Source organism: Cherax quadricarinatus, chromosome 8, assembly GCF_038502225.1.
Source record: "Cherax quadricarinatus isolate ZL_2023a chromosome 8, ASM3850222v1, whole genome shotgun sequence".
In the NCBI taxonomy this organism is placed as follows: Eukaryota; Metazoa; Arthropoda; class Malacostraca; order Decapoda; family Parastacidae; genus Cherax; species Cherax quadricarinatus.
Window position 1 is genome coordinate 26,250,200 of NC_091299.1, and position 72,089 is coordinate 26,322,288.

The 72,089-nt window shown below is 43.0% G+C and overlaps 3 protein-coding genes across 4 annotated transcripts in view; all 3 read left to right on the forward strand.

Moving 5' to 3' along the window:
- The window catches only part of LOC128685433 (antigen LPMC-61), a 6,891-nt gene extending 823 nt beyond the window's left edge, over nt 1-6,068 (forward strand). The window contains exons 2-3 of the mRNA XM_053771954.2: nt 3,894-4,674; nt 5,187-6,068. Of these exons, the coding sequence (XP_053627929.2) occupies nt 3,894-4,674; nt 5,187-5,313 (908 nt within the window). The 3' untranslated portion in view covers nt 5,314-6,068. The remainder of the gene's footprint in view (nt 1-3,893; nt 4,675-5,186) is intronic.
- Nucleotides 6,069-9,484: 3,416 nt separating this feature from the next.
- LOC128685230 (uncharacterized) lies at nt 9,485-25,901 on the forward strand. Of its 2 annotated transcripts, none has more exons than XM_070083102.1 (4): nt 9,485-9,711; nt 18,898-19,309; nt 24,150-24,324; nt 25,803-25,901. In XM_070083102.1, exons 1-3 carry the CDS (start codon nt 9,702-9,704, stop codon nt 24,313-24,315), a joined length of 588 nt encoding a protein of 195 aa, XP_069939203.1. In that variant the 5' UTR covers nt 9,485-9,701; the 3' UTR covers nt 24,316-24,324; nt 25,803-25,901. The 2 variants fall into 2 exon arrangements, 1 of the variants encoding a protein (XP_069939203.1); XR_011391749.1 differs by having other exon boundaries at nt 9,487-9,711; nt 24,150-24,373.
- Nucleotides 25,902-35,297: 9,396 nt separating this feature from the next.
- Nucleotides 35,298-41,228, forward strand: LOC128685432 (uncharacterized). Its single transcript, XM_053771953.2, has 4 exons — nt 35,298-36,590; nt 38,196-38,403; nt 38,740-38,909; nt 40,670-41,228. The coding sequence occupies exons 1-4, from the start codon at nt 36,494-36,496 to the stop codon at nt 40,840-40,842; spliced, it is 648 nt and encodes a 215-aa protein (XP_053627928.2). The 5' UTR covers nt 35,298-36,493; the 3' UTR covers nt 40,843-41,228.
- Nucleotides 41,229-72,089: the final 30,861 nt, after the last annotated feature.

The following is a 72,089-nucleotide window of genomic DNA, read 5'->3' on the forward strand; positions in this document are numbered from 1 at the left end:
GTCTTGGTTTTAGATTACTGCTAACCAGAACTCCCAAATCCTTTTCACAATCAGTAATATTTAGTTTATATGTGGCATTATTTAGTTTATATGTGGCATGGTTATTTTCTTGTCCAATGTTTAGAACTTTGCATTTGTCTATATTAAACTGCATCTGCCACTTCTCCGAGCACTGCTTCAGTCTATTTAAATCTTCCTGGAATGCTCTAATGTCCTCATTAGAATGAATTAGGTGACCTATTTTGATGTCATCAGCAAACTTGCTTATGTCGCTATTTATTCCCTCATCTATGTCGTTTATATAAACTGTGAACAACAAAGGGCCCAACACTGACTCCTGTGGAATGGCACTAGTGACGCGCCCCCACTCTGATTTCTCCCCATTGATGCAAACTCTCTGCTGCCTCTTAACCATGCCTCTACCCAGGAAAAACTGTCTCCTATTCCGTGTGCCTTAATTTTCCTCAGTAGCCTCTGATGTGGAACTCTATCGAAAGTCTTACTGAAGTCCATACACTCAAAATCATATTCATTACCATGATCTACCTCCTCAAATGCTTTGGTGAAAAAAGTCAGTAAATTCGTAAGACAGGAACGCGCCTTTGTAAAACCGTGTTGAGATTCATTAATCAATTTATGCCTTTCAAGATGACTACGAATTGCATCGGCAATTATTGATTCCATAAATTTTCGCACTATGGAGGTAAGGCTTATTGGTCTATAATTCGAAGCTAAGGACCTGTCTCCTGCTCTGTAAATACACATTACATTTGCCATTTTCCACTTATCTGGGACTATGCCAGTTTGTAGTGATATATTGAAAAGATTAGCCAAAAGTATGCTAACCTCCTCTTTACATCCCTTTAAAACCCTTGCAAACAGTTCATCGGGGCCTGGAGATTTGTTCGATGTTAATTTCTCTATATGTCTGAGGATCATGTCACTTGTATCTTCCTACACAAAAACTGAGAGGAAATAAGAGTTAAAAATTTCACGCATTTCCTTATCACTGTCAGTGATCTGATCTGAGTTATTTTTAAGTGAGCTTATCTTGTCCCTAATCTTACTTCTATATTTCATATATACTACCACACACCTAAGTACATACTATCAAGTAGGTACCACCGTGCCTATTATTTCCTACATACTACCATGCGGCTGAGGAAGTCTACATATAACAGTAACATGCAGGTGACTGTTGACATTCACTTGATATCTTTACGCTCATCTATGAGGTGGTCGACCACCTCAAAACTTACGTCTTCAAGGGTGATGGACTGATTACATCGTCTTCACATCTCTTCTGCTTCTACCAACTTTTCTGTACTCGACTGAAGAAGCCTACTGTGTAGGCGAAAAGTTTCGAAATAAAGATACCTAACTGTTGCATACGAGTCTTACCTAACTACATAAATTCTGTAGTTGATAAAGACACACATAATAATTGAATACTTTATTAAAACAATATTTCGCTTCCATAGCGAAACATTGTTTTAAGCTTTATCAAGTCTTTATCAAGTCTCATAAAGTTGTGTGGGAGAAACTGCGTGTCTTTTATCAACTAAAAGTTGTCAGTATTCCCATACTATCTACTGGTACAGTTGACGAACATGGCAGACACTAAATATTGTTTGTGGTGCACGCAGTCTGGTCAGTATTGTAGTGCAGCAGTTTTAGTAATAGTGAAGTTAATAATGTAGATATTCATTATACCAGAAAGTGTAATTAATAGTGTAGATGGTTAGTATAACAGGCAGTGTAGTTAACAGTGTAGATGGTTAGTATAGCAGACAGTGTAGTTAACAGTGTAGTCACAGTCACTAGTGAAATGGTTGTGAAGCAGATAGACCGACTGAAGCAAAATAAGTCACCGGGTCCTGATGAGGTTTTTTCAAGGGTTCTAAAGGAATGCAAAATGGAAGTCTGTGAACCATTAACTAATATTTTTAATTTATCTCTTCAAACAGGTGCAGTGTCTGATATGTGGAAGAAGGCTAATGTAATTCCTATTTTTAAAACAGGGGACAAGTCGTTACCGTCAAATTACCGCCCAATAAGCCTGACCTCAATTGTAGGCAAATTACTAGAGTCAATTATAGCTGAGATTATAAGAAGCCATCTCGATAAGCATAGCTTGATTAATGATACTCAGCATGGATTCACAAGAGGCCGGTCTTGTCTAACTAATTTATTAACTTTCTTCAGTAAAGCTTTTGAGGCTGTTGACCACGATAAAGAATTTGATATTATTTACTTAGATTTTAGTAAGGCATTTGATAGAGTTCTGCACCAAAGACTGTTGAAGAAAGTAGCAGCTCATGGCATTGGGGGAAGGGTGCTCTCGTGGATCGAATCATGGCTCACAGACAGGAAGCAAAGAGTGTCCATAAATGGGGTTAAATCCGAGTGGGGATCTGTAACAAGTGGCGTTCCACAGGGATCAGTCTTGGGCCCGTTGTTGTTTATAATATATATCAATGATCTTGATGAAGGAATTACTAGTGATATGAGCAAATTCGCCGATGACACGAAGATAGGTAGGATAATTGATTCAAACGTAGATGTTAGGGAACTTCAGGAGGATTTAGACAAACTCTACTCTTGGTCAGAAAAGTGGCAGATGCAGTTCAATGTAGATAAATGCAAGGTTCTGAAGCTCGGGAGTGTCCATAACCCTAGCACTTATAAGTTAAATAATGTAGAACTTAACCATACAGATTGCGAAAAGGACTTGGGGGTTATGGTAAGCAGCAACCTTAAACCAAGACAGCAATGCCTAAGCGTACGTAATAAGGCAAATAGATTACTGGGATTTATATCAAGAAGTGTAAGCAACAGAAGTCCAGAGGTCATACTGCAGCTTTATACATCATTAGTAAGGCCTCACCTAGATTATGCAGCTCAATTCTGGTCTCCATATTACAGAATGGACATAAATTCGTTAGAAAACATTCAGCGTAGGATGACTAAATTAATACATAGCATTAGAAATCTTCCTTATGAAGAAAGATTGAAGACTCTTAAGTTACATTCACTTGTTAGACGAAGAATGAGGGGAGACCTGATCGAAGTGTATAAGTGGAAGATAGGTATTAATAAAGGGGATATTAACAAGGTCTTGAGGATATCTCTCCAAGAGAGAACCCGCAGTAATGGATTTAAATTAGATAAGTTTAGATTTAGAAAGGACATAGGAAAGTATTGGTTTGGGAATAGGGTAGTAGATGAGTGGAACAGTCTACCTAGTTGGGTTATTGAGGCTAGGACTTTGGGTAGTTTCAAATTTAGGTTGGATAAATACATGAGTGGGAAGGGTTGGATTTGAGTGGGACTTGCACATCAGAGCTTATTTCTTGGGTAGCATTGAAAATTGGGTAGGTCAAATGTTTGTTAGTGGGATGAATTGTAAAGGACCTGCCTAGTATGGGCCAACAGGCCTGCTGCAGTGTTCCTCCTTTCTTATGTTCTTATGTTCTTATGTATAGCAGGCAGTGTAGTTAACATTGTAGATGGTTAGTATAGTAGGCCGTGTAGTTAACATTGTAGATGGTTAGCATAGCAGACAGTGTAGTTAACAGTGTAGATGGTTAGTATAGTAGGCAGTGTAGTTAGCAGTGTAGATGGTTAGTATAGTAGGCAGTGTAGTTAGCATTTTAGATGGTTAGTATAGCAGACAGTGTAGTTAACAGTGTAGATGGTTAGTATAGCAGGCAGTGTAGTTAACAGTGTAGATGGTTAGTATAGCAGGAAGTGTAGTTAACAGTGTAGATGGTTAGTATAGTAGGCAGTGTAGTTAACATTGTAGATGGTTAGTATAGCAGACAGTGTAGTTAACAGTGTAGATGGTTAGCATTCCTGGGACTGTTTTGATAGTGAAGGTGATTTTCTTCTAGGTGCTGTAGTGTGTGCGACGATCTGGGCGGTGTGTAAGGCAGTAGATCAGCCGCTGCACGAGTTCTCCATGCAGGACTTTTCCTTGAGGGACCAGGAGCTGGAGGCCCCCCTACAAGTGCGCCGCTACAGACCAAACATCGAAGTTCCTCCAGATCAGATGCGGTATCAACAACCGTTTCCTTTACAGCAGAAGCAGCTTGTTTCTCCGCACTTCCCTCAGCAACAAATGCAGTTACAGCAACAAATACTTTCAGAACAAAAACAGTTGCAAGTTCCTTACGAACAGCTGCAATTGCAACAAGTTCCTCCCCAACAGATGCAGTTTCAAGCTCCATCAGAACAAATGCAACCTCAAGTTCCTTCAGAAAAGTTGCAGTTCCAAGTTTCTTCAGAGCAAATGCTCTCACAACAGTCAGTTCCCCCATACCAGATGTTCTCAGGCCAGTCAGTTCCTCCACAACAGTCGGTTTCATCAGAGGAGATGCAATCACAAGTTCCCCTCGAACAGATACCATCTCAGCGTTTAGTTCCTTCAGAAGAAATGTGGTCAAAACAACAACTTCCATCTCTGCAATCAGCTCCTCTACAACAATCAGTCCCTCCGCAACAACCAGTTCCTCTACAACAACCAATACCTCCACGACAACCAGCCCCTCCACAACAGCCAGTTCCTCCCTTCGGCATTCCAGCCACCTGCATCTGCTACCCGATGGTCACCAGTATCCCTGAAGGTTTTGAGGGCGCTTCAGGTTACCCGTCAGTACCCTACCCGTCTGCACAGTAAGTACTTTTGTGTATTATTATATCTGCCATATCATTTACCTTCTGACGGGATTTCATGAGGTTTCACGAGAAAACAATATCAAGAGACCATTCAAAGTATATTTCCTATTGGTTGATCAGGCTTTCCAGTAATACAAATATGGTTTGATGAGGGGCTCTTGATCCAGGGAATTGGATCTGCTCTTCAGTTCCCTAAATTGAGCCTGAATGCCTTCCATTCCCCCCCACCTCCACAGGAGCTGTATAATCCTACGAGTTTAGCGCTTCCTCATGATTATAATAATAATAATAATAATCAAACCATAGTTCACTCGCCTTTAAGGCGTATCGAGTGCAGTTCTTATTTATATGTAAATAACTATTCCACGTTGACGACGTTTCTGTTCGTCGTGAAAACTGCCAAGTCGAGTACAACCGGAACATTATCTAAAATATCTTTTCCTAATTGAGGGTTGGTTCTGAATTGTTCTAGTCACGGTATTTATTAATGTCATCGGTGTTCGTTGCAGGAAGAAGCGGGACCTTGAGCTGAGCAGCGACTCTCAGAGCTCGGCCAGGGCCAACGTCAACACGCCCACCTACATCCAAGTGTTCAAGGATGACACTCTTGAGCCCGAGACGACGAAATATGAGTAAACTGATAGGCAAGTTATCGTGTCACTACGAAGTGCACCTCCTGGAGAATCATGTACAACTTAACGTTAAAACACATGAGCTGGGATATTAGAGCTCTTATCTCGCAAACTTCACTGTTTAAAAATAAAGGAATCAAATTTGCGAAGATTTTATTTTGAGGGATTTTTTTTTTATCAAAACTGCATCTGTAGTGTATTTGCTATCCTAGGCTGTGTGACAGTTGCTACATCATATTCCATCAGGAAAACTTCAGTTTGACTACGGATGTGATTGGCAGACTGCTTGAAGTACAAACCATTACTGAAATGCTTGATGATATCCTCATTACCCTACTGAAGTTTCCCAGCTCAGGCTGACAGATTTTAACACTTTGTATGAATCCCATCCTGCGTGATGGGATATGACAGGGAAACATAGCTATCTTTTGTTCCCACTTTGTAATTATTATATAGCAGCACACTGGTAATGCATCTAATTTTGTCTAAAAAAAATATATGAAGTAAGCTCCACCCGACATCAACCTGGAGTTATAACACGAAGCATACAAGGAGACACTACAAGGTTCATGCCACAGGAAGAGAGCAGTGAGAACTAAGAGTAGCAGTGAACACAAGAGGCATCGAATAGACTCCGATGCATCAGTGTATATCCAAGAAATTATACACGATTTATGAGAATTAGCTGGAAATGTGTACCGAACAAAATGTATACACACAATCTTTGTTGTGATTATAATAATAACGCACTTACATGGATTACGCTAGTTTATTATCTTTATTGTGTTACCCATACCCATGGTGGGGGGGGTAGTCAGAAGATACAGAGGTACATAATGGGTCCAGAGACTGTACCTCAACATTAAAGAGGTACTTAATGGGTCCAAGGACTGGGTTGCAAAGTTTTCACAGCTGAACAAGTTACAGTGGTAATGAACTACATACATGTCTATATATCTGGTTACAATCATAATGAGTTATTTATGGAGACATTAATTAGGTCACACAAAAAATTACAAAAACATTACCTAATATTTTAGCAAGGTATACTTGCAATAAAAAAAAAGGTTTAAGTGGTTATCTGAGTAAGTTGTCTCTGAATTCATTAATTTTATCACATAATGTTGACAGTTACTGATTCATGGAGTTACATTACTTTGTCAAGTCTATACGGCGCTATTTCCAGTAGTTTTAATGCAAATATAAATAAGTCCTCCCTCATTAATATTCCATGGTGTTCTTCATCTACTCCAAAAACAACTTTTAAACCTTATGAAAGTAAATTCTTGGGAATGACGACTTATATAATATTAGTCAGGAAACAGGAAGTTTCCTGACGCGGGTCTTAGTCATATGATGACCCACAGCTGGAACTTTTGGTCATCTGACAAAGGCCTTCCGCTGGCTTACCGCTCCACCCCTCATGGTGGATCAGGGGTCTGATCAACCAGGATGATACTATTGGCCACACGCAATCCAACGTACGAACCACAGCCCGGATGGTCATGTACTGACTTCAGGTGCCTGTCCAGTTCCTGCTTGAAGACAGCCATGGGTCTATGGGTAATCCCCCTTATGTATGCTGGGAGGCCGTTGAACAGTCTTGGGCCCCTGATGCTTATTGTGTTGTCTCTTATCGTGCTAGTGGCACCTCTACTTTTCATTGTGGGGATGTTGTATCGTCTGCTGAGTCTTTTGCTTTCATAGGGAATGATTATCGTGTGCAAGTTTGGTACTAATCCCTCTAGGATTTTCCAAGTGTACATAATCATGTATCTCTCCCTCCTGCGTTCTAGGGAGTACAGGTTGAGGAACTTCAAGCATTCCCAGTAATTTAGATGTTTTATCTCCGTTATGCGCTCCGTGAAGGTTCTCTGTACATTTTCTAGGTCAGCGATTTCACCTGCCCTGAAAGGTGCTGTTAGTGTGCAGCAATATTCCATCCTAGATAGAACACGAGACTTGAAGAGTGTCATCATGGGTTTAGCATCCCTAGTTTTGAAGGTTCTCATTATCCATACTGTCATTTTTCTAGCAGATGTGATTGATACAATGTTATGGTCCTTGAAGGTGAGATCCTCCGACATGATCACTCCCAGGTCTTTTACATTAATTTTTCGCTCTATTATACGATTGGAATTTGTTTTATAATCAGATATAGTTCAAATTTCCTCACATTTTCCATATCGGAGTAATTGAAATTTCTCATCGTTGAACTTCATATTGTTTTCTGCAGCCCATTTAAAGATTTAGTTGATGTCCGCCTGGAGCCTTGCAGTGTCTTCAATGGAGGACACTGTCAAGCAAATTCGGGTGTCATCTGCAAAGGAAGACACGGTGCTGTGGCTTACATCTCTGTCTATGTCAGATATGAGGATGAGAAACAGGATGGGAGCGAGTACTGTGCCTTGTGGAACAGAGCTTTTCACCGACGCCGCCTCAGTTTTTACTTTGTTTATTACTACTCTTTCTGTTCTGTTTGTTATGAAATTATAGATCCATCTACCAACTTTTTCCTTTAACACGTATTTTGTGCACTATTACACCATGGTCACAGGCCAAAGGCTTTTGCAAAGTCTGTGTATACATCTGCGTTTTGTTTGTCTTCTAGAGCATCCAGGACCTTGTCATAGTGGTCCAGTAGTTGGGACAGACAGGAGCAACCTGCTCTAGACCCATGTTCCTTGGGTTGTGTAACTGATGGGTATCTAGATGAGTGGCGATCTTGCTTCTTAGATCCTTTTCAAAAAATTTTATGATATGGGACGTTAGCGCTATCGGTCTGCAGCTTTTTGCTATTTTCCACAATGTTCTTTCCATGCAAATTATCTACCATTTTCTTCATCGTAGCTTTTGATTTCCTTCCTTTAAATTGGGGGTTTCCTCCCAGTCTCGCTACTTTGTTGTGCCTGCGTTGTGAAGTGTGATTTGTGTCAACTGTCATGGAAGGAAGGTGGTTTTGCTACCTATGACGGGCTTTTTGAGATACCTTCACCATCCCTGGTTCAGTCCTGATTACCTCCCATTCTCCAATTAATTAGGAACTACGGGTCACCTATATATTAAGACCGATGTCAGGAGGCACTTGTCCTGTCTCCTGGTGGATAAAACAGAAACAATTATATGCTCCAAGCTCTGTATAGCCTTCACGAATTTGCTTCTTCGTCATGAATATCGTAATATGCGGCCCCACCTGTGACACAGACTCCCTCTCTGACTTTATGTCAACAACGACTTATTACTTTAACTTTAATTGTGTTTTAGCATTCCTCACCGGCCTTCCTAACTCTACCCTCACTAGTCTCTGATCAGGCATACTTTACCCTGCAGCGCTGTATGACCTTTAAGGGTTTAGAGCTTCGTTATGATTATAATAACAATTGGTTTATGTAATCTAACCTAAATTAGCTTAACTTAAAATAAAGAAATTAGGAACAGAAACATGAAGGTAACTTTAGAAGTTAACGTTGGATATCACTTCATAAATGACCCAGAGGAAACTATTAGTCTCCAGGTGGAAGTGGAACAGAATTCTTCCTCCGTAAGCCATGTGTGTTGTAAGAGGCGACTAAAATGCCAGGAGCAAGAAGCTAGTAACCCCTTCTCCTGTATAAAATATCCCTTTCTCGGTGGGATACGGCCAGTTCGTTGAAAGAAGAAGAAATTACTAGTGGCTGGGAGGTTGGTTGCATTTGCATGTAGGTTGGGGAGGTAATTATAATTATAATCATGGGGGAGCGCTAAATCCGTAGGGAGTATACATCGTCTATGGAAGGGGGATGGAAGGTATTAAGACTCACTTCAGGGAACTGGAGCACAGATCCACTTCCGTAGATCAAGAGCCCCTCATCAGCGTCAAGGAACCTTCCCTGAGGAGAGGTGCTACGTTTTTGTGGCTGACTGTTGTTTAGTCAGTTGCTGGTTGTTCAGTGATATTTTGGTTATGGTAATGATAGGTTACAGTCGTGATGAATGTCTCAGGTGTGTAGTTGTTGCTTGTACAGTTGTGATACACGTAACAAGTGTATATTAGTAGTGGTTTGCATAGTTGTGATGGGTCCTGGCCAGGACTCATTCTTATCCACCCCTGTTACTACCTTCATGTTGCTACAAATCACACTGAATCATCTGGTTTACGCAGACGAAGTTACTGTAGGAGGGACGAGAGGGATGACGGCACTGGCGTCACGGTGTACACAGACTGGCTCATAGCTCAGTCTTACCTTGTCTCTCCAAGTGACACCAGCCTTCACTGTCTCCACCAGCATTTCCATTACGAGCCCTCACTCACTGCCAGTTATACACGCAACCAGCGTCCACTAGCAACCAATCCATAACCAGTACCACAAACAACCAGTCTCACTAACAACCATCCACGACAATTCTAGCGATATGACATCACGTAGGTCATTTTTCCTCATTATGTTGTTAAATGTTAACCGGCTTGACAAGTAAGCTTACTGGTCAGTCCTAGTACCAGGACATGTTTGGCCACTCCTAATACCAGAACATGATAGGTCAGTCCTAGTACCAGGACATATCTGGTCAGGCTGTGTTGTACCAGGACACGTCTGGCTAGGCTGTGTGGTACCAGAACATGTCTGGTCAGGCTGTGTTGTACCAGGACATGTCTGGTCAGGCTGTGTTGTACCAGGACATGTCTGGTCAGGCTGTGTTGTACCAGGACATGTCTGATCAGGCTGTGTGGTACCAGGACATGTCTGGTCAGGCTGTGTGGTACCAGGGCATGTCTGGTCAGGCTGTGTGGTGCCAGGACATGTCTGGTCAGGCTGTGTTGTACCAGGACATGTCTGATCAGGCTGTGTGGTACCAGGACATGTCTGGTCAGGCTGTATTGTACCAGGGCATGTCTGGTCAGGCTGTGTGGTGCCAGGACATGTCTGGTCAGGCTGTGTTGTACCAGGACATGTCTGGAGAGGCTGTGTGGTACCATGACATGACTGGTCAGACTGTGTTGTACCAGGGCATGTCTGGTCAGGATGTGTTGTACCAGGACATGTCTGTTCAGGCTGTTGTACCAAGACATGTCTAGTCAGGCTGTGTTGTACCAGGACATGTCTGGTCAGGCTGTGTTGTACCAGGGCATGTCTGGTTAGGCTGTGAGGTGCCAGGACATGTCTGGTCAGGCTGTGTTGTACCAGGGCATGTCTGGTCAGGCTGTGTGGTACCAGGACATGTCTGGTCAGGCTGTGTTGTACCAGGGCATGTCTGGCCAGGCTGTGTTGTACCACGACATGTCTGATCAGGCTGTGTGGTACCAAGACATGTCTGGTCAGGCTGAGTTGTACCAGAACATGTCTGGTCAGGTTGTGTTCTACCAGGACATGTTTGATCAGGCTGTGTGGTACCAGGACATGTCTGGTCAGGCTGTGTTGCACCAGGACAGTTCTGGTCAGGCTGTGTTGTACCAGGGCATGTCTGGTCAGGCTGTATTGAGCCAGGACATGTCTGGTCAGGCTGTGTTGAACATGGACATGTCTGGTCATTCTGTGTGGTACCAGGACATGTCTGGTAAGGCTGTGTTGTACCAGGATATGTCTGGTAAGGCTGTGTTGTTCCGGGACATGTCTGGTCAGGCTGTGTGGTACCAGGACGTATGGTCAGGCTGTGTTGTACCAGGACATTTCTGGTCAGGCTTTGTTGTACTAGGACATATCTGGTCATTCTGTGTTGTTCCAGGACATGTCTGGTCAGGCTGTGTGGTACCAGGACGTATGGTCAGGCTGTGTTGTACCAGGACATTTCTGGTCAGGCTTTGTTGTACTAGGACATATCTGGTCATTCTGTGTTGTTCCAGGACATGTCTGGTCAGGCTGTGTGGTACCAGGACATGTCTGATCAGGCTGTGTTGCACCTGGACATGTCTGGCCAGGCTGAGTTGTATCAGAACATGTCTGGTCAGGCTGTGTGGTACCAGGACATGTCTGGTCAGGCTGTGTTGTACCAGGACAGTTCTGGTCAGGCTGTGTTGTACCAGGACATGTCTGGTCATGCTGTACTGTGCCAGGACATGTCTGGTCAGGCTGTGTGGTACCAGGAAGTCTGGTCAGGCTGTTTTGTACCAGGACATTTCTGGTCAGGCTTTGTTGTACCAGGACGTCTGGTCAGGCTGTGTTGTACCAGGACATTTCTGGTCAGGCTTTGTTGTACCAGGACATATCTGGTCATTCTGTGTTGTTCCAGGACATGTCTGGTCAGGCTGTGTTGTACCTGGACATGTCTGGTCATTCTGTGTGGTACCAGGACATGTCTGGTCAGGCTGTGTTGTACCAGGACATGTCTGGTCAGTCTGTGTTGTACCAGAACATGCCTGATCAGGCTGTGTGGTACCAGGACATGTCTGGTCAGGCTGTGTTGTACCAGGACATGCCGGTCAGGCTGTGTTGTTCCAGGACATGTCTGGTCAGGCTGTGTGGTACCAGGACATGTCTGATCAGGCTGTGTGGTACCATAACATGTCTGTTCAGGCTGTGTTGTACCAGGAAATTTCTGGCCAAGCTTAGTTGTACCAGGACATATCTGGTCATTCTTTGTTGTTCCAGGACATGTTTGGTCAGGCTGTGTTGTAACAGGACATGTCTGGTCAGGCTGTGTTGTACCAGGGCATGTCTGGTCAGGCTGTGTTGTACCTGGACATGTCTGGTCATTCTGTGGCATCAGGACATGTCTGGTCAGGCTGTGTTGTACCAGGACATGTCTGGTCAAAGTGTGTTGTTCCAGGACATGTCTGGTCATTCTGTGTGGTATCAGGACATGTCTGGTCAGGATGTGTTGTACCAGTACATGTCTGGTCAGGCTGTGTTGTACCATAACATGTCTGGTCAGGCTGTGTTGTACCAGGACGTCTGGTCAGGCTGTGTGGTACCAGGACATGTCTGGTCAGGCTGTGTTGTACCAGGACATGTCTGGTCAGTCTGTGTTGTACCAGGACAGTTTTGGTCAGGCTGTGTTGTACCAGGACATGTCTGGTGAGGCTGTTATTCCAGGACATGTCTGGTCAGGCTGTGTGGTACCAGGACATGTCTGGTCAGGCTGTGTGGTACCAGGACATGTATGGTCAGGCTGTGTTGTACCAGGACGTCTGGTCAGGCTGTGTTGTACCAGGACATGTCTGGTCAGGCTGTGTTGTACCAAGACATATTTGATCAGGCTGTGTTGTACCAGGACATGTCTGGTCAGGCTGTGTTGTACCAGGACATGTCTGGTCAGTCTGTGTTGTACCAGGACAGTTCTGGTCAGGCTGTGTTGTACCAGGACATGTCTGGTCAGGCTGTGTTGTACCAGGACATGTCTGGTAAGGCTTTGTTGTACCAGGACATGTCTTGTCAGACTGTGTTGTACCAGGACAGTTCTGGTCAGGCTGTGTTGTACCAGGACATGTCTGGTCAGGCTGTGTTGTACCAGGACATGTCTAGTCAGGCTGTGTTGTACCAGGACATGTCTGGTCAGACTGTTTTGTACCAGGACATGTCTGGTCAGGCTGTGTTGTACCAGGACAGTTCTGGTCAGGCTGTGTTGTACCATGACATGTTTGGCCAGGCTGTGTTGTACCAGGACAGTTCTGGTCAGGCTGTGTTGTACCAGGACATGTCTGGGCAGGCTGTGTTGTACCAGGACATGTCGGGTCAGGCTGTGTTGTACCAAAACATGTCTGGTCAGGCTGTGTTGTACCAGGACATGTCTGGAGAGGCTGTGTGGTACCATGACATGACTGGTCAGACTGTGTTGTACCAGGGCATGTCTGGTCAGGCTGTGTTGTACCAGGACATGTCTGGAGAGCCTGTGTGGTACCATGACATGACTGGTCAGACTGTGTTGTACCAGGGCATGTCTGGTCAGGCTGTGTTGTACCAGGACATGTCTGTTCAGGCTGTTGTAACAAGACATGTCTAGTCAGGCTGTGTTGTAAAAGGACATGTCTGGTCAGGCTGTAGGGTACCAGGGCATGTCTGGTCAGGCTGTGTTGTACCAGGGCATGTCTGGTTAGGCTGTGAGGTGCCAGGACATGTCTGGTCAGGCTGTGTTGTACCAGGGCATGTCTGGTCAGGCTGTGTGGTACCAGGACATGTCTGGTCAGGCTGTGTTGTACCAGGGCATGTCTGGGCACTCTGTGTTGTGCCAGGACATGTCTGGCCAGGCTGTGTTGTACCACGACATGTCTGGTCAGGCTGTGTTGTACCAGGACATGTCTGGCCAGGCTGAGTTGTACCAGAACATGTCTGGTCAGGTTGTGTTGTACCAGGACATGTTTGATCAGGCTGTGTGGTACCAGGACATGTCTGGTCAGGCTGTGTTGCACCAGGACAGTTCTGGTCAGGCTGTGTTGTACCAGGGCATGTCTGGTCAGGCTGTATTGTGCCAGGACATGTCTGGTCAGGCTGTGTTGTACATGGACATGTCTTTTCATTCTGTGTGGTACCAGGACATGTCTGGTAAGGCTGTGTTGTACCAGAATATGTCTGGTAAGGCTGTGTTGTTCCGGGACATGTCTGGTCAGGCTGTGTGGTACCAGGACGTCTGGTCAGGCTGTGTTGTACCAGGACATTTCTGGTAAGGCTTTGTCGTACTAGGACATATCTTGTCATTCTGTGTTGTTCCAGGACATGTCTGGTCAGGCTGTGTTGTACAAGGACATGTCTGGTCAGGCTGTGTGGTACCAGGACGTTTGGTCAGGCTGTGTTGTACCAGGACTTTTCTGGTCAGGCTTTGTTGTACTAGGACATATCTGGTCATTCTGTGTTGTTCCAGGACATGTCTGGTCAGGCTGTGTTGTACAAGGACATGTCTGGTCAGGCTGTGTTTTACCAGGACATGTCTGGTCATTCTGTGTGGTACCAGGGCATGTCTGGTCATGCTGTGTTGTACCAGGACATGTCTGGTCAGGTTGTGTTGTTCCAGGACATGTCTGGTCAGGCTGTGTGGTACCAGGACTTTTCTGGTCAGGCTGTGTGGTACCATAACATGTCTGGTCAGGCTGTGTTGTACATGGACATGTCTGGTCATTCTGTGTGGTACCAGGACGTCTGGTCAGGCTGTGTTGTACCAGGACATTTCTGGTAAGGCTTTGTTGTACTAGGACATATCTGGTCATTCTGTGTTGTTCCTGGACATGTCTGGTCAGGCTGTGTGGTACCAGGACGTCTGGTCAGGCTGTGTTGTACCAGGACATTTCTGGTAAGGCTTTGTTGTACTAGGACATATCTGGTCATTCTGTGTTGTTCCTGGACATGTCTGGTCAGGCTGTGTGGTACCAGGACGTCTGGTCAGGCTGTGTTGTACCAGGACTTTTCTGGTCAGGCTTTGTTGTACTAGGACATATCTGGTCATTCTGTGTTGTTCCAGGACATGTCTGGTCAGGCTGTGTTGTACAAGGACATGTCTGGTCAGGCTGTGTTTTACCAGTACATGTCAGGTGAGGCTGTTATTCCAGGACATGTCTGGTCATTCTGTGTGGTACCAGGGCATGTCTGGTCAGTCTGTGTTGTACCAGGACATGTCTGGTCAGGCTGTGTTGTTCCAGGACATGTCTGGTCAGGCTGTGTGGTACCAGGACATTTCTGAGTCAGGCTGTGTGGTACCATAACATGTCTGGTCAGGCTGTGTTGTACCAGGACGTCTGGTCAGGCAGTGTGGTACCAGGACATATCTGGTCATTCTGTGTTGTCCCAGAACATGTCTGGTCAGGCTGTGTTGTACCTGGACATGTCTGGTCATTCTGTGTGGTACAAGGACATGTCTGATCAGGCTGTGTTGTACCAGGACATATCTGCTCAGGCTGTGTTGTACCAGAACATGTCTGGTCAGTCTGTGTTGTACCAGGACATGTTTGATCAGGCTGTGTGGTACCAGGGCATGTCTGGTCAGGCTGTGTTGTACCAGGACATGTCTGGTCAGGCTGTGTTTTACCAGGACATGTCTGGTCAGGCTGTATTGTACCAGGACACGTCTGGTCAGGCCGTGTTGTTCCAAGACATGTCTGGTCAGGTTGTGTGGTACCAGGACATGTCTGGTCAGGCTGTGTGGTATCGTAACATGTCTGGTCAGGCTGTGTTGTACCAGGACGTCTGGTCAGGCTGTGTTGTACCATTACATTTCTGGTCAGGCTTTGTTGTACCAGGACATATCTGGTCATTCTGTGTTGTTCCAGGACATGTCTGGTCAGGCTGTGTTGTACCTCGATATGTCTGGTCATTCTGTGTGGTACCAGGACACGTCTAGCCATGCTGTGTTGTACCAGGACAGTTCTGGTCAGGTTGTGTTGTACCAGGACATGTCTGGTCAGTCTGTGTTGTACCAGGACATGTCTGATCAGGCTGTGTGGTACCAGGATATGTCTGGTCAGGCTGTGTTGCACCAGGACAAGTCTGGCCAGGCTGAGTTGTATCAGAACATGTCTGGTCAGGTTGTGTTCTACCAGGACATGTTTGGTCAGGCTGTGTGATACCAGGACATGTCTGGTCAGGCTGTGTTGTACCAGGACAGTTCTGGTCAGGCTGTGTTGTACCAGGACATGTCTGGTCATGCTGTATTGTGCCAGGACATGTCTGGTCAGGCTGTGTTGTACCTGGACATGTCTGGTCATTCTGTGTGGTACCATGACATGTCTGGTAAGGCTGTCTTGTTCCGGGATATGTCTGGTCAGGCTGTGTGGTACCAGGACGTCTGGTCAGGCTGTGTTGTACCAGGACATTTCTGGTCAGGCTTTGTTGTACCAGGACGTCTGGTCAGGCTGTGTTGTACCAGGACATTTCTGGTCAGGCTTTGTTGTACCAGGACATATCTGGTCATTCTGTGTTGTTCCAGGACATGTCTGGTCAGGCTGTGTTGTACCTGGACATGTCTGGTCATTCTGTGTGGTACCAGGACATGTCTGGTCAGGCTGTGTTGTACCAGGACATGTCTGGTCAGTCTGTGTTGTACCAGGACATGCCTGGTCAGGCTGTGTGGTACCAGGACATGTCTGGTCAGGCTGTGTTGTACCAGGACATGCCTGGTCAGGCTGTGTTGTTCCAGGACATGTCTGGTCAGGCTGTGTGGTACCAGGACATGTTTGATCAGGCTGTGTGGTACCATAACATGTCTGTTCAGGCTGTGTTGTACCAGGACATATCTGGCCAAGCTTAGTTGTACCAGGACATATCTGGTTATTCTGTGTTGTTACAGGACATGTCTGGTCAGGCTGTGTTGTACCAGGACATGTCTGGTCAGGCTGTGTTGTACCAGGACATGTCTGGTCAGGCTGTGTTGTACCTGGACATGTCTGGTCATTCTGTGGTATCAGGACATGTCTGGCCAGGCTGTGTTGTACCAGGACATGTCTGGTCAGGCTGTGTTGTTCCAGGACAAGTGTGGTCATTCTGTGTGGTATCAGGACATGTCTGGTCAGGCTGTGTTGTACCAGTACATGTCTGGTCAGGCTGTGTTGTACCATAACATGTCTGGTCAGGCTGTGTTGTACCAGGACGTCTGGTCAGGCTGTGTGGTACCAGGACAGTTCTGGTCAGGCTGTGTTGTACCAGGACATGTCTGGTCAGGCTGTGTTGTACCTGGACATGTCTGGTCATTCTGTGTGGTACCAGGACATGTCTGGTCAGGCTGTGTTGTACCAGGACATGTCTGGTGAGGCTGTTATTCCAGGACATGTCTGGTCAGGCTGTGTGGTACCAGGACATGTCTGGTCAGGCTGTGTGGTACCAGGACATGTATGGTCAGGCTGCGTTGCACCAGGACGTCTGGTCAGGCTGTGTTGTACCAGGACATGTCTGGTCAGTCTGTGTTGTACCAGGACAGTTTTGGTCAGGCTGTGTTGTACCAGGACATGTCTGATCAGGCTGTGTTGTACCAGGACATGTCTTGTAAGGCTTTGTTGTACCAGGACATGTCTTGTCAGACTTTGTTGTACCAGGACAAGTCTGGGTAGGTTGTGTTGTACCAGGACATGTCTGGTCAGGCTGTGTTGTACCAGGACATGTCTGGTCAGGCTGTGTTGTACCAGGACATGTCTTGTAAGGCTTTGTTGTACCAGGACATGTCTTGTCAGGCTGTGTTGTACCAGGACAAGTCTGGGTAGGCTGTGTTGTACCAGGACATGTCTGGTCAGGCTGTGTTGTACCAGGACATGTCTGGTCAGGCTGTGTTGTACCAGGACATGTCTGGGCAGGGTGTGTTGTACCATAACATGTATGGTCAGGCTGTGTTGTACCAGGACAGTTCTGGTCAGGCTGTGTTGTACCAGGACATGTCTGGTCAGGCTATGTTGTACCAGGACAGTTCTGGTCAGGCTGTGTTGTACCATGACATGTTTGGCCAGGCTGTGTTGTACCATTATATGTCTGGTACAACACAGCCTGACCAGACTTTCAGTATAACAACTATCGTGAATGTGTTTCTGGTGAGGGCTTCGGGGGTCAAGGCCCCCGCGGTCCGGTGTAACTAGGTCCGATGGTACCAGCCAACCTGATGGTACCAGTACTAGCCTGATCAATCAGGCTGGTACTGTTGGCCGCACGCAAACTGTCATACGAACCACAGCCCGGCTGGTCAGGTACTGCCTTTAGGTGCCTGTCCAGTGCCTTCTTGAAGACAGTCAGGGGTCTATTGGTAATTCCCCTTATGTATGCTGGGAGGCAGTTGAACAGTCTTGGGCCCCTGACACTGTTGTTTCTCTGTGTACTCGTGGTGTCCTTGCTTATTATTGCAGGAATGTTGCATCGCCTGCAAATATAAATACAGTCGCTATTATTGAAATATAATTATAACTCGATATGTCTACGTTTAAATAAAAAAAATAGAATATACGTATTTGAGATTAACTTCAAAAACTGACTATTATGGCTTATTGGTCAAATTCAATTAATAAAGAGTAATATTTTTTCTAATAAAATTTTGGAAAGGTTTATTTATGTAAAACTTTGATAAAGTTTAAAATTTCTTCAAAATCTTAAAAAAGGTAATAAAATTGTTATAATTTTTATTAAGTTTATAAAATAGTTAAAAAAAATGGTTAAAACTATGACTATAATTTTTAAAGGGATGGACTGGTAAGCCAGTGGAAGGCCTCGGTCAGATGACCAAAACTCTAACAGCGGGTCATCATATAACTAAGACCAGCATCAGGAAACACTTGTCCTGTTCCCTGACAAACCTCACCTCACCTTAAATAATTATTATAATTAGGGAATACGCTGTATTCGTTAATACCTGGGAGAAAGAGGCAATGAGGTTTGATCCAAGGAAAGGTTCAGTTTATTGTATCGTGAGTTCCTCACCAGCATCGAGGAACTTCTCTTGGAGGGGAACGAAACTAGTAAATATGTTTACTGGAGCAGAACTCTTCTCCAGGCTGAGGGACTGACCACCTCAAAACTAAGTCTTCGAGGGTGACAGACTGATTACATCGTCTTTACATCTCTGCTGCTTCTACGGCTGCTTCTGTAATCAACTGAAGAAGCCTACTGTGCAGGCGAAATTTTTCGGGATAAAGTTGCCGAACTGTTGCACATGTGCCTCATCAACATTGTTTAATACATATTGGTAAAATTAATATAACTTGAGCTTGTGTACACAGGGAAAGTGGTGCTGCTGGTGGTGCTGTTGGTGGTGCTTCTGCTGGTGGTGCTGGACACCCGAGCAGCTCTTCATGTGTCACACTTCAGATATCATGATGGGGACGACGCCGACCTTTCCTTACCAAAAGTGCTGAAGCTCCTCTCCCCGTCTTCCACCGCTGGAGCCATGAACATCAAACACAATTATCTTCCAGTACGGAAAAACAGCCAGGCGATGACTGACTCATTGCCCGACAGACACTTAAAATATATCGACAACCCGAAGCCCGGAAGGCAAGTTTTCCGAGCCGAGGAGGGCAGTAGGGTGATGCAACATCCTGACAGTATGATAATCCATCAACCCAACATCACAGCTTCTTCCATGCCTACGTCCTTCCCACTCAACTCTTCTGGACGCAGTCAGTCAAAAAGGTTAGCACTACTTCATCTTGTGTCGCAGTGTAACTAATTGGCAACTCTCATGAGTTTATGTTTTATCATCGTTTGCCATTAGGTTTCAACTCTTTATGTTACGCTTTCCACCGATTATTTCCTACCACGTTCTGTTATGAAGGATAACCTTGTACTCAGCAAAAAGTACTCAGTTTGGAAGTTATGGTCACAACATACAACCATTACCAGCAAGTTAAGAGAAAGTTATGTGAATATATTATGTAAACATATTTAATTACCCTCTATATTTTATTATTATTATTATTATTATTTTGATTATTACTGAAGCGATACACTCGTAAGGATCATTCAACTCCTGGGAAATGGAAGGCAATCCGGTTCGATCCAAGAAAGGGGAGAACAGGTCCAGTTCCTCGGATCAAGAGCCTTTCCTCTGTATCAGCCATAGATGTGCTCAAGACTTAAGAAGAGATCTAACGAAGGTCTTTTTTGTGGCATGCCCTTGTAGTTGTTGAAGGGCTGATCCAAGGTACTGGAACTACCCTCCCAGTCCTCAGTCTAGGCATTTAAAACAGAGTTTCCAAGCATAAATATTGGTTGTCCTGTTTTCTGATAAACTTTACCTAACCTTAAATATGAGTATTAGAGGCACACAGTAGTATCCTTTTTCTTTTTTTTTCATTAATACATCGGCCGTTTCCCACCAAGGCAGGGTGACCCGAAAAAGAAAAACTTTCATCATCATTCACTCCATCACTGTCTTGCCAGAGGCATACCTACACTACAGTTATAAAACTGCAACATTAACACCCCTCCTTCAGAGTGCAGGCACTGTACTTCCCATCTCCAGGACTCAAAGTCCGGCCTGCCGGTTTCCCTGAACCCCTTCATAAATGTTACCTTGCTTACACTCCAGTAGCACGTCAAATCCTAAAAACCATTAGTCTCCATTCACTCCTGTTTAACACGGTCACGCATGCTTGCTGAAAGTCCAAGCCCTTCACACACAAAACCTCCTTTACCCCCTCCCTCCAGCCTTTCCTAGGCCAACCCCCACCCCACCTTCCCTCCACTACAGATTTGTATACTCTCGAAGTCATTCTATTTTGTTTCATCCTCTCTACATGTCCAAACCATCTCAATAACCCCCCCTCCTCAGCCCTCTGGATAATAGTTTTGGTAATCCCACACCTCTTCCTAATCTCCAAACTACGGATTCTCTGCATTATATTCATACCACACATTGCCCTCAGACATGACATCTCCACTGCCTCCAGCCTTCTCCTTGTTGCAACATTCACAACCTATGCCTCGCACCCATACATGAATGTTGGTATAACAATACTCTCACACATTCCCCCTTCTTTGCTTTCATGGATAAAGTTCTTTGTCTCCACAGACTCCTCAATGCACCTTTTTTCCCTAATCAGTTTTACGATTCACCTCATCCTTCACAGACCCATCTGTTGATACGTCCACTCCCAAATATCTGAACACATTCACCTCCTCCATACTCTCTCTCTCTCCAATCTGGTATACAATCTTCCTTTACCTAATTTTTTTTGTTATCCTCATCACCTTACTCTTTCCTATATTCACTTTTAACTTCCTTCTTTTACATACCCTACCAAACTCATCAACCAACCTCTGTAACTTCTCTTCAGAATCTCCCAAATGCACAGTGTCATCAGCAATGAGCAACTGTGATAATTCCCATTTTGTGTTAGATTCTTTATGTTTCAACCCCACACCTCTTGCCAACACCCGAGCATCCACTTCTCTTACAACTCCATCTATAAATATATTGAACAACCATGGTGACATCACACATCCTTGTCTAAGGCCTACTTTTACTGGGAAATAATCACCCTCTTTCCTACATACTCTAACCTGAGCCTCACTATCCTCGTAAAAACTTTTAACCGCTTTCAATAATCTACCTCCTATTCCATACATTTGCAACACCTGCCACATTGCCCCCCTATCCTCCCTATCACACGCCTTTACCAAATCCATAAATGCCACAAAAACCTCTTCACCCTTATCTAAATACTGTTTACCAATGTGTCTCACTGCAAGCACTTGGTCTACACACCCCCTAACTTTCCTAAAGCCTCCTTGTTCATATGCTATCCTACTCTCTGTCTTACTCATAATTCTATCAATAATAACTGTTCCATACACTTTACCAGGTATACTCAACAGACTTATTCCCCTATAATGTTTACAGTTTCTTTTGTCCTCTTTGCCTTTATACAAAGAAACTATGCACGCTCTCTGCCAATCTCCAGGTACCTTACCCTTTTCCATACATTTATTAAATAAAAACATTAACCACTCCAAAACTATATCCCCACCTGTTTTCATCATTTCTATCTTAATCCCATCATTCCCAGCTGATTTATTCCCTTTCATTCCGCTCACTGCCCCACGCACTTGCCCCACACTCACAACTGGTTCTTCCTCACTCCTTCAAGATGTTATTCCTCCTTGCCCTATACACGAAATCACAGCTTCCCTATCTTCATCAACATTTAACAATTCCTCAAAATATTCCCTCCATCTTCCCGACACCTCTTACTCTCCATTTAATAACTCTCCTCTCCTATTTTTAAGTAAAAATCCATTGTTTCCCTAGGCTTTCTCTAGTTATTAATCTCACTCCAAAACTTTTTCTTATTTTTCACAAAATTTGTTGATAACATTTCACCCACTCTCTCATTTGCTCTATTTTTGCATTGCTTCACCACTCTTTTAACCTCTCTTTTTTCTCTCCATATACTCCTCCCACCTTACATCACATCTACTTTGTAAAAAACCTTTCAAACGCTAACTTTTTCTCCCTTACTACTCTCTTTACATCATCAATCCACCAATCGCTCTTCTTCCCTCCCACACCAACTTTCCTGTAACCACAAACTTCTGCTGAACACTCTGACACTATATTCTTAAACTTACTCCATACATCTTCTACCCCATTGCCTATACTCACTCTTGCCCATCTGTCCTCCAACAGTTGTTTATATCTTACCCTAACTGCCTCCTCCTTTAGTTTCTAAACCTTCACTTCTCTCTTACTTGCTGCTTCCATTTTCCTTGTATCCCATCTACCTTTTACGCTCACTGTAGCTACCACTAAAAAGTGATCTGATATATCTGTGGCCCCTCTATATACATGTACATCCTGAAGTCTACCCAACAATCTTTTATCTGTCAAAACATAATCCAACAAACTACTCTCATTTCGCCCTACATCATATATTGTATATTTATTTATCCTCTTTTTCTTAAAATATGTATTACCTAAAACCAAACCCCTTTCTATACAACGTTCAATCAAATGCTCCTCATTATCATTCAGGTCCCCTGCCACAATTACTCTTTCACTTGGTTCAAAAGTTCCTACACACCTGCTTAACATCTCCCAAAATCTCTCTCTCTCCTCTACATTCCTCTCTTCTCCAGGTGCATACACACTTATAATGACACACTTTTCTCATCCAACCCTTATTTTAATTCACATAATCCTTGAATTTATACATTTATAGTCCCTCTTCTCTCTCCATAACTTATCCTTTAACATTACTGCTACCTCTTCCTTAGCTCTGACTCTCTCAGGTACTCCTGACTTAATCCCATTTATTTCTTCACACTGAAATTCACCTACCGCCTTCAGGTTTGTTTCGCTTAGGGCTAGAACATCCAACTTCCTTTCATTCATGCTCTTTGCAATCACTTCTTTCTTTTCATCTGCGCTACATCCACGCACATTCAAACATCCCAATTCTATAAAGTTATTCTTTTTCTTCTATTTAATAATTTATACAGGAGAAGGGTTTACTAGCCCATTGCTCCTGGCATCTACTCGCCTCCTACAACACGCATAGCTTACGGAGGAAGAATTCTGTTCCACTTTCCCATGGAGGTAAGTAAAAAAAAAACAAGAACAAGAACTAGGAAGAAAATAGAAGAAAGCCCAGAGGGATGTGTATATATATGCTTGTACAAGTATGTGTAGTGAGACCTAAGTGTAAGAAGAAGTAGCAAGACATATCTAAAAATCTTGCATATTTAAGAGACAGAAAAAAGACATCAGCAATCCTACCAGCAATTCCATTTTACACTCACTTGGCAGGACGGTAGTACCTCCCTCGGCGGTTGCTATCTAACAACCATCCAAGCTTGTAATTGTTTTACATGATGGTAGCATTGCTGGTGTCTTTTTCTGTCTCATAAATACGCAAGATTTCAGATATGTCTTGCTATTTATACTTACACTTAGGTCACACTACACATACATGTACAAGCACATATATACACACCCCTCTGGGTTTTCTTCTATTTTCTTTCTAGTTCTTGTTCTTGTTTATATCCTCTTATCTCCATGGGAAAGTGGAACAGAATTCTTCCTCCGTAAGCCATGCGTGTTGTAAGAGGCGACTAAAATGCCAGGAGCAAGAAGCTAGTAACCCCTTCTCCTCTATAAATTACTAAATTTAAAAAGAGAAACGGTGGGATGCGGCCGGTTTGTTGCCCACGAACGAGTGGTATTGATCAATAACAACACTGCGACTAGCCAAGGACTCGAGCCCATGCTGCTTTGGCCTGCCTCATGGTGGAGGAAAACTCATGACGCCTTAATCCACTGGACCACACATTCCTTAAGAGTAGCGCATCAAGGGGAACTGGATGTTATACATACATACATACATACATACATATATATATATATATATATATATATATATATATATATATATATATATATATATATATATATATATATATATATATATATATACATATATATATATATATACATATATATATAAGATTTGTACATTTGCACTTTATATAGTTCGGGGAAGAAATTTCTGAATTCGGCGCAGAGTTCAGCAAACGTGAAAGTGATTTCGAAGACTGTGCTGAAGGTGTTCAGTGACGAGGACGAGGAGAAGGAAGCATGTGAATATTGGTGCTTAAGTGACGCCGGCGTGTTCTACTGCTGTGACCACACCCGTTAGTGACGTAATGTGAGTCCTGTCTACCCACTGCTGTTACCACACCAGTTACTGACGTAAGGTGAGTCCTGTCTACCCACTGCTGTTACCACACCAGTTAGTGACGTAAGGTAAGTCCTGTCTACCCACTGCTGTTGCCACACTAGTTAGTGACGTAAGGTGAGTCCTGTCTACTCACTGCTGTTACCACACCAGTTAGTAATGTAAGGTGAGTCCTGTCTACCCACGGCTGTGACCACACCCGTTAGTGACGTACGTGAGTCCTGTCTTCCCATTGCTGTTACCACACTAGTTAGTGATGTAAGGTGAATCCTGTCTACCCACTGCTGTTACCACACCCGTTAGTGACGTAAGGTGAGTCCTGTCCACCCACTGCTGTTACCACACTAGTTAGTGACGTAAGGTGAGTCCTGTCTATCCACTGCTGTTACCATACCCGTTAGTGACGTAAGGTGAGTCCTGTCTACCCACTGCTGTTACCACACCCGTTAGTGACGTAAGGTGACTTCTGTCTACCCACTGCTGTGATCACATCCGTTAATGACGTAATGTGAGTCCAGTCTACCCACTGCTGTGACCACACCCGTTAGTGACGTAAAGTGAGTCCTGTCTATCAACTGCTGTTACCACACTAGTTAGTGACGTAAGGTGACTCCTGTCTACCCACTGCTGTGACCACACCCGTTAGTGACATAAAGTGAGTCCTGTCTACCCACTGCTGTTTCCACACCCGTTAGTGACGTAAGGTGACTCCTGTCTACCCACTGCTGTGACCACACCATTTAGTGACGTAAGGTGACTCCTGTCTACCCACTGCTGTGACAAGACCCGTAAGTCATGTGAAAAATATATATATCTCTCCATGAAGAAATTATTATTCACTGCTCTGAATTCCATCATTTACTCTACGGTGAAACTTGTGGTAATGATAACATCTCACTTAAGTTGATCAGTCATAAAAAAAAGAGTAACTAAAATATATTTTTTGTTGTGGTTAAGATGGTTCACTTAGTCACAGGTAACTTGCATTAATCAATATTTTCTAACTCAAGACAATTAAATTGCTTGAACAATGAATGTGTAATTCTCTCAGTGTGTGTATATATACTGAGAGTTTACTGTGATCCAGTGGTGGACCTACATTTTTGGGGCCCTGAAGTTTGAACTGTTATGGGGGTTCCTTCGCAACCCCTTCTCATACAGTAGACCAAAAAATTAAGCAATGTGGAGTAAAGTGGCTTCTGGGGCCCTTACGGGATTAAGGGGCCTGAAGCTTAAGCTTTATTAGTCTCATAGAAGATCCGCTTCTGCTTTGATGTAGAATTTAGGGATTAAGATAGTTCTTGTCGGCTGGAGAAGAGGTGACAGACAGCCCTAGTGACCCTCCAGTATTCGATAGGATTTAAACCCACTTACCCAACAAATTTTTAATAATTAATTTACTTTATTGCAGTTTCATTTTAATTTCACATTTTTATTTTTTGTTGCAGGTGTTTATGAAGGTGTTGAAGCAGAAGTGACGGAACACGCCCACCGAGGAACACTGTCACTTGTAAAGTCATATTTAATTTAATAAATTATAAAGTCTGTTTTAGTGTTAGTTTTTAAGCATGAAGAATCACCACTAATCAAAATTTTTAAACCCTAAACTTGGGATTAAAATAAATTCATTGTATAAATAATATTACATCCCTCTCAGTTTATATACTCAACTCTTTCTAAAAACAATACGGCTTCAGTGTTTTCCCAGTAAATGTTCTATAAGCCTAAAATAGGCTTGGTTGGCTGGTTAAGTGCAAAGCCTATTAGTTACTCGAAGATCGTCCAGGCTGGCCATGTCATGTTGACTTCCACCAAAGTATATTTTAATCTCTAAAAATAGGAATTAGGTAAAGTTAGTCAAGAAACAGGACAAGTGTTTCCTGACGCGGGTCTTAGTCATATGTGACCCCCACAGATGGAGCTTTTGATCATCTGGCCGAGGCCTTCCACTGGCTTACCTCTCCACCCCATCAAAAATGAAACATTTAGGTGAGTACAGATAAGAAACGCGTGTTTGGCGCTCCACAGACGGAGGCTCGAGCCTCTGCTACGTCTTGCGCTAAGTGACACGTATGTCTTTATTTTGTTATTATTATTAAAAATGAACATTAGGTAAGTATTTATTTTAAACAATATTAAATAGGTTTAAATTGACCTATGGGATATAAACCAGAATTTAATAAAATATATTAGGCTAAGGTAAATGGAGTTAGGCCAGGTTTCTAAGTTAGGCCAGGTTTCTAAGTTAGGCCAGGTTTCTAAGTTAGGCCAGGTTTCTAAGTTAGGCCAGGTTTCTAAGTTAGAACAGGTTTCTAAGTTAGGACAGGTTTCTAAGTTAGGCCAGGTTTCTAAGTTAGGCCAGGTTTCTAAGTTAGGCCAGGTTTCTAAGTTAGGCCAGGTTTCTAAGTTAGGCCAGGTTTCTAAGTTAGGCCAGGTTTCTAAGTTAGGCCAGGTTTCTAAGTTAGGACAGGTTTCTAAGTTAGGCCAGGTTTCTAAGTTAGGCCAGGTTTCTAAGTTAGGCCAGGTTTCTAAGTTAGGACAGGTTTCTAAGTTAGGCCAGGTTTCTAAGTTAGGACAGGTTTCTAAGTTAGGACAGGTTTCTAAGTTAGGACAGGTTTCTAAGTTAGGACAGGTTTCTAAGTTAGGACAGGTTTCTAAGTTAGGACAGGTTTCTAAGTTAGGCCAGGTTTCTAAGTTAGGCCAGGTTTCTAAGTTAGGACAGGTTTCTAAGTTAGGACAGGTTTCTAAGTTAGGCCAGGTTTCTAAGTTAGGACAGGTTTCTAAGTTAGGCCAGGTTTCTAAGTTAGGACAGGTTTCTAAGTTAGGACAGGTTTCTAAGTTAGGACAGGTTTCTAAGTTAGGCCAGGTTTCTAAGTTAGGCCAGGTTTCTAAGTTAGGCCAGGTTTCTAAGTTAGGACAGGTTTCTAAGTTAGGCCAGGTTTCTAAGTTAGGCCAGGTTTCTAAGTTAGGCCAGGTTTCTAAGTTAGGACAGGTTTCTAAGTTAGGACAGGTTTCTAAGTTAGGCCAGGTTTCTAAGTTAGGACAGGTTTCTAAGTTAGGACAGGTTTCTAAGTTAGGCCAGGTTTCTAAGTTAGGACAGGTTTCTAAGTTAGGCCAGGTTTCTAAGTTAGGACAGGTTTCTAAGTTAGGCCAGGTTTCTAAGTTAGGCCAGGTTTCTAAGTTAGGACAGGTTTCTAAGTTAGGCCAGGTTTCTAAGTTAGGACAGGTTTCTAAGTTAGGCCAGGTTTCTAAGTTAGGCCAGGTTTCTAAGTTAGGCCAGGTTTCTAAGTTAGGACAGGTTTCTAAGTTAGGACAGGTTTCTAAGTTAGGCCAGGTTTCTAAGTTAGGACAGGTTTCTAAGTTAGGACAGGTTTCTAAGTTAGGCCAGGTTTCTAAGTTAGGACAGGTTTCTAAGTTAGGACAGGTTTCTAAGTTAGGACAGGTTTCTAAGTTAGGACAGGTTTCTAAGTTAGGCCAGGTTTCTAAGTTAGGACAGGTTTCTAAGTTAGGACAGGTTTCTAAGTTAGGACAGGTTTCTAAGTTAGGACAGGTTTCTAAGTTAGGACAGGTTTCTAAGTTAGGCCAGGTTTCTAAGTTAGGACAGGTTTCTAAGTTAGGCCAGGTTTCTAAGTTAGGACAGGTTTCTAAGTTAGGCCAGGTTTCTAAGTTAGGACAGGTTTCTAAGTTAGGCCAGGTTTCTAAGTTAGGACAGGTTTCTAAGTTAGGCCAGGTTTCTAAGTTAGGACAGGTTTCTAAGTTAGGTTTCCAGGTTTCTAAGTTAGGACAGGTTTCTAAGTTAGGACAGGTTTCTAAGTTAGGACAGGTTTCTAAGTTAGGACAGGTTTCTAAGTTAGGACAGGTTTCTAAGTTAGGACCAGGTTTCTAAGTTAGGACAGGTTTCTAAGTTAGGACAGGTTTCTAAGTTAGGACAGGTTTCTAAGTTAGTTTCTAAGTTACAGGTTTCTAAGTTAGGCCAGGTTTCTAAGTTAGGCCAGGTTTCTAAGTTAGGCCAGGTTTCTAAGTTAGGACAGGTTTCTAAGTTAGGACATGTTTCTAAGTAAGTACAGGTTTCTAAGTTAGGCCAGGTTTCTAAGTTAGGCCAGGTTTCTAAGTTAGGACAGGTTTCTAAGTTAGTCCAGGTTTCTAAGTTAGGCCAGTTTCTAAGTTACAGGTTTCTAAGTTAGGACAGGTTTCTAAGTTAGGCCAGGTTTCTAAGTTAGGACAGGTTTCTAAGTTAGGACAGGTTTCTAAGTTAGGCCAGGTTTCTAAGTTAGGCCAGGTTTCTAAGTTAGGACAGGTTTCTAAGTTAGGACAGGTTTCTAAGTTAGGACAGGTTTCTAAGTTAGGCCAGGTTTCTAACTTAGGACAGGTTTCTAAGTTAGGACAGGTTTCTAAGTTAGGACAGGTTTCTAAGTTAGGACAGGTTTCTAAGTTAGGCCAGGTTTCTAAGTTAGGACAGGTTTCTAAGTTAGGACAGGTTTCTAAGTTAGGACAGGTTTCTAAGTTAGGCCAGGTTTCTAACTTAGGACAGGTTTCTAAGTTAGGACAGGTTTCTAAGTTAGGACAGGTTTCTAAGTTAGGCCAGGTTTCTAAGTTAGGACAGGTTTCTAAGTTAGGCCAGGTTTCTAAGTTAGGACAGGTTTCTAAGTTAGGACAGGTTTCTAAGTTAGGACAGGTTTCTAAGTTAGGACAGGTTTCTAAGTTAGGACAGGTTTCTAAGTTAGGACAGGTTTCTAAGTTAGGACAGGTTTCTAAGTTAGGACAGGTTTCTAAGTTAGGACAGGTTTCTAAGTTAGGACAGGTTTCTAAGTTAGGACAGGTTTCTAAGTTAGGACAGGTTTCTAAGTTAGGACAGGTTTCTAAGTTAGGACAGGTTTCTAAGTTAGGACAGGTTTCTAAGTTAGGACAGGTTTCTAAGTTAGGCCAGGTTTCTAAGTTAGGACAGGTTTCTAAGTTAGGACAGGTTTCTAAGTTAGGTTTCTAAGTTAGGACAGGTTTCTAAGTTAGGCCAGTTTCTAACTTAGGACAGGTTTCTAAGTTAGGACAGGTTTCTAAGTTAGGACAGGTTTCTAAGTTAGGACAGGTTTCTAAGTTAGGACAGGTTTCTAAGTTAGGACAGGTTTCTAACTTAGGACAGGTTTCTAAGTTAGGACAGGTTTCTAAGTTAGGACAGGTTTCTAAGTTAGGCCAGGTTTCTAAGGTTTCTAACTTAGGACAGGTTTCTAAGTTAGGCCAGGTTTCTAAGTTAGGACAGGTTTCTAAGTTAGGACAGGTTTCTAAGTTAGGACAGGTTTCTAAGTTAGGACAGGTTTCTAAGTTAGGACAGGTTTCTAAGTTAGGACAGGTTTCTAAGTTAGGACAGTTTCTAAGTTAGGCCAGGTTTCTAAGTTAGGACAGGTTTCTAAGTTAGGACAGGTTTCTAAGTTAGGACAGGTTTCTAAGTTAGGACAGGTTTCTAAGTTAGGACAGGTTTCTAAGTTAGGACAGGTTTCTAAGTTAGGACAGGTTTCTAAGTTAGGACAGGTTTCTAAGTTAGGACAGGTTTCTAAGTTAGGCCAGGTTTCTAAGTTAGGACAGGTTTCTAAGTTAGGCCAGGTTTCTAAGTTAGGACAGGTTTCTAAGTTAGGCCAGGTTTCTAAGTTAGGACAGGTTTCTAAGTTAGGACAGGTTTCTAAGTTAGGACAGGTTTCTAAGTTAGGACAGGTTTCTAAGTTAGGACAGGTTTCTAAGTTAGGACAGGTTTCTAAGTTAGGACAGGTTTCTAAGTTAGGCCAGGTTTCTAAGTTAGGACAGGTTTCTAAGTTAGGACAGGTTTCTAAGTTAGGACAGGTTTCTAAGTTAGGACAGGTTTAGGACTAAGTTAGGACAGGTTTCTAAGTTAGGACAGGTTTCTAAGTTAGGACAGGTTTCTAAGTTAGGACAGGTTTCTAAGTTAGGCCAGGTTTCTAAGTTAGGACATGTTTCTAAGTTAGGACAGGTTTCTAAGTTAATACAGGTTTCTAAGTTAGGACATGTTTCTAAGTTAGGACAGGTTTCTAAGTTAGGACAGGTTTCTAAGTTAGGACAGGTTTCTAAGTTAGGACAGGTTTCTAAGTTAGGACAGGTTTCTAAGTTAGGACAGGTTTCTAAGTTAGGACAGGTTTCTAAGTTAGACCAGGTTTCTAAGTTAGGACAGGTTTCTAAGTTAGACCAGGTTTCTAAGTTAGGACAGGTTTCTAAGTTAGGACAGGTTTCTAAGTTAGGACAGGTTTCTAAGTTAGGGTTGGTCCAAAAATATTTTTTTACTTCATTATCAATGAAAAAATACCAGTTAATCTATAAAAAATCTGAAAAGTCCAATTCTTAATTGATTACACACACACACACACACACACACACACACACACACACACACACACACACATATATATATATATATATATATATATATATATATATATATATATATATATATATATATATATATATATATATATGTATATATATATATATATATATATATATATATATATATATATATATATATATATATATATATATGTATATATATATATATATACATATATATATATATATATATATATATATATATATATATACATATATATATATATATATATATATATACATATATATATATATATATATATATATGTCGTGCCGAATATGTAAAACTGGTCAATTAGCAAGAACTCATTTAAAATTAAGTCCTTTCTAAAATTTTCTCTTAGACGTTTAAAGATATATTTTTTTCATTAATGTTGATGTAAAAATTTATAATTTTGCACCAAAAGGAACTTAGAAAACTTACCTAACCTTATTATAACAAGCGCAATTTATTTTAGTCTAACCCAACTAATTGTATTTTAGATTTGTTTACAATAATTTAATACTAAACAAACACAGTGAAATATATTTTTTTCGTTAGGTTCAGAATGATTTTGGCGAAATTGTTGCATACACAAATTTTAACTTGTCCTATATGGCAAGATGAACGTTGCTATTTAAGCCATGATCGCAAGTTCTGCCTATTCGGCACGACATATATATATATATATATATATATATATATATATATATATATATATATATATATATATATATATATATATATATATATATATATATATATATATATATATGTGTGTGTGTGTGTGTGTGTGTGTGTGTGTGTGTGTGTGTGTGTGTATCCTATACACACACACATATATATATATGTGTATATATATGTATGTATTGGATATACACACATATATTAGAGGTATTGGGAAGATGGAAGGAATATTTTGAGGAACTGTTAAATGTTGATGAAGATAGGGAAGCTGTGATTTCGTGTACAGGGCAAGGAGGAATAACATCTTGAAGGAGTGAGGAAGAGCCAGTTGTGAGTGTGGGGGAAGTTCGTGAGGCAGTAGGTAAAATGAAAGTGGGTAAGGCAGCCGGGATTGATGGGATAAAGATACAAATGTTAAAAGCAGGTGGGGATATAGTTTTGGAGTGGTTGGAGCAATTATTTAATAAATGTATGGAAGAGGGTAAGGTACCTAGGGATTGGCAGAGAGCATGCATAGTTCCTTTGTATAAAGGCAAAGGGGACAAAAGAGAGTGCAAAAATTATAGGGGGATAAGTCTGTTGAGTATACCTGGTAAAGTGTATGGTAGAGTTATTATTGAAAGAATTAAGAGTAAGACAGAGAATAGGATAGCAGATGAACAAGGAGGCTTTAGGAAAGGTAGGGGGTGTGTGGACCAGGTGTTTACAGTGAAACATATAAGTGAACAGTATTTAGATAAGGCTAAAGAGGTTTTTGTGGCATTTATGGATTTGGAAAAGGCGTATGACAGGGTAGTAAGGGGGGCAATGTGGCAGATGTTGCAGGTGTATGGTGTAGGAGGTAGGTTACTGAAAGCAGTGAAGAGTTTTTACGAGGATAGTGAGGCTCAAGTTAGAGTATGTAGGAAAGAGGGAGATTATTTCCCAGTAAAAGTAGGCCTTAGACAAGGATGTGTGAGGTCACCGTGGTTGTTTAATATATTTATAGACGGGGTTGCAAGAGAAGTAAATGCGAGGGTCTTGGCAAGAGGCGCGGAGTTAAAAGATAAAGAATCACGCATAAAGTGGGAGTTGTCACAGTTGCTCTTTGCTGATGACACTGTGCTCTTGGGAGATTCTGAGGAGAAGTTGCAGAGGTTGGTGGATGAATTTGGTAGGGAATGTAAAAGAAGAAAATTAAAAGTGAATACAGGAAAGAGTAAGGTTATGAGGATAACAAAAAGATTAGGTGATGAAAGATTTGATATCAGATTGGAGGGAGAGAGTAAGGAGGAGGTGAATGTATTCATATATTTGGGAGTGGACGTGTCAGCGGATGGGTCTGTGAAAGATGAGGTGAATCATAGAAATGATGAGGGGAAAAGGGTGAGCGGTGCACTTAGGAGTCTGTGGAGACAAAGAACTTTGTCCTTGGAGGGAAAGAGGGGAATGTATGAGAGTATAGTTTTACCAACGCTCTTATATGGGCGTGAAGCATGGGTGATGAATGTTGCAGCGAGAAGGCTGGAGGCAGTGGAGATGTCATGTCTGAGGGCAATGTGTGGTGTGAATATAATGCAGAGAATTCGTAGTTTGGAAGTTAGGAGGAGGTGCGGGATTACCAAAACTGTTGTCCAGAGGGCTGAGGAAGGGTTGTTGAGGTGGTTCGGACATGTAGAGAGAATGGAGCGAAACAGAATGACTTCAAGAGTGTATCAATCTGTAGTGGAAGGAAGGCGGGGTAGAGGTCGGCCTAGGAAAGGTTGGAGGGAGGGGGTAAAGGAGGTTTTGTGTGCGAGGGGCTTGGACTTCCAGCAGGCATGCATGAGCGTGTTTGATAGGAGTGAATGGAGACAAATGGTTTTTAATACTTGACGTGGTGTTGGAGTGTGAGCAAAGTAACATTTATGAAGGGATTCAGGGAAACCGGCAGGCCGGACTTGAGTCCTGGAGATGGGAAGTACAGTGCCTGCACTCTGAAGGAGGGGTGTTAATGTAGCAGTTTAAAAACTGTAGTGTAAAGCACCCTTCTGGCAAGACAGTGATGGAGTGAATGATGGTAAAAGTTTTCTTTTTCGGGCCACCCTGCCTTGGTGGGAATCGGCCAGTGTGTTAATAATAATAATATATATATATATATATATATATATATATATATATATATATATATATATATGTCGTGCCGAATATGTAAAACTGGTCAATTAGCAAGAACTCATTTAAAATTAAGTCCTTTCTAAAATTTTCTCCTATACGTTTAAAGATATATTTTTTTTCATTAATGATAATGTAAAAAAAATTAATTTTGCACCAAAAGAATCTTAGAAAACTTATCTAACCTTATTATGAGAGGAACAATTTATTTTAGCCTAACGTAACTAAATATATTTTAGATTTGTTTACAGTAATTTAATACTAAACAAACACAGTGAAATATTTTGTTTTTCGTTAAGTTCAGAATGATTTTGGCGAAATTATTGCATACACAAATTTTCACTTGTCCTATATGGCAAGATGAGCGTTGCTATTTAAGCCAAGATCGCAAGTTCTGCCTATTCGGCACGACATATATATATATATATATATATATATATATATATATATATATATATATATATATATATATATATATATATATATATATTCCGTTATCCTCAGATCGATTTCCACTGATTTATGACAAAAACAAATTTTCGTTCGGCTTATTCGGCAAAGTGAACCCTTGATCGGCTTATTCAGCACGAGAGAGAGAGAGAGAGAGAGAGAGAGAGTAATGCTTACAGATGACACAATCATAATTCTGAAAACAGGATCTGACATTCAGTATTTCTTCTGGCCAAGACATAACAATATACAGGTGAGACATAGTTGGAGTGTGACCCTCAGCACTACACCTCAAGACATAAAAAGTTTAACTTTGTCGATTCTGTTTTAAAAAGTCTCACCTGGCTGCCGAATTTTGTATCAGTTTCGCTCTCAGACGTACGACACATTGTATCACAACTTCGCTGCCAGATGCATTATGAATTATGTCACACCGTCGCTGCTAAATGCTTGTCTGTTTAAGTCAACCTTGCTGCCAAACGCATGACATGTACATACCTATATGTGGCTGCAGGGGTCGATTCACAGCTCCTGGCCTAGCCTCTACGCTAGTGGCTATATGTGTCACAGCGTTCCTACCAGACGCATGACATGTGTCACAGCCTTGCTGCCAGATGCATTACAGGCTTTACAGCCTTGCTGCCATACGAATGGCAGACACATGACGTGTGTTGCAACCTTGCTGCCAGACGCGTGACATGTATTACAACCTTGCTGCCAGACGCACGATACCGTCATAGCCTTGCTGCAAGACTCATAACGTGTTACAGTCTTGCTGCCAGAACCGTGACATGTGTCATAGCCTTTCTGCTAGACACATGGCGTCATAGCTTTGCTGCCATACGTATGACGTCATAGCCTTGCTGCCAGATGCATGATACTGACACAGTCTTCCTGCCAGTTACATGACATCATAGCTTTGCTACCAGTCACACGACGTCATAGCCTTGTTGCTGGACATATGACGTCATAGTCTTGCTGCCAGACGCATGACGTCAAGGCATTGTGCCAGATGCGTGTGTGTCAACATTGTTGCCAGACGCATGACGTCATAGCCTTGTTGCCAGACGTATGATATGTGTCACATGCCAGACATGACATATATAATATTCTTGCACACAACTTGCTCCTCAATTAAATCGTTGAATCGACTGAATAAAAATTCTTCATGCATTTATATGCACTCGAAACTTCACAGAAATTTTAATATATGCTAATTTTTAGTTAGTATAAATTACGGATGTTTATTTAAATAAATATTAACCTATATTTGCATTTAATTACTAAGCAATAAAAATTAAAGATCTTCTTTTACGTCTGGCAGCAGTAGACATATTGTAAAATCTCAAGTGTGCATTTTCTCGCGTTATTTTTTTTTTTCATCTTTTTCTCCAGATTTCTACTATTAGAATTTTGACATTATGTCACGGAATTTAATTTCTGTAGTTTGTGATTGGAACACCAATATAGCCAAAGTCTCTTCTCAAAACTGATGTTGTCAAGCTTAGAATATTTTCTAGTTTGGTTTCAGTCACAAAGTTAGGCTTCACATTCTTGATTAATAATAACTAATCCACTACACGAGGGTCAATAAACCTTACATATCACATCACCATCACACACATACCTTACATGTCACGTCACCACCAAACACATACACCTTACATATCACGTCACCACCACACATATACACCTTACATATCACGTCACCACCACACACACACCTTACATGTCATGTCACCACCACACATATACACCTTACATATCACGTCACCACCACACACATACACCTTACATGTCACGTCACCACCACACACGCACACACACACACATTACATATCCCGTCAGCACCACACACATACACCTTACATGTAATGTCACCACCACACATATACACCTTACATGTCACGTCACCACCACACACACACACCTCTCAGTTTATATATATTGCTTCTGATATTTACAAGTTTTCCTTCTGTGTTCATACATAAAAACTTTATAAGTTTGTAACTTAAGTTTCATTGTTTTTCTTTGCTTTTCTTAAATTTCTCTGGGTTTCTCCGTGTGTTTTAATATGGTGGCTTTTATGTTTGTTTGTGATACCATTGGACTGGCGGAGATTTTTAAAATATTTTTGTTTCATTTCTTGTAGTCTTAGTTCATATAGATCTTTCTTAATATTTGGTGTGTGTGTGCTCGCTTATTTGTACCCATTTATTTGTGGTTTCAGGGGTTAATTTATAGCTTCTGGCCCGGCCTCTTCGCTGGTCGCTACTAGTTCCACTCTCTCCCTGCTCCTATAGCATTATCATGTGTGTCTGTGTACTCACCTAGTGTGTGCAGTTTTAGGCAGCGTTTCACAGTTCGTGTGTGTGTCTTACACATACAAAAAAAAAAGAGACCGCCACATATATCAACATGCATGTGAGTGCTTAGTTCAGGTTCCAGTGAGTTGTGGTGAGTTGCACTCCAGCAACCGGGTAGAGAAGCGGTGCAGCAGAGATGGTTAGTGCTACTCACTGGAGCTCCACCTTCCTCACACGCCCATCACACCGCCCACACGCCCCCACCTCGACGAGAACCGCCTTCCTTAACATTGGTGAGTTTTGCCCCGCTGAAATGTCAATGTTTATCAATGTTTGACATTACAAAACGGAGGGTCAGAATGATCCCTAACCATCATGGTTCAGCTTGTAGCTTTATAAATATGGGAGAAACCTTGGCAGACACAGCGTAGTGTGTAAGGAAGATCCTGGCTCTATTGAATAATTCTGTTATTATGGTTCATAACTCCTGTGGAACAAACTCCTCCTGTCAGTACACAAGAAATTTTATACAAGCGTAGTCAGGTGAGTGGCTGGATTTGTAAGGTTCCTGAGTGGGCGAATTACAAGTCACAAGCACTGCAGGAGGCCTACCCGTCTTTTTGATAACTTAGGTAAACAAGATGAGTTGGACTACAGGTTTGGCTAAACTGAAAGCTCCTTGGATAAATCCTGTTGATCATATTTTGTATACGGATTAGCGCAACTTTATTTCAAGCGAGGTTCGCATCCCAGCCTGATGCTGAGATGTTGAACAGTCAGGCTGAACTCTACGTTAATTGAAACATGTACGAGTCCTGACACAGATCAAACAGTTCACATAGCTTAGATTCTTTAAGTATCAGAATATACGGTGAAATATTGCAAAACCGCGATCTGAATTCCTTCGTCCGGTCTTGAAAATTATTTAACAGTCGGTTTAATTATGAGTTAACAAGAATGACCTGTGTTCCACTAAGGTTCTATTAAGACTCAATTTCCATCCCATCTAGAATTTCTAAAATACTTTTTTTGTGAATTTAATAATAATAATTCAAATTATTTATTTGTAATTTGATGTTGGATGTTGAACTCATAAAATGGTTAAACAAATTATGTTTATTTACAGGCATTTTATGTCGAAAATTTTTTAGTAAATATTTGTTGTAATGCTCAGCTTCCGAACTTAGTGACAAACTTAATGTAAATTCTCTAATATTAAACAAGTTGTGCTATGGAAAATAATATAAGTGTAGAGCAAGAACTTATTTTTGGACAACCTCCATAAATGCCTAACCAAGACTAGAAGTTAAATTTTGTGTTAGGTTAGGTTGGGTTAATTAGACTAGGTTTCTCATCAAAAAACAGCTTTCATCCCGTTTCCTCAAAATTTTAACTAGCTTCATTGCACAGTCATTCCAATATTAGAAAATTTGCATAATCAAAAATATTTGCCTCAATATTTACCGTTCTTGTGAAATATGCGAGTTCGTACTGGAGTGTTTTATTGAAGGTATAAAATATGTCAGGAACCAGGACAAGAGTTTCTTGACGCTGTGGGTCATATGATGACCCACAGCTTTGGGTCATATGATGACCCACATCTGGAGCTTTTGGTCATCTGATCGAGGCCTTCCACTGGCTTACCAGTCCGCCCTTAAAAATCATGGTTATTATAATTGTAACCAGTTTTCAGTTATTTTCTAATGAAGTTATTTTTCATTGTTATAGACGTAATGTAGATTTTGAAGTCATTAACAAACTCACAATTTAGAGAGGAAGCTTCAGCCCACCCTAGACAATTATCTCGTTTCCTGTACAAACCATAAGTTAATAATGAATTATACCGTATAAGGTATTGTCACTTTATCTTCAAGCATTAGAAATGTGTTATGTGTTAGGAGTATACGTGGCTGTGATGGTGGGTACGTGGGCAGCAAGTGAAGGGATGCCAGCACCCCGCGGCACCCTGCAACCTCAACAGTCAGTGGCACAGTTGTCATCCTGGTCTGTCCCTTTCACCATTCCGGCGCTCCTCTTGTATCCTCCTCCGTTCCTGCCATACTCTTCTTTTGGAACAGCGTTATCAGCTTCGTCGTTAGCTTCAGGGTGAGGCATATACTAAAATTCATTGTTATATTTATAATCAAAACATTTTTTTTTTTTACCTTTCGGCAATCTTCATACATTTCACAATTGATCCACAAATTTGGGATAAATCTTTTGATGGGATTACGGTCCATCTTGGACCAGAGCTTCATAATGGTCCAGGACGGACCGAAACGTCGTCATAAGATTTATCTCCGATTTGAGGTTAGTTTTAAGTTGTTCCAGCCACGATATTGTGACTTTTTTTATTCTTGGCCATATTACATTGTTCATCCAGAGAGTTAAGTTTAATACTTTTATTATGCACCTCATACTCATCCTGTGGCAATCAACCAGACAGACGGAAAGGTTTCTTATTGAGGGAGGTTCAAGCATGGAGGCAGTGAAGACTGTCAACCAGACGACGGTAGTCAAGGTGTACACCGACGACTGGGATGACATGGAGACGTGTCCCTACTGGTGCAAGAAGGAGAATGGCGCCATCCACTGCTGCCCGGAGGAAGGGAGTTAGTATCCTATCTTAATTTATTTTGAGATTGACAATTTAGCGTCTATTTTTCTTCTCACTCGTGACTTGATTGCTTGACATTGAACACTCAGACTACCTAATTCAACCCTGGTAAGTCAGCAGTCACTGTTTCTGTTGCCTAACATCGGGTTAACGACTACCTCACCTTCCATGTGTGTCTTCCGTTTCGTCGCGGTCCCCGCTATAGGGCATGCACCATTGAACGGGTTATATTTTGGTGAAGATCCTTCTCATATGGTTTTCCCTCACGATTAACCTAACAACAGCAAATGATAGTGATCCAGGACGAATTGAAACTTCTCCCCGTTCTCAAACTCTGGCCTTATTGAGAATTAGTTATTATGGATGAGTGTGAGGTTTAATGTGATCATTGCGATTTAGCAACGAAGGCATCTGTGAGGGTAAGTTTCTGCGTTATTACCCATAGTCACTTCTCTCATGGTGTACATCACGAAACTCAATCTTGATTGGAAAGCAGGAAAGTTCTTACAAATATGGGTAATACAAAGAGACATTACAAGTGTCTCCTGGCTCTGGTTTCCAGTCATACAGACGATCCGTTGGTAAAATTCCTATGATCTCTGTATTGAATCCTCGCTTCTATAAAGCTGGAGGTTTATTCCAGTGCTGAGGTGCCGGTAAAGTGTCTCCAGTGAATTTAATATATATGAAGAATATATAATCTTACTTCTATATACAATGGAACCCCAGTGTTTGAACTTAATTGATTCCTAAGTGGTGTTGGAACTACAGTGTTGGAAACGGTATTTGCCAGGCTTTAATTATCAGCCTCACACACTGAAGGATGTTGAGCTGACTTTTCCAAAAGTCTCTAAGAGTTAGGTCAGCGTCAGAGATCACTTTAAAACATTTTTGAAACAGGACTTTCGTGTAAAGTCTTTTACAGCTGAAATGAAAACAAGTCAGCGTGTTCTAACTCAAGAAAAACATTCAAAGACCGGGTCATTTTTTCTGAACAAAATTATTCGGACTCCGGTTTGTTCGAGATCAGGTACGTTCGAACACCGGGGTTCCACTGTGTTCATTAATCTTCCTTGTTTAACCTGAACTGTTAGTGACTTCAGTTCTCAGTAGTATCAGTATTTACGCATTACTATATATTTGTGCTGTTTTGTGACGAACTTTACCTAAACCTAACCTATTAAATAAATTATAGTACTACAAAAAATGGTTATTACTATGACCATAATTTTTAAAGGGGGGTAAGCCAGCGGAAGGCCTCGGTCAGATGACCAAAAACTCCAGCTGTCGATTATCATATGACTAAGACCCGCGTCAGGAAACACTTGTCCTGTTTCCTGACAAACATTATACTTACCTATTAAATGATTTTGACCAATACAGTAATCTCTTAACAGATTATTTGCTATTTTAACGAAGCCAGAAGCATGACTAGCAAGTTAATATGCTGAACTATGTTAGTACACTGGTGGGAGCTCTAACATTAATGTTATTGTTCAGCTCAATAGACTGAAAACTCTACAAAATATTGGAAGCTGGTATGCTCACTAGCAGACTCATATTCAATTTCTACTAACACACACACTCAAATTCCATCACTACAGACTCACATTCTGTCACTGCAGACACATTCCTGTAGTGTAAACGCTTGTATTTTATCACTGTAAACACATTTCATCACCGCAGACATTCACATTATATCACTGCAAACACATTGTGTCACCAGTCACACTTATATTATGCACCCATTCACAGCTCATTCGGGGAAATGTCCAAAGCCGAAGGAGGTTTGTGTCATCAAGAATGTGGACGAGAATCAGCCGACAGACAACTGCATCGCCGACGACACCTGCCTAGACACCCATAAGTGCTGCTACGACAGGTGTTTAGGATTCAGGGTCTGCACACCTGCTGACCCAGATTCTTAACTATATTTAGGAAACACTCCAGGGGAAGTGGAACAGAATTCTTCCTCCGTAAGTCATCCATGTGGTAACAGGCGACTAAAATGCCGGGTGCAAGAGGCTAGTAACACCTTCTGTATAAATTACTAAATTTAAAAAGAAAAAACTCGTTTTTCTTTTCAGGTCACCCTGCCTCTGTGGTATACGGCCGGTGCACTGAAAAAAAAAATAGGAGGCAGTGATAAAGATACTAATCCAGAAGAGGCTACACTTTCAACAGTATGCCAGTGACAATTAAATCAATTTAGTAATGGTGAATAATTTTTCACTGCGCCAGTGACCGTCTCATAGAAAAAATATTGATAAATAATAATGAATAAATAAGGTCAATGAATGACACGTAGAAAAAAGTTGTTTGGATATTTTACGAATTGTATTTGGTAAGACTGTGGTGAGTTACCCCATGCTGTGGTGAGTTACCCCATGCTGTGGTGAGTTACCCCATGCTGTGGTGAGTTAACCCATGCTGTGGTGAGTTACCCCATGCTGTGGTGAGTTACCCCATGCTGTGGTGAGTTACCACATGCTGTGGTGAGTTACCACATGCTGTGGTGAGTTACCCCATGCTGTGGTGAGTTACCCCATGCTGTGGTGAGTTACCCCATGCTGTGGTGAGTTAACCCATGCTGTGGTGAGTTACCCCATGCTGTGGAGAGTTACCACGTGCTGTGGTGAGTTAACCCATGCTGTGGTGAGTTACCCCATGCTGTGGTGAGTTACCCCATGCTGTGGTGAGTTACCCCATGCTGTGGTGAGTTACCACATGCTGTGGTGAGTTACCCCATGCTGTGGTGAGTTACCCCATGCTGTGGTGAGTTACCCCATGCTGTGGAGAGTTACCACGTGCTGTGGTGAGTTACCCCATGCTGTGGTGAGTTACCACATGCTGTGGTGAGTTACCACATGCTGTGGTGAGTTACCCCATGCTGTGGTGAGTTACCCCATGCTGTGGTGAGTTACCACATGCTGTGGAGAGTTACCACATGCTGTGGTGAGTTACCACATGCTGTGGTGAGCTACCACATGCTGTGGTGAGTTACCCCATGCTGTGGTGAGTTACCCCATGCTGTGGTGAGTTACCCCATGCTGTGGAGATTTACCACATGCTGTGGTGAGTTACCCCATGCTGTGGTGAGTTACCACATGCTGTGGTGAGTTACCACATGCTGTGGTGAGTTACCCCATGCTGTGGTGAGTTACCCCATGCTGTGGTGAGTTACCACATGCTGTGGTGAGTTACCACATGCTGTGGTGAGTTACCCCATGCTGTGGTGAGTTACCACATGCTGTGGTGAGTTACCCCATGCTGTGGTGAGTTACCACATGCTGTGGTGAGTTACCACATGCTGTGGTGAGTTACCACATGCTGTGGTGAGTTACCCCATGCTGTGGTGAGTTACCACATGCTGTGGTGAGTTACCACATGATGTGGTGAGTTACCACATGCTGTGGTGAGTTACCACATGCTGTGGTGAGTTACCACATGCTGTGGTGAGTTACCCCATGTTGTGGTGAGTTACCACATGCTATGGTGAGTTACCCCATGCTGTGGTGAGTTACCACATGCTGTGGTGAGTTACCCCATGCTATGGTGAGTTACCACATGCTGTGGTGTATTACTCCATGCTGTGGTGAGTTCCCCATGCTGTGGTGAGTTACCACATGCTGTGGTGAGTTACCCCATGCTGTGGTGAGTTACCACATGCTGTGGTGAGTTACCCCATGCTGTGGTGAGTTACCCCATGCTGTGGTGAGTTACCACATGCTGTGGTGTATTACTCCATGCTGTGGTGAGTTCCCAATGCTGTGGTGAGTTACTCCATGCTGTGGTGAATTTCCCAATGCTGTGGTGAGTTACACATGCTGTGATGAGTTACCCCATGCTGTGGTGAGTTTCCCATGCTGTGGTGACTTACTCCATGCGGTGGTGAGTTTCCCCATGCTGTGGTGAGTTACCCCATGCTGTGGTGAGTTACTCTATGTTGTGGTGAGTTTCCCTATGCTGTGGTGAGTTACCCCATGCTGTGATGTTACCCCATGCTGTGGTGAGTTACTCCATGCTGTGGTGAGTTCCACCATGCTGTGGTGAGTTACTCCATGATGTGGTGAGTTTCCCCATGCTGTGGTGAATTACTCCATGCAGTGGTGAGTTACCCCATGCTGTGGTGAGTTACCGCATGCTGTGGTGAGTTACTCCATGCTGTGGTGAGTTCCTCATGCTGTGGTGAGTTACTCCATGCTGTGGTGAGTTCCACCATGCTGTGGTGTGTAACCCCATGCTGTTTTGAGTTACCCCATACTGTAGTGAGTTACCCCATGCTGTCCTGAGTTACCCCCATGCTGTGATGAGTTACTCCATGCTGTGGTGAGTTACTCCACGCTGTGCTGAGTTACTCCAAAATGTGGTGAGTTACTCCATGCTGTGGTGAGTTACTCCATGCTGTAGTGAGTTACCGCATGCTGTGGTGAGTTACCTCATGCTGTGATGAGTTACTCTATGCTGTGGTGAGTTACTCCATGCTGTAGTGAGTTGCCTCTTGCTGTGATGAATTACCTCATGCTGTGGTGAGTTTTCTCATGCTGTGGTGAGTTGCCCCATGCTATCTTGAGCTTCCCCATGCTGTCCTGAGTTACCTTATGCTGCGGTGAGTTTTCCCATGCTGTGGTGAGTTACCCCATGCTGTCCTGAGTTTCCCCATGCTGTCCTGAGTTACCCCATGCTGTGGTGAGTTATCCCATGCTGTAATAAGAACATAAGAAAGGAGGAACACTGCAGCAGGCCTGTTGGCCCATACTAGGCAGGTCCTTTACAATTCATCCCACTAACAAAACATTTGCCCAACCCAATTTTCAATGCCACCCAAGAAATAAGCTCTGATGTGAAAGTCCCACTCAAATCCAACCCCTCCCACTCATGTACTTATCCAACCTAAATTTGAAACTACCCAAAGTCCCAGCCTCAATAACCCAACTAGGTAGACTGTTCCACTCACCAACTACCCTATTTCCAAACCAATACTTTCCTATGTCCTTTCTAAATCTAAACTTATCTAATTTAAATCCATTACTGCGGGTTCTCTCTTGGAGAGACATCCTCAAGACCTTATTAATATCCCCTTTATTAATACCTATCTTCCACTTATACACTTCGATCAGGTCTCCCCTCATTCTTCGTCTAACAAGTGAATGTAACTTAAGAGTCTTCAATCTTTCTTCATAAGGAAGATTTCTAATGCTATGTATTAATTTAGTCATCCTACGCTGAATGTTTTCTAACGAATTTATGTCCATTCTGTAATATGGAGACCAGAACTGAGCTGCATAATCTAGGTGAGGCCTTACTAATGATGTATAAAGCTGGAGTTTGACCTCTGGACTTCTGTTGCTTACACTTCTTGATATAAATCCCAGTAATCTATTTGCCTTATTACGTACGCTTAGGCATTGCTGTCTTGGTTTAAGGTTGCTGCTCACCATAACCCCCAAGTCCTTTTCGCAATCTGTATGGCTAAGTTCTACATCATTTAACTTATAAGTACTAGGGTTATGGGCACTCCCAAGCTTCAGAACCTTGCATTTATCTACATTGAACTGCATCTGCCACTTTTCTGACCAAGAATAGAGTTTGTTTAAATCCTCCTGAAGTTCCATAACATCTACGTTTGAATCAATTATCCTACCTATCTTTGTTTCATCGGCGAATTTGCTCATATCACTAGTAATTTCCTCATCAAGATCATTGATATATATTATAAACAACAACGGGCCCAAGACTGATCCCTGTGGAACGCCACTTGTTACAGATCCCCACTCGGATTTAACCCCATTTATGGACACTGCTTCCTGTCAGTGAGCCATGACTCGATCCACGAGAGCACTTTTCCCCCACTGCCATGAGCTGCCACTTTCTTTAACAGTCTATGGTGCGGAACTCTATCAAAAGCCTTACTAAAATCTAAGTAAATAATATCAAATTCTTTATCGTGGTCAACAGCCTCAAAAGCTTTACTGAAGAAAGTTAATAAATTAGTTAGACAAGACCGGCCTCTTGTGAATCCATGCTGAGTATCATTAATCAAGCTATGCTTATCGAGATGGCTTCTTATAATCTCAGCTATAATTGACTCTAGTAATTTGCCTACAATTGAGGTCAGGCTTATTGGGCGGTAATTTGACGGTAACGACTTGTCCCCTGTTTTAAAAATAGGAATTACATTAGCCATCTTCCACATATCAGACACTACACCTGTTTGAAGAGATAAATTAAAAATATTAGTTAATGGTTCACAGAGTTCCATTTTGCATTCCTTAAGAACCCTTGAAAAAACCTCATCAGGACCCGGCGACTTATTTTGCTTCAGTCTGTCTATCTGCTTCACAACCATTTCACTAGTGACTGTGATGTTACATAATTTATCTTCTAGCCCACTATAAAAATTAATTACTGGAATATTGTTAGTGTCTTCCTGTGTAAAAACTGAGAGAAAATAATTATTAAAAATCGAGCACATTTTATTCTCTTTGTCAGTAAGGTGCCCATAGTTATTTTTAAGGGGACCTATCTTATCTCTAACTTTTGTTCTATAGACCTGGAAAAAACTTTTTGGGTTAGTTTTAGAATCCCTAGCAACTTTAATTTCATAGTCCCTTTTAGCTTTTCTTATCCCCTTTTTAATGTCCCTCTTAATGTCAATATACTGATTCATAAGATGACCCTCACCTCTTTTGATACGCCTATAAATTCCTTTCTTATGCCCTAGTAGATATTTGAGCCTATTATTCATCCATTTTGTGTCATTTCTATTTGATCTAATTTCTTTATATGGGATAAACGTTCTTTGAGCAGCATGTATAGTGTTCAGAAAACTGTCACATTGATAGCTCACTTCGTTACCCCAGTCAACAGATGATAAGTGTTCTCTAAGCCCATCGTAATCTGCTAAGCGAAAATCTGGGACTGTTACTGAGTTATCGCTACTATCGTACTTCCATTCAATGCTAAATGTAATTGATTTGTGGTCGCTAGCACCCAGTTCCTCTGAAATTTCTAAATTATTAACAAGGGATTCATTGTTTGCCATAACTAAGTCAAGCAGGTTATTTCCCCTTGTAGGTCCTGTCACAAACTGCTTCAAAAAACAATCCTGAACTACTTCTAAGAAGTCGTATGATTGTAAATTCCCAGTCAAGAAATTCCAATCAATATGACTAAAGTTAAAGTCTCCTAGAATTACTACATCATCGTGCCTTGTGGCCTTAATTAACAATTTCCTCCCATAGTAGTCTCCCTTGGTCCCTATCTAAGTTTGGGGGATGGTATATCACTCCTAAAATCAGTTTTTCATGCCCCTCTGAAAATTCTATCCAAACAGACTCTGTATGTGTTACTTCAGACTTAATACCTGTTTTTATGCAACAGTTCAAGCGATCTCGGACATACAATGCCACCCCACCCCCCTTCCCGATACTTCTATCTACTTGGAACAATTTAAAACCCTGAATATGACATTCCGCAGGCATGTCCCGACTTTTTGAATTAAACCACGTCTCAGTTAAGGCAAATACATCAATGTTACCTGCACTAGCAACTAATCTCAACTCGTCCATCTTATTCCTAGCACTACGGCAATTAGCATAATAAACATTGAAAGACTCTCCTTTCTCTTTACCCTTCCTGCTCATTTCTGTTTTTCTACTAAACCTATTACTGTCCTTATCACCCAAAGTCCCTGGCTTTTCAATATCTACCTCGTTCTGCTTATTACTAGTTCCCCTAGAACTCGTAATATTACTACACTGGGACTTCACTGTTTTCCTGCCAAAACCCATACCACTAACTATTCCTAGTTTAAAGTCCTAACTGCTCCCTCCACTGCAGTTGCCAGTGCTACCACCCCAGACCTAGATAAGTGAACCCTATCACTGGCATACATGTCATTTCTGCCATAGAAGAGGTCCCAGTTGTCAATGAATGTTACCGCATTTTCCTTACAGTATTTGTCCAGCCAGCAATTGACACCAATTGCCCTGGACAACCATTCATTTCCAACTCCTCTCCTTGGCAAAACACCACATATGACAGGGTTTCCACCCTTACTCCTAATTATTTCTATTGCTGACCTATACCTGCTAATCAGGTCTTCACTCCTACGTCTGCCAACATCGTTGCCTCCAGCACTGAGACAGATAATAGGATTGCTCCCATTATCTCTCATGATGTCATCCAGAAGGCTAACAATATCCTCCATCCCAGCCCCAGGAAAGCAAACTCTCTGTCTCCTACTCCTGTCCTTCAAGCAGAACGCCATATCCATATACCTAACTTGGCTATCCCCAACAACAACAATATTCTTACCTTCCTTGGTGTCGTTCGTCGTGATGTTCCCAGTAGTCGACTCACATTCGTCGGGTAGCACTGAGAATGTATTAGATGTTTCCACAACAGTTTCCACTGCAGTCTCTTTCTTCTTCATCGTTTCTACCTTTCCATTCGTCTTCTTGATCGTCAACCAATGCTGTGGTGAGTTACTCCATGCTGTGGTGAGTTGCCCCATGCTGTGATGAGTTACCCCATACTGTGGTGAGTTACTCCATGATCTAGTGAGTTACTCCATGCTGTGGCGAGTTACCCCACGCTGTGGTAAGTTACTCCATGCTGTGGTGAGTTACCCCACGCTGTGGTAAGTTACTCCATGCTGTGGTGAGTTACTATATGCTGTAGTGAGTTACTCCATGCTGTGATGAATCACTCCATGCTGTGGTTAGTTAATCCATGCTGTGGTTAGTTACCCCATGCTGTGGTAAGTTACTCCATGCTCTGGTGAGTTACTCCATGCTGTGGTGAGTTACTCCATGCTGTGATGAATTACTCCATGCTGTGGTGAGTTACCCCATGCTGTGGTGAGTTACTCCATGCTGTGATGAATTACCCCATGCTGTGAAGAGTTACTCCATGCTGTGGTGAGTTAGTCCATGCTGTGGAGAGTTGCTCCATGCTGTGGTGAGTTACTCCATGCAATTGAGAGTTACCCCATGCTGTGGTGAGTTGCTCCATGCTGTGGTGAGTTACCTAATGCTGTAAGTTGCTCCATGCTGTGGAGAGTTGCTCCATGCTGTGGAGAGTTGCTCCATGCTGTGGAGAGTTGCTCCATGCTGTGGAGAGTTGCTCCATGCTGTGGATAGTTGCTCCATGCTGTGGATAGTTGCTCCATGCTGTAAGTTGCTCCATGCTGTGGAGAGTTGCTCCATGCTGTGGAGAGTTGCTCCATGCTGTAAGTTGCTCCATGCTGTGGAGAGTTGCTCCATGCTGTAAGTTGCCCCATGCTGTGGAGAGTTGCTCCATGCTGTAAGTTGCTCCATGCTGTGGAGAGTTGCTCCATGCTGTAAGTTGCTCCATGCTGTAAGTTGCTCCATGCTGTAAGTTGCTCCATGCTGTGGAGAGTTGCTCCATGCTGTAAGTTGCTCCATGCTGTAGAGAGTTGCTCCATGCTGTAAGTTGCTCCATGCTGTGGAGAGTTGCTCCATGCTGTAAGTTGCTCCATGCTGTGGAGAGTTGCTCCATGCTGTAAGTTGCTCCATGCTGTGGAGAGTTGCTCCATGCTGTAAGTTGCTCCATGCTGTGGAGAGTTGCTCCATGCTGTGGAGAGTTGCTCCATGCTGTAAGTTGCTCCATGCTGTAAGTTGCTCCATGCTGTGGAGAGTTGCTCCATGCTGTAAGTTGCTCCATGCTGTGGAGAGTTGCTCCATGCTGTAAGTTGCTCCATGCTGTGGAGAGTTGCTCCATGCTGTAAGTTGCTCCATGCTGTGGAGAGTTGCTCCATGCTGTAAGTTGCTCCATGCTGTGGAGAGTTGCTCCATGCTGTAAGTTGCTCCATGCTGTAAGTTGCTCCATGCTGTGGAGAGTTGCTCCATGCTGTAAGTTGCTCCATGCTGTGGAGAGTTGCTCCATGCTGTAAGTTGCTCCATGCTGTAAGTTGCTCCATGCTGTGGAGAGTTGCTCCATGCTGTAAGTTGCTCCATGCTGTGGAGAGTTGCTCCATGCTGTAAGTTGCTCCATGCTGTGGAGAGTTGCTCCATGCTGTAAGTTGCTCCATGCTGTGGAGAGTTGCTCCATGCTGTAAGTTGCTCCATGCTGTAAGTTGCTCCATGCTGTGGAGAGTTGCTCCATGCTGTAAGTTGCTCCATGCTGTGGAGAGTTGCTCCATGCTGTAAGTTGCTCCATGCTATGGAGAGTTGCTCCATGCTGTAAGTTGCTCCATGCTGTAAGTTGCTCCATGCTGTGGAGAGTTGCTCCATGCTGTAAGTTGCTCCATGCTGTGGAGAGTTGCTCCATGCTGTAAGTTGCTCCATGCTGTAAGTTGCTCCATGCTGTGGAGAGTTGCTCCATGCTGTAAGTTGCTCCATGCTGTAAGTTGCTCCATGCTGTGGAGAGTTGCTCCATGCTGTAAGTTGCTCCATGCTGTGGAGAGTTGCTCCATGCTGTAAGTTGCTCCATGCTGTAAGTTGCTCCATGCTGTAAGTTGCTCCATGCTGTGGAGAGTTGCTCCATGCTGTAAGTTGCTCCATGCTGTGGAGAGTTGCTCCATGCTGTAAGTTGCTCCATGCTGTGGAGAGTTGCTCCATGCTGTAAGTTGCTCCATGCTGTAAGTTGCTCCATGCTGTAAGTTGCTCCATGCTGTAAGTTACTCCATGCTGTAAGTTGCTCCATGCTGTAAGTTGCTCCATGCTGTAAGTTGCTCCATGCTGTAAGTTGCTCCATGCTGTGGAGAGTTGCTCCATGCTGTAAGTTGCTCCATGCTGTAAGTTTCTCCATGCTGTAAGTTGCTCCATGCTGTAAGTTACTCCATGCTGTAAGCTACTCCATGCTGTAAGTTGCTCCATGCTGTAAGTTGCTCCATGCTGTAAGTTGCTCCATGCTGTAAGTTGCTCCATGCTGTGGAGAGTTGCTCCATGCTGTAAGTTGCTCCATGCTGTAAGTTGCTCCTTGGGAAAGATCGTGAAACATTATTATTTATAGAAGTTTGTTTCTCATCTCTGCGGGTTATTTGTGTGTTGTTCCAGTCTCGTTACTGCGCCTATGTCTGCCTTCCTGCCTTTTTATTCGAAATGGATAAGAATGTACAACGAAATGTACAATACAATGCAGAGGAATGTGCAGGACGTATAATTACTCAACAATGTCTAAAAATTATGATAATGCACAATAGCGAATAAGTCAGTAAACTGATTACCTCATACACCTTATGTTTCACCGTTGTTTTCTTTACTGGACTGAAGAATCCTCTGGCTGGCGAAACGTTTCCTCGGTAAAGATTCCCAGATGTTGCACAAGTGTCTTATTCTTCGATATAAACGATGTACAGGTTTATGAAGGTAACACCTGCTTGGATTGGTCGCCAGCACTCTGTGAAGTTGTTGAGGCGAGTGTGTCAGTGAGTGGAGGTGAGAGGGCGGAGTGTCAATGAGTGGGGGAGCTGGTGAGAGGGTGGAGAGTGTCATTGAGTGGGGAGGGGGCGTGGTGAGAGTGCGGAGTCGTTGAGTGGGGGGGCGTGGTGAGAGGGCGGAGAGTGAACTATTACATCACGGTGGTTGACGGTGTTGGTATTGGCTGTGGACGACCCTGGTGCCAGAACTCCACCATGATTGGTCTCCAGCCAGCAAGATCGATGACGCAACAAGGTTGTCTGAACTCGAAGTTCTGGGCAAGTGAGTGTGTGTGTGGGAGGGGGGGAAATTTTGAAGGAAGGGGAAGTAGGGAGAGGGGGAATGGTGAGTGGGAGGAGGGGGGGGGATGTGAGACCTATGGTGGAAGGTATGAGCGGTGGCAGCACGCACTTGCCCTGGTGTCACTGCGGTGTGCACAAGTGCTCCATACACACATACACACGCCCGCCGCCGCTGCTGCAAGCAACAGGTGTCCTCTTGTTGCACACACAGTAAGTCTCCCGAGTCGTGAATGTTGTCTGTACCTCCAGCACTTCCGGGCTTTCTACACTGATTATTTCAGCTGAAGAATGTTAAACACAATGCATATATATATATATATATATATATATATATATATATATATATATATATATATATATATATATATATATATATATATATATATATATATATATTAGAGATTGCATCCAGCTCGTAGTAATTAGTTTTTGGGGGGTTCTTTTTACTGCAGAAAATAAGGAGCAGCCGGTGGCTACACTTCCTTACACCTGTTGTCCCTACTTAACCAGAGGAAAATTAATGATTAGGTCTTAGGTGACTGTTGTGGGATGGCATCCTGGGGGGGGTGAATATGAGCCAGGCTTGAAGTGAACTAAGACAGTAATTCTTTGTAAATTAGACAGTGTAACAATATTTTCCGACTTCTCTGATAAAACTCAGTGTTCAGTTTCTGTTGCAGTCTTGCAGTGGAGCCTCGCCTGGTAGTGTTTGTAGTGTTTATAGTGCTGGTAGTGTTTATGTGCATAATTCGACTGTCTAAATTATCGTTCATTGGTTGGTTAATGGGGTTTTAAAGCCTAACGACCACACGACGAGCGCTATTAAACTGAAATTCAAAAAACTTCTCTGCGTATATACACACAGAGATGCATACACCACACGATGTATACAAACACACAAAGAAACATATACCAAACGATGTATACACACACAAAGAAACATACACTACACCATGAAGTATATACCTTTCATAATAAGTAAACATATTTAATTATAAAAAAAATATGTTAATTAGCTCTTTAGACGATTTTTTTGTACGTATGTAAATCTTTCTTTGCATAAATTATTTTGCGATTAGTTCTGTTACAAGAAATTTTTATTTATTTAATATAGTTGCTCAGTTTGACTCAAGACTGATCATGTTATCACTGAAATTTAATATAATGATTATATATATATATATATATATATACTATATATATATATATATATATATATATATATATATATATATATATATATATATATGTCGTGCCGAATAGGCAGAACTTGCGATCTTGGCTTAAATAGCAACGCTCATCTTGCCATATAGGACAAGTGAAAATTTGTGTATGCAATAATTTCGCCAAAATCATTCTGAACCTAACGAAAAAAATATATTTCATTGTGTTTGTTTAGTATTAAATTACTGTAAACAAATCTAAAATATATTTAGTTGGGTTAGACTAAAATAAATTGCGTTTGTTATAATAAGGTTAGGTAAGTTTTCTAAGTTCCTTTTGGTGCAAAATTATAAATTTTTACATCAACATTAATGAAAAAAATATATCTCTAAACGTCTTAGAGAAAATTTTAGAAAGGACTTAATTTTAAATGAGTTCTTGCTAATTGACCAGTTTTACATATTCTGCACGACATATATATATATATATATATATATATATATATATATATATATATATTCTTTCTTTCAACACACCGGCCATATCCCACCGAAGCGGGGTGGCCCAAAAGAAAAAAACCAAAGTTTCTCCTTTCAAATTTAGTAATATATACAGGAGAAGGGGTTACTAGCCCCTTACTCCCGGCATTTTAGTCGCCTCTTACAACACGCATGTCTTACGGAGGAAGAATTCTGTTCCACTTCCCCATGGAGATAAGAGGAAATAAACAAGAACACAAACTAGAAAGAAAATCGAAGAAAACCCACAGGGGCATGTATATATATGCTTGTACATGTATGTGTAGTGTGACCTGAGTGTAAGTAGAAGTAGCAAGACGTACCTGAAATTTTGCATGTTCATGAGACAGAAAAAAGGGCACCAGCAATCCTACCATCATGTAAAACAATTACAGGCTTTCGTGTTACACTCACTTGGCAGGACGGTAGTACCTCCTTGGGTACTACCAAGATTCCAATGCTCTATTTATTCATGTAAGAGATTTTAACCATCCAATTGATTTTCAAAAAGTTGAGAAAGTAGTATCAAGCAAGTCCATGGTCGGCAGGAATATAATTGAATCTTATTTCATAAAAAGCAGTTTTGACAATAATATGAATATTTCCTTTGGTTTATATAAATTAGATCCATTTATAATTAATAGAATTTGGGAAGAATTTAAAAATACACTGGACAAATAATAATTTTTAAATTTTCTTGGGTAGAATAGTTTGTGGGTGAGTTGTGCAAAAGGACCTATCCAAGTTGGGTCGGCGCGCGTCAGGTGTTTAACTGTTGTGGGATCTGATAGTGAGGTGCTGGCCAGACCCCTTATATAGCTTCCTTGGATGCTTTACTTTCATAGTTCCTTGATAATGTGAGTAGTCACGAATGCGCTTGGAATTTCTCTATTCTTTCAGAGTGGTTGTTTTGCATATTTAGAAATCACCTGTTTACTATGATCTTATTGCATATATATATATATATATATATATATATATATATATATATATATATATATATATATATATATATATATATATATATATATATATAAATATTATATGTATATTATATATATTATATATATATAATATATATAATATATATATTAGAATTAAACTATAGCTGTCGTTTCCTACAAAAGTTGTGACCGAAAAGTAATACAACCCCCATCATTCCTTCCACATCTGTCTTATCATAAGTACAGACAATCGAAATGGCTCTTTGAACCGTAGATCCCGACACTGTATCCTGAGTGCAGCTCTATGTGTGTGTGTGTGTGTGTGTGTGTGTGTGTGTGTGTGTGTGTGTGTGTGTGTGTACTCACCTAGTTGTACTCACCTAGTTGAGGTTGCAGGGGTCGAGTCCAAGCTCCTGGCCCCGCCTCTTCACTGTTCGCTACTAGGTCACTCTCCCTGAACCATGAGCTTTATCGTACCTCTGCTTAAAGCTATGTATGGATCCTGCCTCCACTACATCGCTTCCCAAACTATTCCACTTACTGACTACTCTGTGGCTGAAGAAATACTTCCTAACATCCCTGTGATTCATCTGTCTTCAACTTCCAACTGTGTCCCCTTGTTACTGTGTCCAATCTCTGGAACATCCTGTCTTTGTCCACCTTGTCAATTCCTCTCAGTATTTTGTATGTCGTTATCATGTCCCCCTATCTCTCCTGTCCTCCAGTGTCGTTAGGTTGATTTCCCTTAACCTCTCCTCGTAGGACATACCTCTTAGCTCTGGGACTAGTCTTGTTGCAAACCTTTGCGCTTTCTCTAGTTTCTTTACGTGCTTGGCTAGGTGTGGGTTCCAAACTGGTGCCGCATACTCCAATATGGGCCTAACATACACGGTGTACAGGTTCCTGAATGATTCCTTATTAAGATGTCGGAATGCTGTTCTGAGGTTTGCTAGGCGCCCATATGCTGCAGCAGTTATTTGGTTGATGTGCGCTTCAGGAGATGTGCCTGGTGTTATACTCACCCCAAGATCTTTTTCCTTGAGTGAGGTTTATAGTCTCTGGCTCCCTAGACTGTACTCCGTCTGAGGTCTTCTTTGCCCTTCCCCAATCTTCATGACTTTGCACTTGGTGGGGTTGAACTCCAGGAGCCAATTGCTGGACCAGGTCTGCAGCCTGTCCACATCCCTTTGTAGTTCTGCCTGGTCTTCGATCGAGTGAATTCTTCTCATCAACTTCACGTCATCTGCAAACAGGGACACCTCAGAGTCTATTCCTTCCGTCATGTCGTTCACAAATACCAGAAACTGCACTGGTCCTAGGATTGACCCCTGTGGGACCCCGCTGGTCACAGGTGCCCACTCTGACACCTCGCCACGTACCATGACTCGCTGCTGTCTTCCCGACAAGTATTCCCTGATCCATTGTAGTGCCTTCCCTGTTATCCCTGCTTGGTCCTCCAGTTTTTGCACCAATCTCTTGTGTGGAACTGTGTCAAACGCCCTGCAGTCCAAGAATATGCAATCCACCCACCCCTCTCTCTCTTGTCTTACTGCTGTCACCATGTCATAGAACTCCAGTAGGTTTGTGACACAGGATTTCCCGTCACCTTCTAGGTGTTCCACCACTCTCCTCCTGTGTGTGTGTGTGTGTGTGTGTGTGTGTGTACTGAGAGCAACAGTGTACGTACGCGTGAAGGAGTCTGTATCTCAGCACATACTGTATACAGTTAGTGAGTTTTAATTCAAAAAGAACTGGACAGGCACCATAAGTCGGTACCTGACCAGTCGGGCTGTGGCTCGTACGTTGGATTGCGTGCAGCAAGCAGTAACAGCCTGGTTGATCAGGCTCGGATCCACCAGGAGGCCTGGTCACAGACGGGGCCGCGGGGGCGTTGACCCCCAGAACACTCTCCAGGTAACTCCAGGTATATATTGGGTTAATTATTTTGAAATATGATTAACAGATGCCATGATAGTCTCAAAGTCCAATAAAGCAACCAATACCTCCACTTCCATCTTCAGAGTGCAGGCACTCTGCTTCCCACCTCCAGGACTGTAACCTCCCTACCTCCATCAGAGTGCAGGCACTCTGCTTCCCACCTCCAGGACTGTAACCTCCCTACCTCTATCTTCAGAGTGCAGGCACTCTGCTTCCCACCTCCAGGACTGTAACCTCCCTACCTCCATCTTCAGAATGCAGGCACTCTGCTTCCCACCTCCAGGACTGTAACCTCCCTACCTCCATCTTCAGAGTGCAGGCACTCTGCTTCCCACCTCCAGAACTGTAACCTCCCTACCTCCATCTTCAGAGTGCAGGCACTCTGCTTCCCACCTCCAGGACTGTAACCTCCCTACCTCCATCTTCAGAGTGCAAGCACTCTGCTTCCCACCTCCAGGACTGTAACCTCCCTACCTCCATCAGAGTGCAGGCACTCTGCTTCCCACCTCCAGGACTGTAACCTCCCTACCTCCATCTTCAGAGTGCAAGCACTCTGCTTCCCACCTCCAGGACTGTAACCTCCCTACCTCCATCAGAGTGCAGGCACTCTGCTTCCCACCTCCAGGACTGTAACCTCCCTACCTCCATCTTCAGAGTGCAGGCACTCTGCTTCCCACCTCCAGGACTGTAACCTTCCTACCTCCATCTTCAGAGTGCAGGCACTCTGCTTCCCACCTCCAGGACTGTAACCTCCCTACCTCCATCTTCAGAGTGCAGGCACTCTGCTTCCCACCTCCAGGACTGTAACCTCCCTACCTCCATCAGAGTGCAGGCACTCTGCTTCCCACCTCCAGGACTGTAGCCTCCCTACCTCTATCTTCAGAGTGCAGGCACTCTGCTTCCCACCTCCAGGACTGTAACCTCCCTACCTCCATCTTCAGAGTGCAGGCACTCTGCTTCCCACCTCCAGGACTGTAACCTCCCTACCTCCATCAGAGTGTAGGCACTCTGCTTCCCACCTCCAGGACTGTAACCTCCCTACCTCTATCTTCAGAGTGCAGGCACTCTGCTTCCCACCTCCAGGACTGTAACCTCCCTACCTCCATCTTCAGAGTGCAAGCACTCTGCTTCCCACCTCCAGGACTGTAACCTCCCTACCTCCATCTTCAGAGTGCAGGCACTCTGCTTCCCACCTCCAGAACTGTAACCTCCCTACCTCCATCTTCAGAGTGCAGGCACTCTGCTTCCCACCTCCAGGACTGTAACCTCCCTACCTCCATCTTCAGAGTGCAGGCACTTTGCTTCCCACCTACAGGACTGTAACCTCCCTACCTCCATCTTCAGAGTGCAGGCACTCTGCTTCCCACCTCCAGGACTGTAACCTCCCTACCTCCATCTTCAGAGTGCAGGCATTCTGCTTCCCACCTCCAGGACTGTAACCTCCCTACCTCCATCTTCAGAGTGCAGGCACTCTGCTTCCCACCTCCAGGACTGTAACCTCCCTACCTCCATCTTCAGAGTGCAGACACTCTGCTTCCCACCTCCAGGACTGTAACCTCCCTACCTCCATCTTCAGAGTGCAGGCACTCTGCTTCCCACCTCCCGGACTGTAACCTCCCTACATCCATCTTCAGGGTGCAGGCACTCTGCTTCCCACCTCCAGGACTGTAACCTCCCTACCTCCATCTTCAGAGTGCAGGCACTCTGCTTCCCACCTCCAGGACTGTAACCTCCCTACCCCATCTTCAGAGTGTAGGCACTCTGCTTCCCACCTTAAGAACTGTAACCTCCCTACCCCATCTTCAGAGTGTAGGCACTCTGCTTCCCACCTTAAGAACTGTAACCTCCCTACCTCCATCTTCAGAGTGCAGGCACTGTGCTTCCCACTGTAAGAACTGTAACCTCCCTTCCTCCATCTTCAGAGTGCAGGCACTCTGCTTCCCACCTCCAGGACTGTAACCTCCCTACCTCCATCTACAGAGTGCAGGCACTCTGCTTCCCTCCTCCACGACTGTAACCTCCCTACCTCCATCTTCAGAGTGCAGGCACTCTGCTTCCCACCTCCAGGACTGTAACCTCCCTACCTCCATCTTCAGAGTGCAGGCACTCTGCTTCCCACCTCCAGGACTGTAACCTCCCTACCTCCATCTACAGAGTGCAGGCACTGTGCTTCCCACCTCCAGGACTGTAACCTCCCTACCTCCATCTACAGAGTGCAGGCACTGTGCTTCCCTCCTCCACGACTGTAACCTCCCTACCTACATCTTCAGAGTGCAGGCACTGTGCTTCCCACCTTAAGAACTGTAACCTCCCTTCCTCCATCTTCAGAGTGCAGGCACTGTGCTTCCCACCTTAAGAACTGTAGCCTCCCTTCCTCCATCTTCAGAGTGCAGGCACTGTGCTTCCCACCTTAAGAACTGTAGCCTCCCTACCTCCATCTTCAGAGTGCAGGCACTGTGCTTCCCACCTTAAGAACTGTAACCTCCCTACCTCCATCTTCAGAGTGTAGGCACTGTGCTTCCCACCTTAAGAACTGTAACCTCCCTACCTCCATCTTCAGAGTGTAGGCACTGTGCTTCCCACCTTAAGAACTGTAACCTCCCTACCCCATCTTCAGAGTGTAGGCACTGTGCTTCCCACCTTAACTGTAGCCTCCCTACCTCCATCTTCAGAGTGCAGGCACTGTGCTTCCCACCTTAAGAACTGTAGCCTCCCTACCTCCATCTTCAGAGTGCAGGCACTGTGCTTCCCACCTTAAGAAATGTAGCCTCCCTACCTCCATCTTCAGAGTGCAGGCACTGTGCTTCCCACCTTAAGAACTGTAACCTCCCTACCCCATCTTCAGAGTGCAGGCACTGTGCTTCCCACCTTAAGAACTGTAACCTCCCTACCCCATCTTCAGAGTGCAGGCACTGTGCTTCCCACCTTAAGAACTGTAGCCTCCCTTCCTCCATCTTCAGAGTGTAGGCACTGTGCTTCTCACCTTAAGAACTGTAACCTCCCTACCTCCATCTTCAGAGTGCAGGCATGGGCTTCCCACCTTAAGAACTGTAACCTCCCTACCCCATCTTCAGAGTGCAGGCACTGTGCTTCCCACCTTAAGAACTGTAACCTCCCTACCCCATCTTCAGAGTGCAGGCACTGTGCTTCCCACCTTAAGAACTGTAACCTCCCTACCTCCATCTTCAGAGTGCAGGCACTGTGCTTCCCACCTTAAGAACTGTAACCTCCCTACCTCCATCTTCAGAGTGCAGGCACTGTGCTTCCCACCTTAAGAACTGTAACCTCCCTTCCACCATCTTCAGAGTGCAGGCACTGTGCTTCCCACCTTAAGAACTGTAACCTCCCTACCTCCATCTTCAGAGTGCAGGCACTGTGCTTCCCACCTTAAGAACTGTAACCTCCCTTCCACCATCTTCAGAGTGCAGGCACTGTGCTTCCCACCTTAAGAACTGTAACCTCCCTTCCACCATCTTCAGAGTGCAGGCACTGTGCTTCCCACCTTAAGAACTGTAACCTCCCTACCTCCATCTTCAGAGTGCAGGCACTGTGCTTCCCACCTTAAGAACTGTAACCTCCCTTCCACCATCTTCAGAGTGCAGGCACTGTGCTTCCCACCTTAAGAACTGTAACCTCCCTTCCACCATCTTCAGAGTGCAGGCACTGTGCTTCCCACCTTAAGAACTGTAACCTCCCTACCTCCATCTTCAGAGTGCAGGCACTGTGCTTCCCACCTTAAGAACTGTAACCTCCCTTCCACCATCTTCAGAGTGCAGGCACTGTGCTTCCCACCTTAAGAACTGTAACCTCCCTTCCACCATCTTCAGAGTGCAGGCACTGTGCTTCCCACCTTAAGAACTGTAACCTCCCTTCCACCATCTTCAGAGTGCAGGCACTGTGCTTCCCACCTTAAGAACTGTAACCTCCCTACCTCCATCTTCAGAGTGTAGGCACTGTGCTTCCCACCTTAAGAACTGTAACCTCCCTACCTCCATCATCAGAGTGCAGGCACTTTGCTTCCCACCTTAACTGTAGCCTCCCTACCTCCATCTTCAGAGTGCAGGCACTGTGCTTCCCACCTTAAGAACTGTAACCTCCCTTCCACCATCTTCAGAGTGCAGGCACTGTGCTTCCCACCTTAAGAACTGTAGCCTCCCTACCCCATCTTCAGAGTGTAGGCACTGTGCTTCCCACCTTAAGAACTGTAACCTCCCTACCTCCATCTTCAGAGTGTAGGCACTGTGCTTCCCACCTTTAGAACTGTAACCTCCCTACCCCATCTTCAGAGTGTAGGCACTGTGCTTCCCACCTTAAGAACTGTAACCTCCCTACCCCATCTTCAGAGTGTAGGCACTGTGCTTCCCACCTTAAGAACTGTAACCTCCCTACCTCCATCTTCAGAGTGTAGGCACTGTGCTTCCCACCTTAAGAACTGTAACCTCCCTTCCTCCATCTTCAGAGTGTAGGCACTGTGCTTCCCACCTTAAGAACTGTAACCTCCCTTCCTCCATCTTCAGAGTGTAGGCACTGTGCTTCTCACCTTAAGAACTGTAACCTCCCTTCCTCCATCTTCAGAGTGTAGGCACTGTGCTTCTCACCTTAAGAACTGTAACCTCCCTTCCTCCATCTTCAGAGTGCAGGCACTGTGCTTCCCACCTTAAGAACTGTAGCCTCCCTACCTTCATCTTCAGAGTGCAGGCACTGTGCTTCCCACCTTAAGAACTGTAACCTCCCTACCTCCATCTTCAGAGTGCAGGCACTGTGCTTCCCACCTTAAGAACTGTAACCTCCCTACCTCCATCTTCAGAGTGCAGGCACTGTGCTTCCCACCTTAAGAACTGTAACCTCCCTACCTCCATCTTCAGAGTGCAGGCACTGTGCTTCCCACCTTAAGAACTGTAACCTCCCTACCTCCATCTTCAGAGTGCAGGCACTGTGCTTCCCACCTTAAGAACTGTAACCTCCCTTCCTCCATCTTCAGAGTGTAGGCACTGTGCTTCCCACCTTAAGAACTGTAACCTCCCTACCTCCATCTTCAGAGTGCAGGCACTGTGCTTCCCACCTTCACGACTCATGGCTGGCTTAATGGTTTTCATAAGTTGTTTCAAAACATATGCATTGTTCACACTCCAACAGCACCTAAAATCCCTATAAATCACTTATGACCTCTCACCCTGCTAGCTGAATGCCCAAGCCTACACATACACACATACATACATACATATATATATATATTATATATATATATATATATATATATATATATATATATATATATATATATATATATATATATATATATATATATATATATATAACACTGATCTCTGGCGGAAGGAGACTCGAACCTACGAACCTTGGGACAAGGTACGCAGTGCTTTACCAATCTACCCACACTGGACAATGCCTTGGCGTGTAGCTAGCGCTACACGTTTGACCTGAAAGCTGGGTGCCTGGGTAGATTGGTAAAGCACTGCATACCTTGTCCGAAGGTTCGTAGGTTCGAGTCTCCTTCAGCCAGAGATCAGTATTTGTGTATATTTCGCCTGCTCTTGCGATTTCCTTGCATTGTTAATATATCTAGGAAGGCTGATGCATGCAGGGGATGAGATGAAAAGCTGTAAGCCTTCTCCCTGAAAGCTGGCTGCCTTGGATCAAGCGTGTAGCGCTAGCTACACGCCAAGGTATTGTCCAGTGTGGGTAGATTGGTAAAGCACTGCGTACCTTGTCCCAAGGTTCGTAGGTTCGAGCTTCCTTCAGCCAGAGATCAATGTTTGTGTATATTTCCCCTGCTCTTGTGAATTCTTTGCATATGTATATAATATATATATATATATATATATATATATATATATATATATATATATATATATATATATATATATATAATTTTAACGAGTCGGCCGTTTCCCACCGAGGCAGGGTGACCCAAAAAAAAAGAAAATCCCCAAAAAGAAAATACTTTCATCATCATTCAACACTTTCACCTCGCACATAATCACTGTTTTTGCAGAGGTGCTCAGAACACAACAGCTTAGAAGCATATACGTAATAAAATACACAACATATCCCTCCAAACTGCTAATATCCTGAGCCCCTCCTTTAAAGTGCAGGCACTGTATTTCCCATTTCCAGGATTCAAGTCCGGTTATATAAAATAACCGGTTTCCCTGAATGCCTTCACTAAATATTACCCTGCTCACACTCCAACAGCTCGTCAGGTACCAAATACCATTTGTCTCCATTCACTCCTATCTAACACGCTCACGCACGCCTGCTGGAAGTTCAAACCCCTCGCCCACAACACCTCCTTTACCCCCTCCCTCCAACCTTTTCGAGGACGACCCCTACCCCGCCTTCCTTCCACTACAGATTTATATGCTCTCCAAGTCATTCTACTTTGATCCATTCTCTCTAAATGACCAAACCACCTCAACAACCCCTCTTGAACCCTCTGACTAATAATTTTATTAACTCCACACCTTCTCCTAATTTCCACACTCCGAATTTTCTGCTTAATATTTACACCACACATTGCCCTTTGACAGGACATCTCCACTGCCTTCAACCGCCTCCTCGCTGCTGCATTCACAACAAGCTTCACACCCATGTAAGAGTGTTGGTACTACTATACTTTCATAAATTCCCTTCTTTGCCTAAATAGATAACGTTTTTTGTCTCCACATATACCTCAAAGCACCACTCACCTTTTTTCCTTTATTAATTCTATGATTAACCTCATCCTTCATAAATCCATCCACCAACACGTCAACTCCCAATTATGAAAACATTCACTTCTTCCATACTCCTCCTTCCCAATTTGATATCCAATTTTTCTTTATCTAAATCATTTGATACCCTCATCACCTTACTTTTTTCTATGTTCACTTTCAACTTTCTACCTTTACACACACTCCCAAACTCATCCACTAACCTTTGCAATTTTTCTTTAGAATCTCCCATAAGCACAGTATCATCATGAAAAAGCAACTGTGTCAATTCCCATTTTGTATTTGATTCCCCATAATTTAATCCCACTCCTCTCCCGAACACCCTAGCACTTACTTCTTTTACAACCCCATCTATAAATATATTAAACAACCATGGTGACATTACACATCCCTGTCTAAGACCTACTTTTACTGGGAAGTATTCTCCCTCTCTTCTACACACCCTAACCTGAGCCTCACTATCCTCATAAAAACTCTTGACAGAATTTAGTAACTTACCACCTATTCCATATACTTGCAACATCTGCCACATTGCTCCCCTATCCACTCTATCATATGCCTTTTCTAAACCCATAAATGCAATAAAAACTTCCCTGCCTTTATCTAAATACTGTTCACATATATGCTTCAATGTAAACACTTGATCTACACATCCCCTACCCACTCTGAAACCTCCTTGCTCATCCACAATCCTACATTCTGTCTTACCTCTAAATCTTTCAATTATAACCCTACCGTACACTTTTCCTGGTATACTCAGTAAACTTATTCCTCTATAATTTTTACAATCTCTTTTGTCCCCCTCCCCTTTATAAAAAGGGACTATACATGCTCTCTGCCAATCCCTAGGTATCTTCCCCTCTTTCATACATTTATTAAACAAAAATACCAACCACTCCAACACTATATCCCCCCATGCTTTTAACATTTCTGTCATGATCCCGTCAGTTCCAGCTGCTTTACCCCCTTTCATTCTACGTAATGCCTCGCGCACCTCCCCAACACTCACATCCTGTTCCTCTTCACTCCTAAAAGATGGTATACCTCCCTGGCCAGTGCATGAAATTACCGCTTCCCTTTCTTCGTCGACATTTACAAGTTCCTCAAAATATTCTCGCCATCTACCCAAAACCTCCATCTCCCCATCTACTAACTCCTCTACTCTGTTTTTAACTGACAAATCCATTCGTTCTCTAAGCTTTCTTAACTTCTTTAACTCCAAAAAATTTTCTTATTTTCATTAAAATTTCTTGACAGTGCCTCTCCCACTCTATCATCTGCTCTCCTTTTGCACTCTCTCACCACTCTCACCTTTCTTTTACTCTCCATATACTCTACTCTTCTTATAACACTTCTGCTTTGTAAAAACCTCTCATAAGCTAACTTTTTCTCTTTTATCACACCCTTTACTTCATCATTCCACCAATCACTCCTCTTTCCTCCTGCCCCCACCCTCCTATAACCACAAACTTCTGCCCCACATTCTAATACTGCATTTTTAAAACTATTCCAACCCTCTTCAACCTCCCCACTACTCATACTTGCACCAGCCCACCTTTCTGCCAATAGTTGCTTATATCTCACCCGAACTTCCTCCTCCCTTTGTTTATAGACTTTCACCTCCCTCTTGCTTGTTGTTGCCATTTTCTTCTTTTCCCATGTACCTCTTACTCTAACTGTAGCTACCACTAAATGATGATCTGATGTATCAGTTGCCCCTTTATAAACGTGTACATCCTGGAGCCTACCCATCAACCTTTTATCCACCAATACATAATCTAACAGACTACTTTCATTACGTGCTATATCATACCATGTATATTTATTTATCCTATTCTTCATAAAATATGTATCACTTATTACCAAATCTCTTTCTACACATAGCTCAATTAAAGGCTTCCCATTTTCATTTACCCCTGGTACCCCAAATTTACCTACTACTCCCTCCACAACATTTTTACCCACTTTAGCATTGAAATCCCCAACCACAAGTACTCTCACACTTGGTTACATAAGAACATAAGAAAGGAGGAACACTGCAGGAGGCCTGCTGGCCCATACTAGGCAGGTCCTTTACCATTCATCCCACTAACAAAACATTTGCCCAACCCAATTTTCAGTGCCACCCAAGAAATAAGCTCTGATGTGAAAGTCCCACTCAAATCCAACCCCTCCCACTCATGTACTTATCCAACCTAGATTTGAAACTACCCAAAGTCCCAGCCTCAATAACCCAACTAGGTAGACTGTTCCACTCATCAACTACCCTATTTCCAAACCAATACTTTCCTATGTCCTTTCTAAATCTAAACTTATCTAATTTAAATCCATTACTGCGGGTTCTCTCTTGGAGAGACATCCTCAAGACCTTATTAATATCCCCTTTATTAATACCTATCTTCCACTTATACACTTCGATCAGGTCTCCCCTCATTCTTCGTCTAACAAGTGAATGTAACTTAAGAGTCTTCAATCTTTCTTCATAAGGAAGATTTCTAATGCTATGTATTAATTTAGTCATCCTACGCTGAATGTTTTCTAACGAATTTATGTCCATTTTGTAATACGGAGACCAGAACTGAGCTGCATAATCTAGGTGAGGCCTTACTAATGATGTATAAAGCTGCAGTATGACCTCTGGACTTCTGTTGCTTACACTTCTTGATATAAATCCCAGTAATCTATTTGCCTTATTACGTACGCTTAGGCATTGCTGTCTTGGTTTAAGGTTGCTGCTCACCATAACCCCCAAGTCCTTTTCGCAATCTGTATGGCTAAGTTCTACATCATTTAACTTATAAGTACTAGGGTTATGGGCACTCCCAAGCTTCAGAACCTTGCATTTATCTACATTGAACTGCATCTGCCACTTTTCTGACCAAGAATAGAGTTTGTTTAAATCCTCCTGAAGTTCCATAACATCTACGTTTGAATCAATTATCCTACCTATCTTTGTGTCATCGGCGAATTTGCTCATATCACTAGTAATTCCCTCATCAAGATCATTGATATATATTATAAACAACAACGGGCCCAAGACTGATCCCTGTGGAACGCCACTTGTTACTGATCCCCACTCGGATTTAACCCCATTTATGGACACTCTCTGCTTCCTGTCAGTGAGCCATGACTCGATCCACGAGAGCACTTTTCCCCCAATGCCATGAGCTGCCACTTTCTTTAACAGTCTATGGTGCGGATCTCTATCAAAAGGCTTACTAAAATCTAAGTAAATAATATCAAATTCTTTATTGTGGTCAACAGCCTCAAAAGCTTTACTGAAGAAAGTTAATAAATTAGTTAGACAAGACCGGCCTCTTGTGAATCCATGCTGAGTATCATTAATCAAGCTATGCTTATCGAGATGGCTTCTTATAATCTCAGCTATAATTGACTCTAGTAATTTGCCTACAATTGAGGTCAGGCTTATTGGGCGGTAATTTGACGGTAACGACTTGTCCCCTGTTTTAAAAATAGGAGTTACATTAGCCATCTTCCACATATCAGACACTACACCTGTTTGAAGAGATAAATTAAAAATATTAGTTAATGGTTCACAGAGTTCCATTTTGCATTCCTTAAGAACCCTTGAAAAAACCTCATCAGGACCCGGCGACTTATTTTGCTTCAGTCTGTCTATCTGCTTCACAACCATCTCACTAGTGACTGTGATGTTACATAATTTATCTTCTTCTAGCCCACTGTAAAAATTAATTACTGGAATATTGTTAGTGTCTTCCTGTGTAAAAACTGAGAAAATAATTATTAAAAATCGAGCACATTTCATTCTCTTTGTCAGTAAGGTGCCCATAGTTATTTTTAAGGGGACCTATCTTATCTCTAACTTTTGTTCTATAGACCTGGAAAAAACTTTTTGGGTTAGTTTTAGAATCCCTAGCAACTTTAATTTCATAGTCCCTTTTAGCTTTTCTTATCCCCTTTTTAATGTCCCTCTTAATGTCAATATACTGATTCATAAGATGACCCTCACCTCTTTTGATACGCCTATAAATTCCTTTCTTATGCCCTAGTAGATATTTGAGCCTATTATTCATCCATTTTGGGTCATTTCTATTTTATCTAATTCCTTTATATGGGATAAACGCTCTTTGAGCAGCATGTATAGTGTTCAGAAAACTGTTATATTGATAGCTCTCTTCGTTACCCCAGTCAACAGATGATAAGTGTTCTCTAAGCCCATCGTAATCTGCTAAGCGAAAATCTGGGACTGTTACTGAGTTATCGCTACTATCGTACTTCCATTCAATGCTAAATGTAATTGATTTGTGGTCGCTAGCACCCAGTTCCTCTGAAATTTCTAAATTATTAACAAGGGATTCATTGTTTGCCATAACTAAGTCAAGCAGGTTATTTCCCCTTGTAGGTTCTGTCACAAACTGCTTCAAAAAACAATCCTGAAATACTTCTAAGAAGTCGTATGATTCTAAATTCCCAGTCAAGAAATTCCAATCAACATGACTAAAGTTAAAGTCTCCTAGAATTACTACATTATCGTGCCTTGTGGCCTTAACAATTTCCTCCCATAGTAGTCTCCCTTGGTCCCTATCTAAGTTTGGGGGACGGTATATCACTCCTAAAATCAGTTTTTCATGCCCCTCTGAAAATTCTATCCAAACAGACTCTGTATGTGTTACTTCAGACTTAATACCCGTTTTTATGCAACAGTTCAAGCGATCTCGGACATACAATGCCACACCACCCCCCCCTCCCAATACTTTTATCTTCTTGGAACAATTTAAAACCCTGAATATGACATTCCGCAGGCATGTCCCGACTTTTTGAATTAAACCACGTCTCAGTTAAGGCAAATACATCAATGTTACCTACACTAGCAACTAATCTCAACTCGTCCATCTTATTCCTAGCACTACGGCAATTAGCATAATGAACATTGAAAGACTCTCCTTTCTCTTTACCCTTCCTGCTCATTTCTGTTTTTCTACTAAACCTATTACTGTCCTTATCACCCAAGGTCCCTGGCTTTTCAATATCTATCTCGTTCTTATTATTACTAGTTCCCCTAGAACTCGTAATATTACTACACTGGAACTTCACTGTTTTCCTGCCAAAACCCATACCACTAACTATTCCTAGTTTAAAGTCCTAACTGCTCCCTCCACTGCAGTTGCCAGTGCTCCCACCCCACACCTAGATAAACTTCCCATGCATTCACTCAACATTTCCCAAAATCTCTCTCTCTCCTCTACACTTCTCTCTTCTCCAGGTGCATATACACTTACTATAACCCACTTTTCACATCCAACCTTTATTTTACTCCACATAATCCTTGAATTAATACATTTATAGTCCCTCTTTTCCTGCCATAGCTTATCCTTCAACATTATTGCTACTTCTTCAGCTCTAACTCTATTTGAAACCCCTCACCTAACCCCATTTATTCCTCTCCATTGAAACTCTCCCACCCCCTTCAGCTTTGTTTCACTTAAAGCCAGGACATCCAGCTTCTTCTCATTCATAACATCCACAAGCATCTCTTATCATTCGCACAACATCCACGCACATTCAGACTTCCCACTTTGACAATTTTCTTCTTATTCTTTTTAGTAATTTTTACAGGAAAAGGGGTTACTAGCCCATTGTTCCCGGCATTTTAGTTGACTTTTACAACACTCATGGCTTACGGAGGAAAGATTCTTATTCCACTTCCCCATGGATATAAAAGGAAAAGTAATAAGACCAAAAACTATTAAGATAAAATCAAAGAAAACTCAGATGAGTGTGTATAAATAAACGTGTACATGTATGTGTAGTGTGACCTAAGTGTAAGTAGAAGTAGCAAGACGTACCTGTAATCTTGCATATTTATGAGACAGACAAAAGACACCAGCAATCTTACCATCACGTAAAAAAATTACAGGCTTTAGTTTCACACTCACTTGGCAGGACGGTAGTACCCCCTTGGGTGGTTGCTGTCTACCAACCTACTACCTACCTATATATATATATATATATATATATATATATATATATATATATATATATATATATATATATATATATATATATAAATGCTACAGCGAGGAAGTGGTTGGAGGCAGTGGAGATGTCCTGTCTAAGGGTGATGTGTGGTGTAAATATTATGCAGAAAATTCGGAGTGAAAATTAGGAGAAGGTGTGGAGTTAATAAAAGTATTAGAGGGTTGAAGAGGGTTTGTTGAGTTGGTTTGGTCATTTAGAGAGAATGGATCAAAGTAGAATGACTTGGAGAGCATATAAATCTGTAGTGGAAGGAAGGCGGGGTAGGGGTCGTCCTCGAAAAGGTTGGAGGGAGGGGGTAAAGGAGGTGTTGTGGGCGAGGGGTTTGAACTTCCAGCAGGCGTGCGTGAGCGTGTTAGATAGGAGTGAATGGAGACAAATGGTATTTGGTACCTGACGAGCTGTTGGAGTGTGAGCAGGGTAATATTTAGTGAAGGCATTCAGGGAAACCGGTTATTTTATATAACCGGACTTGAGTCCTGGAAATGGGAAATACAGTGCCTGCACTTTAAAGGAGGGGCTCAGGATATTAGCAGTTTGGAGGGATATGTTGTGTATTTTATTACGTATATGCTTCTAAGCTGTTGTGTTCTGAGCACCTCTGCAAAAACAGTGATTATGTGCGAGGTGAAAGTGTTGAATGATGATGAAAGTATTTTCTTTTTGGGGATTTTCTTTTTTTTTGGGTCACCCTGCCTCGGTGGGAGACGGCCGACTTGTGTATATATATATATATATATATATATATATATATATATATATATATATATATATATATATATATATATATATATATATATACATATATATATTGTGTGTGTGTCAAAACATCGGGTGTTGCAGAGCATCTCCTGTCAGATCTAACTAAATTCTGAAAAATTTGCCTCCATAGCGTCGTCTTCGCAGTAGAGGCAAATCTTTTTGTTTTCTTTGGGGTGAGGGAGGAGAGGGGAGGGGAAGGGAGGGGAGGGAGGGGAGGGGAGGGGAGAGGTAAGGGAGGGGAGAGGTAATGGAGGGGAGGGGAAGGTAGCCCTTAGTATATTAAGAAGGATGGAGGAATCATGCCTATCACTGATGGTAATTCTTTATGTTGTCAAGGAAACACTGAGATGAGTTGTAATGCCTCCACGCTGAAACGATCCATGTGGCGTTCGTAAAAGTCACGAATATTGCACAATAACCCGCACGTAGCAGACTGAAACTTATGAGGACGTTCGGTCCGACTTGGACCATTAACTAGTCACAAAGAAGCGCGAAGTGGTGGATAGACGAAGAATAGCGCCAGAGAGGAGTCTTCAGTCGTAGAAGCTAAGCCAAAGCTCAAACCCGGAAGTGCAAAGTTTGATGGTGAAGATGGGGACCGCAGGCAGGCAGGAAGGCAGGCAGGTAGGCAAGCAGAAAGGCAAGAAGGCAGGAAAGCAGGAAGGCAGGCAGGTAGGCAAGTAGGAAGGCAGGCAGGCAGGCAGGTAAGCAGGAAGGTGGGCAGGTAGGCAAGCAGGAAGGCAGGCAGGTAGGCAAGCAGGAAGGCAGACATATAGGCAAACAGGAAGGCAGGCAGGTGGGAAAGCAGGAAGACAGGCAAGTAGGCAAACAGGAAGGCAGGCAGGCAGGCAAGCAGGAAGGCAGACATGTAGGCAGACAGGAAGGCAGGCAGGTAGGCAAGCAGGAAGGCAGACATGTAGGCAAACAGGAAGGCAGGTAGGTAGGCAAGCAGGAAGGCGGGCAGGCAGGCAAGCAGGCAGGCAGGCAAGCAGGAGGCAGGCACGTAGGCAAGCGGGCAGGCAAGCAGGCAGGCAGGCAGGCAGGCAGGCAGGCAGGCAGGCAGGCAGGCAGGCAGGCAGGCAGGCAGGCAGGCAGGCAGGCAAGCAGGCAGGCAGGCATGCGAAGGAGATCAGTTTACTGTGAAAATTGGAATGACGCGTTCTTGAATTTCCTGAACGCCTCGTTTGACTGGCATATAAGTGTTGCAAAGTTGTCGAAGTCATCGATGAACTGTTTCACAAAATTCTGGACTAGTTGTGTGAACGTGTATGGGAGGCAAGAAAGGCGTCTTCGACAGTTCCATCGCAGAGTCGAAGCTGGAGATCTTTGGCGAACACCGTGTTCCTCTTCGAAGGTGTAGCGAAGAGTCGAAGATTTTTTTTTTCCAGGATAGACCGAGGGCGTAGTTGTTTACTTCAGTTTCTTCGTCAGAGTGGTTGTGAGAGTCATAATCTTCAGGTGGAGTAGCTGTGAGTATAGGGGTGGTAGAAGGCTGAACAGGCAGGCAGGGTGGCTTGAGCAGCAGGTGAGTCGGGGTGGCTTGAATAGTGGGTGGGTCAGGGGTTGCTTGGGTAGCATGTGGGTTGGGGTAGCTTAGATAGTGGGTGGATCCTCAGGGATGGCTTAGGTAGTGGGTGGATCCTCAGGGGTGGCTTGGGTAGTGGGTGGGTCAGGGTGGCTTGGGCTGCAGGTGGGTAGCAGGTGGATCCTCAGGGGTGGCTTGAGTAGCGGGTGGGTCAAGGGTGGATTGGGCGTCTGTGGTTGGGGGATTAGAGGGGATGGGGATTCCTCCTGTGTTGGGGAAGAATTTCAGTGTTTCTTCTTATGGTTCAGTGTCAGGAAACATGAAGCTGGGAAGGTTGTTAAGGCGGAAGAGTTCATTGATCGTGGAGTTGAAGGTTCCAGGGCAGGCGGCGTTTTTCATGCGGACATACATCATGATCTGGTTGGAGCGTCGTCTGGGAGTATTGGAATAAAGTTGGTTGCTGAGGTAGGGTGTTGAGTAACTTGGAGAAGTCTTTGAATGTTAGCTTGAAGTCTTGTTATTGCAGCATAAGTCGGACCCTAGAGCTTTTTCTTATTGACAGTTTCCTTCCTGAATGGACCCTGAGCGCAAGTGTGATGATCACTCTTGCAGTTGAGATATTTCGGTTAAGAGATTGAGGTGCATTCCATATAAGTGTGTGCATTTGGAGCAGTATTTCTTTTTCTTCAAAGAGCAGTCCTTGGCGAGGTGGGTATGTGAAGTTCCAACATGGGTGATGTAGTGGAATCACTCAGGTTCTATGTGTGTGGGATTTGATTTACGTGATAATATGAGATGTGCTGACCTTCACTGAGTGACTGATATATCATGGAGATTTCAGCGATGGTGACCTTGATAATCGAGCTGGCTGGTGGATTTTTTGTAATGGAGTCGATGGTGGCTCAGTTATTTTGATCTTCAATGAGTCGTTTCAAGTTATCAGTTGATTGGATGGTGATGTTGAGATCAGCCTTTTTTACGAATACCGATTTCTTGGCTCTCAACGCAGGGAAAGGGGCTACTTCGAAGTCACTGTCTTTACGTACGTTCATAGCCGAGGTGGTCATGATTTTGTCGGCTTCATCATCGTTAAAGCAGACGGCAACAAAACACTCCTTAGTACGGAAAAGGTTGGACAGCTTCACCTGAAGGTGGTTGTCAGGAGTGTTGCGAACATATCTGCATAGAGAAGCCAGAGAGAAGGGCGTACCCCAATAGTAGGAAGTAGAAGAGTTTCGAGATACTCTATACAAAAAAATACATGAACAAGGGGTGGAAGAGAGCCAATAGCAACACCAAAAGTTTATCTCACTCGCCTTTGTGTGGACTCTTTTTCCTTTCAAAGTAAATATTATTCTCTAATTTTCTGTGTTGTTATGGGCTCCCTATCCCCTATTCTTGCTATCCTTTATGTGGAGTATTTCGAAATTGTGTGGAGAAAGACACTTATGTATAGTTCAGGACATTTATTAAAGGAAACGTTTCGCCACGAGTAACTTCTTCAGTTCTAATACAGAGAAAACTAAGAAACCGCGTATGTATAGTGGCAGGAGTCAGGTGAAGTGTCGCGTGGATAGAGGTGGTATTAGTAGTAGTAGCAGTAGTAGTAGTGGAACTAAGGTGGTGGGACGGATGGCTGCAGAGAGACCTGTTGATATCATGTTACAGCAGTTTCCAGAATGGGTAATATCCTCTTGATTAGCAATTTTGAGATACTGTAACTACCGGACTTTTGTTTTATAGTGTTATTGACAGCAATTAGGGCAGCTTCTATGCATTTTCTCCGTCTTAAATCGTCTTCTTTAATCACTAGTTTAGACTCACTGAATTTCATGAGGTGTCCAACATCGTCCCTATGTTGAACGCACGCGTTTTTACGGTCATCA

What these genes read in the sequence shown, in the direction of transcription:
- LOC128685230 (XM_070083102.1), top strand. An exon ending in GGACGCAGTCAGTCAAAAAG is followed by an intron (nt 19,310 to 24,149) that starts GTTAGCACTACT and finishes CACTTTATATAG; the next exon opens with TTCGGGGAAGAAATTTCTGA.
- LOC128685432 (XM_053771953.2), top strand. Translation starts at nt 36,494, where the DNA reads ATGGTTAGTGCTACTCACTGGAGCTCCACCTTCCTCACACGCCCATCA. An exon ending in AACCGCCTTCCTTAACATTG is followed by an intron (nt 36,591 to 38,195) that starts GTGAGTTTTGCC and finishes GTTATGTGTTAG; the next exon opens with GAGTATACGTGGCTGTGATG. An exon ending in CTGCTGCCCGGAGGAAGGGA is followed by an intron (nt 38,910 to 40,669) that starts GTTAGTATCCTA and finishes ACCCATTCACAG; the next exon opens with CTCATTCGGGGAAATGTCCA.